The 72,089-nt window shown below is 40.7% G+C and overlaps 2 protein-coding genes across 3 annotated transcripts; one reads left to right on the plus strand and one right to left on the minus strand.

The window, feature by feature from the left end:
- The first annotated feature begins 5,359 nt into the window (after positions 1-5,359).
- On the plus strand, positions 5,360-6,954 carry LOC122400441 (3-ketodihydrosphingosine reductase). 2 transcript variants are annotated; one of them, XM_043401916.1, is made up of 4 exons: positions 5,360-5,450; positions 5,902-6,331; positions 6,409-6,650; positions 6,710-6,954. In XM_043401916.1, exons 1-4 carry the CDS (start codon positions 5,445-5,447, stop codon positions 6,920-6,922), a joined length of 891 nt encoding a protein of 296 aa, XP_043257851.1. In that variant the 5' UTR covers positions 5,360-5,444; the 3' UTR covers positions 6,923-6,954. The 2 variants fall into 2 exon arrangements, with proteins under 2 accessions (XP_043257851.1, XP_043257850.1); XM_043401915.1 differs by having other exon boundaries at positions 5,430-5,610.
- A 3,524-nt stretch (positions 6,955-10,478) lies between these two features.
- On the minus strand, positions 10,479-51,419 carry LOC122400477 (zwei Ig domain protein zig-8-like). Its single transcript, XM_043401971.1, has 5 exons — positions 50,781-51,419; positions 24,678-24,829; positions 17,873-18,083; positions 16,350-16,646; positions 10,479-15,332 (listed from the first exon to the last, which is right to left on the minus strand). The coding sequence occupies exons 1-5, from the start codon at positions 50,848-50,850 to the stop codon at positions 15,148-15,150; spliced, it is 915 nt and encodes a 304-aa protein (XP_043257906.1). The 5' UTR covers positions 50,851-51,419; the 3' UTR covers positions 10,479-15,147.
- Between the last annotated feature and the right edge of the window lie 20,670 nt (positions 51,420-72,089).

The raw sequence follows: 72,089 nt of genomic DNA on the forward strand, positions 1-72,089 counted from the left end.
CCTCCGCTGGCCTCTGCTGACCACTGCTGACCATCACCGATGCTTCCGACAACGTGTGACGATTACTACATGTTACTGCTTGCCCCTTCTGGCTTCTGCTGGCCCCTGCTGACCCTTGCTGACACTTGCTGACCACTGCTGGCCACTGCTGGCCTTTGTTAACAACTTCTGTGATGATATATATGTATTAAAACATTGTATAATGTAAATCTATGGCAATAAATGATATAATTACAAAGAATTCTATGTGTCCTCATCATTTTTACCTTTCTTTTCCTCTCCAAATCATTGCCTTAGTTTTAAGAAACCGTTTTTCCGGTTAAAATTGGATTCCCAAACTGTGAACCAGCTGAAAAGTCCTGAAACAACTGGGAAGTACTGAAACAATTGGAAAGTCCTGAAACAACTGGGAAGTCCTGAAACTCCTTGGAATTTTGGAACCCCTTTGGAAGTCCCGAACCAGCTGGAAAACCCTGAAACAACTGGGAAGTCCTGGAATTTCTTGGAAACGCCGAAAATTCTTGGAACCCCTGAATTTTTAGCAAAGTTCTGAGTTTCAGGACTTCCGAGGTGTTTCAGGACTTCCTAGTGGGTTCAGGGAAACCAAGGAGTTTCAGGGAGTCTTATAACTAAGGTAATGATTTGGAGAGGAAAAGAAAGGTAAAAAATGATGAGAACACATAAAATTCTTTGTAATTATATCATTTATTGCCATAGATTTACATTATACAATGTTTTAATACATATATATCATGTCAGAAGTTGTTAACAAAGGCCAACAGTGGCCAGCAGTGGCCAGCAGTGGTCAGCAATGGTCAGCAGGGGCAGCAGGGGCCAGCAGGGGTCAGCAGGGGCCAGCAGAAGCCAGAAGGGGCAAGCAATAACATGTAGTAATCGTCACAAGTTGTCGGAAGCATCGGTGGTGGTCAGCAGTGGTCAGTAGCGGCCAGCAGAGGCCAGCGGAGGCCAGCAGTGGCAAGGAGTGACAAGCAGAGACCAGCAGGGGCAAGCAGTGGCAAGTTGTAATCGTTATACGTTGTCGGTAGCATCAGCAGTGGTCAGCGGAGGCCAGCGGAGGACTGTAGGAAAATTCAAAAGTACATTTAGTCGTACCTTATACTTCAGGTAAAAAGGGGTATAACTAGGTAAAGCAATTTTATGACATTACCTGTTAACTCAAGTTAGCCACCAGTAAAGGCATGTAGAGATCAGCAATGATCAGCAGAGGCCAACGGAGGTTGGCAGAAGTCAGTCGTAATTGTTTTACGTTGTCAGAAATATAAGCGGAGGTCAGGAGAGGCTGGCAGTAACCAGTAGTAATCGTTATACGTTGTCGGAAGTATCAGGTGTGGTCAGCAGTGGCCAGCAGAAGCCAGCAGAGGCTGTGAGAGGCTGGCAGTAGCTAGCAGTAATGGTTATACGTTGCCAGATGTATCAGAAGTGATATCTGAAATAATATACATATGTATGCTCATGCATAGGAATAATAAAAAAGAATTTATTCTTTTTCAATAATTCAAATATGATCAGGGGGTCTTAAAACGTGTATTTCCGTAAGAATAATTTCACAAAATTTTCTTTCATTATAGTACCTTGCTTATGTTCGTCTACATACATAGGTCGGAAAGTAAAAAATACCTGACCAGTCGAGACTTGGAATCGTATGCCGTCGACGTGAGGTCGAATTTCAGTTGTTCAAGAGCGAGAAAGCAAATGTAAGCCTTTGTCTCTCGACTCACACGAGTCCGAAATTACTTCGGGTAGCTTCGGAGAATCGAGAAAGAGAGCATGTGTCAGTTTGCCTTTGTCGCCTTTCCGAAACTCTACGAGCTCTCGTAAGCGTGATCTGGCATTGTGTGAGTAATCCACCCGGCTCAAACTGACACAGAGATGCCAGAAAAGCACCGCCGGGTGCACACGCACACATGCCAGATACGCGTACGTGAGCTCGTGGAGTTTCGGAAAGTCGACAAAGGCAAACTGACGCATGCCCTCTTTCTCGATTCTCCGAAGCCGCCCGAAGTAATTTCGGATCGCCTCGTGGGAGTCGAGAGAGAAAGGCTCACATTTGCCTTCTCGCTCTAAACAACTGAAATCCGACCTCCAGTCAACGGCATACGATTTGGATTCTCGAGCCGAGATTCTCGACTGCCCAGGCATTTTTACTTTCCGACCTATGTAGGCGCACGTAAGCAAAGTACCCATAATGAAAAAAAAATTTTGTGAAATTTATTTTACGGAAATACACGTTTTAAGACCTCCTGATCATATTTTAATTATTGAAAAAAAAAGACATTTTTTTTTATTCCCATGTATGAGCACACATATGTATATTATTACAGTGAAAACTCGATAAATGTCCTCAAGAGCTGTTCCATAAATGATACATTTTTATCCCCACCACTAGGGGGATCCCCCTTGAACCAGTGAGGCGAAGTGTAACCGGAGACTTAGCGGCTTTCTTTAAAAATCTTTATTGCCTTCGTCAATTTAGTTTAAATGTGTGGTCAGTGTGACCACACTACTGTACAAGAAGAAAGTTTTTTATTTTTTACTTTTTTTTAATAAAAATTTTACTATCATGTGGGGAAGATTTTTCTAATTAAAATGAGACTAAACACGATATAAATCGGCCAATATTTGTTACCATAATATTGAATTAAATATTGTGTACTCGTATCTTCGCAAGGTCAGTGGATTGGTACATTTATCGAACAGTGGTAGCTAACGAAACCCCCTATTTCATAAGTGTTGCAGTTTTTGATCACTTACGAAACGGTGGAACCATTCCGTTTGAAAATAGCTAAGTACCTCCCGTTCGATAAATGTAGCCAGCACCACGATGCGTCGTTCTTTGATATTTCCGAACATAGAAAAGGACAGCACAAGAAGGATAAATAAAGAGAGAAAGACTCGCAAGTACAATATTTAATTCAATATTATGCTACCAAATATTGACCGATTTATATCGTGTTTAGCCTCATTTTAATCAGAGAAATCTCCCCAACATGATAGTGAAATTTTTATTAACAAAAAGTAAAAAATAAAAAACTTTCTTCAGTGCAGTAGTGTGGTCACACTGACGCGGATATTTAAACTGGGGCGATAAATCCGAGTTTCAGTCCCTCTTTCTTCTTTAGCTACTGACTCTTTCTACGTTCGAAGCGTCGGCAAACTACAATCAAATTCGAAAGACGATTCTCCTATTCCGTAAGTGTTGCTGACCGGACCCGGAGTAGCGACATTTATCGAGTTTTCACTGTAATACGATTTTTGAAAATCAAAATACTTTAAGATTGAAAATTAATAAATTAAAATGAGATTCCACTCTTTACCAGTATTGTGCACGCTGTGGTATTTTTCAATAAGAAGAGTTCTTACTTTTATAACATAAACAAAACAGTAGAATTAATAATTGCAGAAATTAATTAATAATGATTTTCCTCGATTGTTTTGAAATAACCGTATCAATTGGTTATGACGAACTAAATAGAACTAACTAGAAACAAAGGAAAAGTGATCCCGTTTGCCAGTTTAATACAAAGTATGGGTTGTATCTTAAATTTTAAAAGCACATAGTCGAATATTTTTAAAGGTACAAAACATAGCGTTTCATTGTAGAACAGTAACATAAGTTAGCAGGTAATGTCATAAAACTGTTTTTCTCAGCTATATCCCTTTTTACCTGAAGTATAAGGTAAAAAGTACGAGCTACAAGGTACGACTATCCGAAAATCGTTCACATTTTATCAATGTAAATGAAGCGGCCTTTCCATCAGAGTTAAATACAAAATTTTGTTATTTCTGTGAAAACAGAACTTTCATTAGATGTAGGTGGTGCTTGAAATTGTTATGTTTTCACTGTTTTTACGAAAAGTACCATCCAGATTCATGTACTTCGTACATTGAAAATAACATATGTTAAATGTAATCGGTTAAATTTAACTTTAAAAAAAAATATTCGAAGGTCAGACAAAAATATAATGTCACATTTAGTGTACGATTAAAATATGATTGAAAAAATAAAAAAAAAGGATTTGTTTTGGCAGGGTTCGAACCAGCACAGCAGAAGAAGTTCGGAACTTGCAGGCAAAGACCTCATCACTCACGCCCCGCTGATTATTGGTGAACATAGTTCTATTTCTGAAAATAAGTACCTGTAATAACTTTAATAATATCTCAAAGTAAAACCTAACCCAAAACCTGGTACCATTCCAACTTTTCCTTGTTAGAAACGAGTTTTCAATTTGTCTTAGCGAAAATCACAATCACATTTTGCACATTATTCTAAAACATTTGAATGTATAAGATTTCATTTAATGTTTTCTTTTCTAGAGAAGATAGAGAAAAAGTTTATATAATTTTTTTTATATAAAATTTAATTCGTCCTAAGATTTATATGAAACATTTAAAAGATTTTTTATACATTATGCCTATACATATATCGGAACAACTATGAAACAAGAGGTATAATCTGTAAGGAGTGTATGTGTGTGGCTAGGAGAACCGTTATCGTTTGCGTCGATAGGAGTGTTTAGTCTAACAATAAGCTAGAGTAGGTATCGAGTGAGGTGTTTAGGTTTAAGCTGAAATACGTTTTAGAGACTGCGTCTCGAATGTGCGTTTTGTTTAGATCATTATTATAAGATAGGAATAAGGAAGGGTCAACTTTGACTGCAGGAACGTCACTCTGTATCGAACGTTAGTCGAGAGCAATCACAGTTTTACGTTTATGATCTTTTACGTTTACGTTTTATGTCTTTCTTTTATGTTCTTTATGTTAAATAGTTAGTAAATATTAAATAATATAATTACATCGTTACGTTTAGTGTTCACGTATTTGAATCCGTCCACACGCCTTTGAAATGAGAACATAACACTTAAATGTAAAGTTTCATTTAAATTCATTCAGCTATTTATATTCAATCGTATTAATAATATACATATGTGTGCTCATACATGGGAATAAAAAAAAATGTCTTTTTTTTCAATAATTAAAATATGATCAGGAGGTCTTAAAACGTGTATTTCCGTAAAATAAATTTCACAAAATTTTTTTTTCATTATGGGTACTTTGCTTACGTGCGCCTACATAGGTCGGAAAGTAAAAATGCCTGGGCAGTCGAGAATCTCGGCTCGAGAATCCAAATCGTATGCCGTTGACTGGAGGTCGGATTTCAGTTGTTTAGAGCGAGAAGGCAAATGTGAGCCTTTCTCTCTCGACTCCCACGAGGCGATCCGAAATTACTTCGGGCGGCTTCGGAGAATCGAGAAAGAGGGCATGCGTCAGTTTGCCTTTGTCGACTTTCCGAAACTCCACGAGCTCACGTACGCGTATCTGGCATGTGTGCGTGTGCACCCGGCGGTGCTTTTCTGGCATCTCTGAACTGACATCTCTGGATGGTGGTAGAAGAATGGAACTCGGAATTGAATATCACTAGTTTATGTCGGTACGTAGTGCTGTTATCAACTTTGTAGAAAGTTATTGTAATAATGCTTAACATAATACTAATTTACGCAATAATTGTTGTTTTTCTAATCACGGTTTTGCTTTCAAGATATTTCTTTTGGCGAGCACGTCTAAAAACCGTTAATAACAAACACGTAGTTGTAAGTAATACAAATCTAACCTAGACTTAACCTCTCCTAAAGCGATTCGTTGTTAATAAATTAATGTTTTACTTATAGAAACACCAGGATTATTAATGTTTACTTTCATTATTTTACTCGTTAATGTGCATGTAAATTTTTTTTTCGTTTTTAATTAGCAATCAGTTTTAAAAAACTATATAACGAGTGTCCGTATTTGTGCTGTTTTTGTGTTAGTTCTTTAACCGGCTTTTACTGTTTATTGTTTAAAAGTTGTAGACGTTTCTTACGAAAAATAATATGTTTTGTTAGGTGACTGGTGGATCAAGTGGTATAGGAAAATGTGTAGCAATTACAGCTGCCAAATACGGGGCACATGTGACAATAATTGCAAGAGATGTTCAAAAATTAGAAGCAGCAAGAAACGAAATAGTTCATGTTTGCAAAAACAAGGACACTCAAAAAATCGAATATTTATCTCTTGATGTTGGCGAAGATTACGAGACGGTTGAAAAAGCCTTAGGTGATTTAGAAAGAACTATGGGTCCAATATATATGTTAGTGAATTGTGCTGGTACTGCAATTTGTGGAAAAATTGAAGATACCAGAGTTGCAGATTTAAAAAAAATGATTCACATTAATTTCTTGGGATCCTATTATTGCACCAAAGCTGTCGTACAAAGAATGAAAGCTTCTCAGGAAGGAATTATTGTTTTAACTTCTTCCCAAGCTGCACTATTAGGTATGCACTTCAATGTTATTTAATTACATTTATTCTCATTATCTAATTAACTTTTAATGTATCCTTTTATTGTCTAGGTATATTTGGCTATTCAGCCTACTGTAGCACGAAATTTGCACTCCGTGGTTTAGCTGAAAGTATAGCCATGGAACTTGCACCGTATAACATTTCTGTGACTCTTAGTCTACCTCCAGATACAGATACACCAGGTTTTGCCATAGAAGAGCTATCAAAACCTCTTGAAACAAAACTCATATCAGAAACCAGTTCTTTAGTGAACCCAGAAGTAGTAGCCAACAAACTCTTTAAGGATGCATTGGTTGGTAAAATTAAAACTGTATAAATAATAATAAATAATAATAATAAAAAATTTTTCAGGCCGGAAAATTCTTCTCTACGGTTGGTGCGGAAGGTTTTATATTAACTGTTTTATGCTGTGGTATGTCACCATTTAATTCGACAATCGAATTAGTCGTGCAATCGATGTTACTCGGCCTTTTCCGTATTATAAGTGCCTTTTACATAGTTCGTTTCCGAAAAATTATTAAGAATTGTATGAAGACTCGTGACAAAAATAAAAAATCCGAATAAATAATTTGTGCAAGATAAAATGAAATATAAAATCAATGCGATGCAAAAAAATGTAGCGTTTCTAACCTCTTCGATAATTGCGCGGGTAAATCTCCGAAATCCACGCTGATACCCTAACTATTAAGCTCCTTCCTAAACGAGCGAACTGATCGAGTTTTTATTTGGCAAGACCAGTATAGAAACCTGAAATAAGGCATTTTTTTACGATTTTTTTTTAGATGGATGGAAAAATAAGAGGATAATAATATTCAAGAATGTTATTAACCATGTTGTTAAGTGTTAAAAAAAAAATATTTATTCAAAAATAGTGCAAAATGACGATGCTGTAACCATTCTCGCGAGGCGCGTTTTGAATTTCAGGCACTCTGCGGCATGCAGTGTAACTGACAAAAATTTTCTCTTAATCTGCATGAGTATAGCTAGAGAAATACGTAGGGGATTTTTGAAACATTAATTTTTTTGTGATTGGCGATCGTTTGAAGTAGAAAGTTCAATTTCGTACAAAAAATGGGGCAATCATTTGTCAATAAATAATGTTAAAATTAACTTATCGAAGATCACCTACGTATTTCTCTAGCTATACTCATGCAAAGTAAGAGAAAATTTTTTGTTTTCTTCCAGATACAAATTTGCACTATTTTTGAATAAACATTTTTTTTTGTAACACTTAACGACATGGTTAATAACATTCTTGAATATTATCCTCTTACTTTTTCATCCATCCAAAAAAATGCTTCATTTCAGGTTTTTACAGTGATCTTACCCCTTAAAACATTTTTAAAAAAGTAACCGGTCGTAGTCGATTATTTAAAAACAGAGAAAAGATAAATACCCGCCGCGTTCGACAGCAGCGGAAAGAGAAGTCGTCAGTACCTGAAGGAAGAAAGACACGTTGCAGTACTTAACGGTTTGGCTTACTTTTTATTTAGTATCCCGTAAGTTCATAGTATAATGTTCTTCGTTAAGCTTTATGATTCTTACACACATAGAACGGGACAGTTCTCCTCGTCCCTGTTGCCACGATACCTTGAAAGAACGGAAACGCTGAGAATTGTGTGTAATGTGTAGTTCGACGTGGACGATGCTCCCCCGTGGGTAATAATGCTCGCATCTGGCTTCCTCCGATGCATTAAAAATATCCAGCACATCAACGTCGGGTAGCTCGAACGGTTATGTTAGCCTTTTTAGAAAAAAAAAAGAAAAAAAAACGAACCCCACGCAGAGCATCGGCCGATTCAGCTGCGATTTATGTCCGTGGAAGCCGGAGCGTCCAGCTCTCGAAACCGAGGCCGAACTTATGCAGAGAAATGGCGGATAACGAAGATGTGTCTCTCGAAATTGCAAATCGTTAATGATCGGTTTAACATTGATTTATTATCTCTCATCCCGTCGCTTATTCTTTGTCTCGCACTCATACAGGCACTGCAACCACGCGCTCGCACTTCCGCTCGTTTCACAACTGTGCTCGATCGGACAATCGATTATTCTCGACATCATCTCGCAGATTCGATAATGTTTATTCCCGTTTACCCTAAAGCGCTCAAGGTGTGCAGCCGAGAATCTGCGAGACGAGGCTTGCTTCGAGAGATTTCGCTTATCTTTTTTTTTTTTATTTTCTTTTTCGTTCGTTTGTTCTCTTTAATGTTTTCGTCTTTAAATTTACGTTAATTTTATATCGATGTTCGCTCATTCGTGCGCTCGACAAACGCTATACCCCCTTCCATCGTCACACCCTACACGATTCGCCTTACACCCGCCTCATCGTTTTTGGTTTTCAGTCGATTGTACGTTGCGTATAATTAATTGTCATCAGCTTCGTCGAACGTTCGAACTGGCAAACGGCACGCGTTAACGATTAATTAGACCCATTGCTACGTGTGATCTGTCGCGCATCGAAAAGGGGAGGTGTCACGAAAAACTGAAACGCTCTTGACAGGACTGTGGTTTTTCTTTCTTTTTTTTCACGCGATCCAGACTCCTGATTTATTGGCGCCGAACGGAAGCGACTCGTGCGACTTTTTAACAAACAAATACGATGCCGGTAACGAAGATTCGTGGAGTCTCGATGGCGGTCACTCGTTTACTCATAGTACAATAAGAAAAGCGCGACGAATCGTACAATAACATCACCGATTACAAGGGGTTGATGAAAGTTTCGCCGTCCCGAGGGTTTCGATCGACGACCGTGTACCCTTTTTTTTTTATTTCTAACCCTCCACAGCTAAGTTCTTTTCTATTTCGTCTGCAAACTATCCGCGTAAGGATCTCTGATAACGAAATAAGAAGCGTACAAAATGCAAAGTAACGCGTCGAGAGAGCACACAAATGTAACCATGAATCTATATAATGATTAAATACAGTTGCGGAGAAAATATGTATGTACATTAAGGTTAAAGAAAAATACATTTACACGTGTATGGCTGTTAACGAAAGATCCGACGAGTAAACGGAAATACAAATTACACCAGAAGGATTTATCTAAGGTACATACTTGGTTTTTTTTTTCATCTTAAAAGTTATCTACACTTACAAGGCGCCACGATATCGTCGCAAATAAGTACCCTATAACACCTTCCATGGCTGACGGCAGCAACAAGCGGTAGAGGGTTAAAATCACAATAATCATACATGTACGCTTCTCGTGGAATCCATACCATTCTCGTTTCGCAACAGTATACAAGTATCACCGACGAGGATTCGCATGCAAATCCCGCGGGATCTTACCAAGCGACTCAGCTTTAGCCATCGATCGCGAGTTTCGTCATGCAACGCACGTAGGACAGTATATCGAACTTTCTTGTCGGTAATCGGATCGGCGGCTTCGCTGAGACGATTACTTCCGGTTCGTTGATTCCGATTTGTCTCCGGTAGAATCGAATCACCCCTCTGCCTTTACGTATTTACCTACTATCGAAAAAACTAACTCGAGTATCTACGCGTAAGAGCACATCGACAAACTGTCAGGACGGTCAATCATCACACGAAAAAAGGATCTCCTTTCGCTATTCGCGTACCGCGACTCTCGGGAACGGGCGCGTTTGTCGCTGGGGCGGATTTCAACCTACGTTAGGTCGTTCCTCCCTATCGGGATTGGACGACGTTCGGTGTGTTTCTTTCATTGGGCGCGGGAATCGTGAAGTTTATCGGGGAAGCAAAGTTTTATTTACGAGGATTCAGCCACGTTTCACGGAACTCGAACGAAACGCAAACAAATCACGTGAATTCTAACGAATACTCGAAACCAATATCCGCCCCGCGAGCCATCGACAAAACCGAGAATGCATAAGTACGTATTCGAGTCTGCACAGGCGGGCACCCTAAGAACAGAAAACTCCGCGACACTTAAGAGCTACTATAGACAATGGTACAAAAATTCAATGCTCTTTACGACGTTAGTATACCTTAGACGACGTTTCCTTTTATTCAATTCACCATCGTCGGCTTTATAATCATCATCGTCGCTTTCTTTCGTCATTCGACCCTACCCCCGCCCCCCTCCCACCCCGATCATTGTTATTTGAATTATAATAAAGGAGCGACGAGGACCAGCGCGGAAATTGCAACTTTCTTCTTCCGTCTCGCGGAGGATTGCACCACGGTGCGCGAAGAAAGGGTGCGAAAAAGGGGGCGCAAGCTTTAATTGTGGTCTCGTGGCGAGTCCCTATCTTTGGCTCTTTCTGTTTATCACTCGCCGCGAGTGGCTTTGCGAGGCGTGGGAAGAAGAAAGGGAAGAAACGGTACATGAAAGAATGTTCCCGGTCGCCCCTTTTTTATTTTAAAGTGCGTCATTCGACCAACGCCTTGGCGCGTCAGTCCAACGAACAACCCCTTTTATTGTTTGCCCTTCTTGCCCGTGTATGCGTTTCCTTTCTTAACTATTTACTCTCTCGTTCGCTCTTGTTCGCACGTACACTCAACCATCGCTTCCAACCGTTTCGCATGCACCACACACAGACACTGCTCACCGCGGACATCACGTATACGCGTTTACGTTCACACCTGGTTATTATGTCAGACAATATATCCTTCATTTATATCCGTTAGTTCTTACGCTAGGCGTTAATTAGTGTTACATCTATTTAGTCGCGTGTGGCCGGCCCGTGCTATCCAGGAACGCGCTACAAACAGCTGCGCTCCTTTTTGTTGCCCCTGTGCACCGACGTGTCAGAGAAAAAAGCATTCGCGTCGGTGCCCTCTCGTTTGCTCTTTGTCTTCTTCGCTCTCCTTTCTCTGTATATTAGTTTCTCTCCGTCTATTTTTCATTCTTTCGTTCCCTCCCGCGACGAACTCCTGGAAGTTCCACGACAAAGCAACGTCGAGAGGGGTGCCACTGGCCGCCATGTTGCGAACGCGCAGAGACAGAGAAGCTGTTAAACCACTCAGAGACGGGCGTCGGTATATTCACGCTCAATGTAAATGTACGACTACCGGTCTGAATAGGTGAAAAGTACAGAAAAATAAATCGTGTGCCTCAATACTTATCCTATTATTAACCAAATAATATAATGCGTGTCTTCTAGTCGCGTATCAGCTTCCTTAATTTTGTATCCTTTCATTTTTTTTATATTCAAAACATCCATGTGTGTGTATAGCGAATGGGAGGAGCGTTTAAAGTCGATGGAATTTTCGTAAACGAGAGAATGAAAGAACGCGGTGCAAAGTTCGTTTAATAATGTATCGACGAGCATCGAAAGATCGAAAGAGCCCTTGTTCGCAACTTTGATTAATTCATAGCCGGCTGTTGGCTCGAATGACGGGCCTCGAGCCGGTTAGCACGGGCGGCCAGACCCATTCGAATGCGTTTACGATCCGAAAAATTACACAGTAACATTATTTATTTATTTATTTTTTTTTTTTTGTTTCTTTAGTGTAACACGTACGGCATATCGTTAATTAACGTTACGTTATTTATATACTATGTATTTACAATCACATGAATCGTAGATATTCTAACGTATCGTTCGTCTCGTTCGACTAACTTCCATTTTTCATTTCTTTCTCTCAGCACACCTTTTCGTCTCCCTCTAATTTCTTTCACTTTCTTCGCAGTTATTCACAGTCTCCCCGTCACGATTACGTCCGTGCGTACGCCACCGCAGAACGTTTTTCTAATTTAACCCCCCGCACTGCACCCCAGCGACTCCTGTATTATCTGTTGGCGCCGCCATGTTACGTCGAGCTGAAACTTGTTCAATATTTCAACACCGTTGTGCAACGTATTCGCGCACGTACACACACATATACATATATATATATTTTTTTTCTGTCTCGTTTGTATATATATATATATATAGTATTATAAAAAACAGTATCTTCTAGCTCTTGCGAGAAAAAAGCAAATTTACGGGTCGCCTCGGGCGGCCCGAAAAGCTGTCCGTCCGTATGTTTATACAGCCGAACATGCAGAATGATAAAACGGTCGGGTCTGAGCCGGTAAGATGGATCGTAATCGCGATCCTCGAGCCATCGTTACGTATCGATCGATAAAATTCGAGAAAAACGATACGCCGAGTAGGCGAGAAACTACAAAAAGTACGAGGGAGAATTTTGGCTGGCATGATAACAGAATTGTATTGTCGATATCGTGTCGAGTGTTCAAATACATTGGTCGCGTCTAAATTTCTGTCGTAAATCGTACCTCTGGCCAGGAATTTCGATTCTCGAGTGGATTTTTAATCGAAGCGATTAGAACTGAGCTTCGTATATACTTTGAAATCTTTGAATAAGATCATCGTGTTTATATTTAAACCATTAATCAGGAATTTAATACCAGTTAAAATAATAATTCTACGTACTGAAAGCCCAACGAAAATATTTGCTTTTAAAAAAAATCGATTCAGAATCGAACATCCTTGTTTCTATCGCTAATGGAACAGCGAACGTCTAAGACTACTTTCGTCTGTGAATTAGCAAATCACTTCTTACGGGACCCATTCCGTTCCGAATTTTTGACACGCATGCACGGGCATATAATACTTTTTGTTGGCTCGTGTCTATACTCAATACGCTTGGAATACCAAAACATCTGTCACCGTGGATCGTCCCGAGGCATTCGGTACGTTTCAATAAAACTTCATTGACAGAATTTCATCGGCAATACAACAATATAAGGCAGTGTCAGCAATACAGGCAGTGATTCGTAGAGTAAATGACGTTTCGAAGAAGTGGCCGATCTGCGGATCACGACTCATCGTGATTTCCGGTTTGATCTGGCACCAGAATATTCAGGAACTGCAAGAAACTCTGATATGGAGGGTCGACATCGTTGATATGAATGGTTCTCCGACGAACGAGAAGCGACCTTAACGTCGTTTCCTCCGGAAATAAACGTACGATAAAGGTACGGGTAGAGTCACCATTGATTTGCCATTAGACTTGTTTCCGTTTCTTTAACCAAGGCTGAACAAAGACTGATCTTTAAATTCGTTGGATTCTCCGAGGACAGGAAGGAAACGATTTTCAATAAATAAAACACGTGCGTCTACGAGATATTTTCATCGTACAAATTCTCAATTGTATATACATTCTTCTAAGCAGAAAACAAAAATAACATCTATATTCTGAAAATAATTATCACGCTTTCATCTCGATCGTACGCGTCGTGTTTCAATTGTTTAAACTTTCCAACAAAATGGCAACACGTTGTTTAGGATACTGTTGGCTGGAATTGCTAAATATTTTAGTCCCAACGTCGTTCGAACACATGCAGTATCATTTACGGAAAATACAAGCATCGAAACTTCTAAATACCGAGTCTACTGAAAGTCTCATAGAAAAATAAGGAAACATCGAAGAAAGTGTTCGCGTAGAGGACGCGGAAAAAGCGAAAGAAAGTTATAGTGCGTACACGTACAACATGCGTCGAACCGTTTCGACGGATCGTCTGGCTCGAAACGATCCCGGATTTCTGTCGGTGGACAGTCGAGTATAGACACGTTTTCGCTAATCGTTTCCTATTCGAATATAATTAATCACATCGCTTCGAAAAAATTCATCGAACAAGTTTCAATTCTATCGAGCGGCGCGGACGAAGTTCTGTCGGCGTTTAGCGATCCCCTCGCGTACCGTTTCGTTACATCACCGCCACCCCCGCCCAATGTTCCATCCCCTATCGCTCGGCCCGCTCCTTTCCTCCTTCTGGAATCACACTCGCGCGTTGTCGAGTTAATCTCGATGCGAAAGAAACTACGAAACCCTCCCAATCTCCTCGACAGAGTCTTGCGATCGATCACGAAGACCTTGTTGCTGTTTGGCTTCCCTTGGCGAGAAAGACACGAAGATCGCGACACACACTTTTGACAATGATGAATAATGAACAAGAAGAGGGCGGTGGGACTCGGTCTCGAACTCGCGTTTCCGGTCGCCTTCCATCCGGGGACCGTTTCGTACGCGTTCCTTTCACGATGCTATCGTTAGACGAATATATACAATGATTTCGCGTGACGTATAGAGATTATTAAAACGATCGATTCAAAACGATGGGAATACAAAAGACGCTATCGTAAGTACGCTCGAGTTGTTGTGGAAGATCGTAGTTTTATATTTATAGTTCCTATAAAAAATTCGTGTCGCTTTTTTCTCTTCTAGGAGAATGAAGGGGGGGAAAAATTGTATTCGCGAGCCTCGTGTCGTTCGTCGCTGTTGCGCGAGCGTTTATTTTCTGTCGCAGCCATCGACCGCGCGAAGAACTCGCGTCGATTTAACGAGAAGCCCCGCGAGTAATTAACCCCTAATTGCTAACGGCCGGATCACATTGTCTCGACGCGCGGAACGCGTTTCTCTTTTCCCCGTCCGTGGATCTGCCGTTCGTACACAGAGAAAAATCGGTTATCATCGGAACGTTAACGATCGTCGTTGGTTTCTGGAGCGTTTCTGGTGTTTCGAAACGCAGAGCGTCGGGGATAACATTTTCAACGTCTGTCCATCCGATCGACCGACGTTTCAACTCTCTGTCGCATTCCTCGTTGAAGCAAGACGCTAATTGCTGGCCAAAAGGAACCAATCGACCCCACTTTTGTCGATCCCACGTTCTTCGTCGCATATTCTTCCTGCGTTTCTTCGAATAATCCAGTGGTCTTCGTTGGCGAAGCCATTTCCCGAAGGAGCTTGTCTCGCGTGCTCTTCGTCCCGTTTCTCGTCGCTGGAGCGTTCCTCGAGGCGTGTTCCGGGTCTCGTAGCAGGAGATAATCGATCATCTTGCGGCACCATCCTTCTCTCGTTCCTGATTATCGTTCTGGTGCGAAATAAGATGGGGTCTTCGAGTAAAGGACCATGAGAATCATTAGGACGAGGACGAACAGGCGGCTGCCGTGACTCGAATACAGCGTCACGATGCCTGCCAGCCACCACAGCGTTGGATAACCACCCGGTGCAGAGCTGATCCCTCTCTGAATCGCGGCTGGATGTTCACCTGCGGCATACAATTCGATAATAAGAAATAAACTTCGTTTTAGAACAATTGGAAACTAGCACGTCGACGATTTGTCGTGAAATTTATTTTTACAGCCTCGTTCAAGAGTCTACATTTAGTTTCTAATGTTGAGAATTGATTTTTTTTAACTCGGTGAAAAATCATGTATATTCTTCATAAATAAATAATATTTGCACGAACGTTGGAATATCGTAAGAAACTCGACGGCTTTCTTTAACGAAAAGTTTTCTAAATCGAACAGTCGACGTCAGAGACTACATTCGACAGTCGATGGATCGTCTCTAGTAAAATGCTATTCCTGGTGCAATAGCACATCCAAACACATTGATATTTTTCAGCGTAACTTCGTGCTCACTATGAATGGTACACTCACAAGATGAGGTCACGACCCAGATAAACCCTTTCTGGATGGAATTGATCTTAAAAGGAGGTCGATAAGTATACATGAACTCTAGAATATTAGGTGCCAATTCCCCGGTATTTAACAAAACCGATTTCGAACGTTTAATTTTCATAAGCAGTAACTTTCTGGATCAAAGCCAGCGAAATACATATAAGCGTTACATAATTCTTCCGTACTTTTCTCTCGAAAAAGCTCGTCCCAAAAAATGTAAACCAACTATTTTCCAAATATTAAGACAGTCTCTTGTATTATTATGAATTAAAGTACGAAAATGTATCCTAGCCCCTCAAATAAAAAATAGTATAATCCTTTGGAAAAAATAGAAAAACACCTAACGTTTGGTAAGGTTGAGAAGACAACGTTCATAGTAATTTTTAATAAATGCGCGTAACCAGCTAGTATTTTAGAACTGATTCCATTTGAACGTTTCTTATCCGGGTCGTCGATCTCTCCGTAAGAGTTAAAAATGAATCTTCAGCTTTGAATTCACTTAAGGGAACATTTTTTCCATTCCGCGACATCATGATGGCGCTACATATTTCCTCGCTGAAACGCGAAAGAGATTTATATTACCGGGATGCGAAAACGCTTACCATTCAACACGTGAAGCTGCACGCTCGCGCTGTCCAAACTGCTCGGGCTGCAAGTGTAATTACCCGAGTCCTCCGTCTTCGCGTTGTGGATCTCTAAACTGCTGATCGTGTCGTTATTGATCCTCTCCGTCTGGATGTCGATCTTGCCCAACTGTTTGTCCAGAATGCGATTGCCCTCGTGGTACCAAAAGACGTAAAACGGACCCTCGAGCGACTGTTTTATCATGCACCGTATGGCGACTGTACTTCCGGTCTTCACGTACATGTCGCGATCGCCTATGATCTCGATCTTTGGCACTGAAAAAAACCGACCACCAATGTATCTCTTTCGTATCGTCATCCGGACGAACACACGTACATTGCAATTTAGGAATTCGAATACCGAACATGGCCAAAAATGATTTCATTGTTCGTTCGTCGATTACGTATTTGTAACAGCGATTGTGAAGACGATCTTCTTATCTTTGTAATACTTCGTTAAGCACAAAAATCTAAAGGAAACTCTGGAATTCCTGAATATTCGAAACATCAAATATTTCACAAACAGATTTATGTATCAAAAATTACGGTCTGATAGTTATTAAGATCGCGACTTCTGCTAGAATTTTTAAATATTACGTGTCTCAATTAAAAGATAATTAACAAGCATTACTCCCCGACAGTATAATGAATTTAATACGCGTAAGAGGAAACGTTTCTTGATTACGAGGATGTGTACGATCTACGTATCAGCGAAGTCATCGAAGATAATTACGAGTCACGGACGCGAGTAGATGTACGGCTCGAACGATGCACTAACGACGATAATGTTGTTGATGATTAGTACGAGAAACGGGTCGTGGAATATTAGAGGAGCATCGGTATCGTTGAGAGGGGACAACGAAGTAAAGAAGAACCAATCGGCGAAATGAGATCGGCTTAGGGAAGTTAATAATTTATGATGCGAGTTTACAGAGCTCTAGGAGAATAAAGAGAAATATCTTTGACTTTGGAAATTTAATGAAAAAAGTATAATACGTGTTCCTTAGATTTTTATGTTTTGGCGTATTAAAAGGATCGACGCTGGACGTCTCGATAGTGAAATTTCGATGCTTACCTTTTTACGGGTCTCGTAAAGAGGAATACTGTATCTTAATGCTCCTACGGTTATCGATCAGCTGAAACTTCGTCCGAGGAGTACAGCGGAACCTCGATAATTGCACGCAAACTTCGTTCGTTGACTCGTATCGATCAGGGATGATCATTTGTCAACGAGCAAAGTCGGAGGTGGAGGAAACACAGCTGGCAGTGATCATAGATAGCGAAGCCGTGCGCTGTAAGAGCGGGGGCTCTTTCTTATTGGTTCGTTTGCTTTGTTGCTGGAATATTCAGCCCCGTTTTGCAAAAAATTACCAAGGTTCCGCTGTACTTGGACGATCGATAACAGAGAGCTCGTCCGTAGCGTTATAAAAATAACGTTTTGCGTCGACAAAGAAGTCTCGTTATTGGCCTGCGTCGTGGAAAGAGTGTCTACGCGATCTCACCGACGATGTTGAGCTTGATGATGTGACTCTTCTTCGGATCGGTCGAGATTTGGCACTCGTACTCGCCCTCGTCGCGTTGCTGGACGTACTTCACCTGCAACGTCCAGCTGTCCACAGCGTCCACGAACAGCGCCTGGAACCTCTCGTCCGGGACAAACATGGTTTTATCTACGGCGAGGATATGCGAGTCCCTCCTTCTGATCCACGACACCTTTCACGTTTCGGGAACAAACAAGATAAACATCGATCGTATCGTTCAAACTCGCTGTTCTCGTATTATTACTCGTGAACGTTCTTAAACTCGACGATTACGCATTTCTATTCTTTGCCACGAAAATGCAAGAATAATTGGGAAAGTGTATTCCATTTGATACTCGAGCTTAATAATCTTTGGAACAGGCGGGATAATTTATGCAACCCAAGAATTTTTATAATTGGAAGCGCAGGATGAATAGGATATCATGTCAGCACGAAAATATGGTCGACGTTACGACGCATCCTGTATTCCACGGAGAAGGAAAGATTGGTAGCGGAAGAAATTGCGAGCTAAATTGTGTCAGTCATCTTGGTCAGCCTTCGTACGGTCCGCGTCTGATTAAAAGTTACGTGACACATTCTACTTTCTCGTGATTAACGATCCGGGGCTCGAGAATTCTGACGATCTTTCGCCACCAATTTCCATTCCCGTTTCTTAAGAATATTCGTTCTTTCGATTTTGAAAATTACTTAAAAGTATATATACAGGATGTTCGGCCAACCCTGTGAAAAATTTTAATGGGAGATTCTAGAGGCCAAAATAAGATGACAATCAAGGATACTAATTTGTTGATTGAGGCTTCGTTAAAAAGTTATAGAAACATTTCCGGCTACACAGTATGTTTTCGATAAAGAATTTTTTTCTCGAAAGTACGTAGGATTTCGGGGGTGTGTGTATTCGCCAAAAATAATTGTAATTGACCCCTACAACTGGAAATAATTTTTCCAGAACGATTTGAAATTTCTTAATTTTGTTGAATAATTTCACACCTACTCGAATTTTTTCTCGAAAGTGGGTAGGAATTCAGGGGTATGTCTAATGGCCAAAAATAATTATAATTGACCCTTGCAACTGGAAATAATTTTTCCAAAACGATTTGAAATTTCTTAATTTTGTTGAAAAATTTCACACCTACTCGAATTTTTTTCTCGAAAGTGGGTAGGAATTCGGGGGTATGTCTAATGGCCAAAAATAATTATAATTGACCCCCACAACTGGAAATAATTTTTCCAGAAGGATTTGAAATTTTTTAATTTAATTTTTTAATAATGTTTTAACGAAGCCTCAATCAAGAAATTGATATTCTTGATTTTCATCCTATTTTGGCCTCCAGAATCTCCCATTAAAATTTTTCCCAGAGGTGGCCAAACACCCTGTATATGTATATCTCCGAAACTCGCCAAAAAATTTTCTCGCGATATTGTTTTCCCCTTCCGGGACAAGTAGCAGAATTCTTGCAGCGCACGATCGTTCGAAATAAAAATAGAATCGAAAGGAAGGAGCGGACACGGCCACGATCATATATTTTTCTCATCAGTCTCAACGAGAAAAGTCAATACGGCACTTCTTTTTTTTTTCTCGACGAGGAAGCGCCGCGGAGAGTATTAATCTTTTCTGCTATACATCCCGCTCCATTGTTATATTTTTCGCGGATGTTTCTTCGCAAGGGGGGAGAAACGTAGATGCGGGGCAGGGAGAGGGGGAGGGGAATAAAGCGATAGAGACGTTTCTGGCGATGGAGTGAAATTCAGGCTGCGTCTGAGAGGATTCCGGGCGAGGTTCGTTCGATGAATACAGACAGGAACTGGAAGTCGAAAAAGCGCGGAAAAAGCTGCCCGATGGGGAAAAAGAGCGATGGCGAGCCCGTTCGACTTTCCGATCTCGGTCGATCAATCTTCCCTCCCTTGTCTAAGGTTAATTTATCGTCCGTCGATCGGGGCTCGCTAACGTTCTTTCGTCGCGGCTCGCGTTCGCAAGAAAAGCATATTAGGAGTACATTCAATTTATTTGCGCGATAAGTATCGCGAACGCCTGGCCGAGGCCGATTCAACGCGCGGCAGGAGGTGTTTCCACGATGTAACGACGACTTATGGTCGAGTAGAAGTTGTAATCAACGAAGTGGAGTAAGTGCTCCTATGGCTCGCGGGGACCGAGTAATACGGGCAAGGAATGGTAGTAATTTCACTCGAAGAAAAATTTGTTTGCGTAACTCCGTGGCATCGGAACTAATGAACGCAGTTTCAACGTCGACTTCTGAGCTGCAATTATTACGGGGGAAACTCGAAACTAAGTGATATCGGGTTTACTTGGCTTGAAGCTTTATAAATAATACCCACGGAGTGAACCCGATATCGCTGAGCTTAGTGTTTCCATGATTCAAAACCTTGAAATGGGCGTGTACTTCTACTGAGTTCCGATTAACTGTTGATTTAAACGATCGACGATGGAGTCCGCTGGTCGAGTTAACTTTGTTAGAATTAAAAAGAAATAATACTTTTTTTTTAAAAGGAAACGAAGCAGATTTGATTAGCGTCTGCGATGTAATCGCGTTCGAGTCTCATTTTAATTTGCATTCTTCTATCTCTCTGTTTGAGTTGATGCGGAACCGTGTTCGGTTGAAGTTCTCATAAAAAAGTAAGTCTAGCAAAGTGATCTGATAAAAGCCTCGAGGGGGGCTTTCTACACTACGGTTCGATCTTTTATCAAAACAGATTCAGAGTTCTAAGAACACAGAATTATAATTTCATAGCGAAATACAGGGTGTTCTTGAACTGCTTGATCACAATTTACTGGCGTATTTTACGAATGAGAAAATGTGGTTTAATATATGGTTTAAAATTGTAAGTTAAAAAATGTTTTTACGTTATGCTTGGTACGGACTAAGATTGTTGTACTATCAATTGGTGTCTAAATACGATTATTTATAATATCGAATAACGTTAAAATCTGTTCGTTACATTGTACATTTTCAATTAGTTCTTTTTTACGAAAACACAAAGCCCGTGAAACGGACCATTCTTATGGCTCGTAGAGCGAGACATGAATTTACGGCCCAGAAGAATGGTCCGTTTCAAAGGCTTTATAATTTATAGAGAAATTTATGTCTTGCTTTACGAACCGGGAGGATCGTCCATTTCAAAGGTTTATGTTTTCGCAACAAAAAATAAATTCATAAATTTGTCATGCTCCGCGGACCAGAAGCATCATCCGTTTCATGGATTTATCGCTTAAGGATTCTTGCGCGAACGAGAAAACTTATGATTATTAAATGTAAAACCTTACAGACGGTAGTATACAACTCCACGACTCGGTATAAGGAGCTTCCGCGACCCATTCTTAGGGTCGTGACCCGTCAGTTGAGAAACACTGACACTTCTGCATTTGAATAAAAATAACCGTGGAGATTTTAGCTACTCTTATTATCGAAACTCGGGTGAATTCGAGCAACACCTTCGGTGGGAATAAAAAGTTTCTCGCGTGTTGTTTGTCGAAAATAATTAGTCGCGTGTAAATGTCCACGAACGTGTAATTCGTACAACACGAAAAGGAAGCACTAGCGCGCGTTTCATAGTAGTTTCGATCGATAGAACGGGGGCAGCTGATGTTTGATCAACCAATTCAAGAACAAATCCCCCAACAAAGTAATGTATTCGAGCATTTCCCGGAACGAAACACGGAAATGCGGGGGACAACGTCGGGCCGGGCACGTGTTCCGCGAAATTGTCCGCAAAGAACAATCGCTTTCAATCGTGTTTCCGAGTGTGGCGGGCGCACAATGGCCGTTGACAGAAAGTCAGCGGTAAAAGTACGTTTAATTCCGCGCGCGATAAGTATCGGGGGTGTGAAGGGGTAGCGCGGCGACGGCGGCGGGGTCGCGACCCTTAAGTACGTAACCGAACGATTATACAAGGGTCGCGTGTCGCCAGACACTTAGTCCTGGCTCTCTTTCGACGTATGTACAACTTTCGTTGCCGTATACACAAAGGGGAGGGGAGGTTAAAAGTTCGCTAATGAGCGATACGGGACCGCGTACGAAAAGTTTTACTGCCGCGGCAGCGTCCCGGGTCGCTTTTCAAGGGACGCCCTTAAACGCGCCCTTACCAGGCCCGAACTCGTTCCCCGTCGACGCTGGATCTGGGTTACCTTGTCGCGGGTAAAACGTCTCTTTTTCCTTCTCCCTCCAAAAGTCGAACTCGTTACGCGAACAGTGGCTCGCGGAAGCATTAACAAAACCCGACGCGGCGTAACGAAACATCCAAACGAATCGCCGGGGAATGATCCGGGAAAACGAATCGAAAACTATGAATAACATTTTTTCATTCGAGACTCGGGCTTCGAGATAATCGAATTTCAAACGAAAAGAGTTCGGTTGCCGCGTCTGACCGTTGCTCGATGTTTCTACTTATTAAATTTTCTAACGTTATTCTTTACTTTCTCATTACCGTTTGAAACATTTCTAACAGATCCTCCTAACATATGTATTATTAATATATTGTAGGAGATTTGTATTGAATATTTGTGCCGCGCTTTAATTTCGTTGAATGTTAATTTATGTGCAAAAGGGTTGAAAGTGTTTTCTTCGAGAAGGAATGAGTAACCAAGGGCAGCGCGACGACAGACGTGATTCTTATGTGATATTAATTTGTGTTGCTAATTATTTCAAATTCGTTTATATAATTAGATCATTTGCACGTTTGTTCCAAATACAATTCTCTTTGTTGAATCCTACAGTATTATCTAATTGATGTAATCCTATATTTGCGCAGAGTCATTCCGTATTCAATCACCATCCGTTGCGTTTCTCGTAATTTTTTCACCGGCGCTTTAACTATGTAACAGTCTGTATTGCAGCTTAATGGTCTTAGGGGACACTGTACCGGGAGCACGCGATAAATGATCTATTTATCTGTCCATCTGTTTCCCTCTCTCTCTCTCCCCCCTGTCTGTTTCTCCTTCTCCCTCTTGGGTCATAAAATTCGCGCGGCTCGTATAATCCCGTTCTAACGGCCGCGAATCCGGACAGATTAGACTTTTATAGTTGAGCGTAAATTCTGTAACTGAGAGATACCCGTTCGGACCGTGTGTATCAGGTTATCGTCGCTATTTCGATTATTGTAATAGCGCGAACCGGACGTTTCCACGGCGCGAAATATGGATGGGACCAGCGTTAGAACGCGAGGCGGGAACTTTTTCGATGGCGGATCAGCGAGTTCATGGAAACCGACGAGTCGACGGTCGCCGCGATACCATCGACGTCGGGGCAACAGAAAACTAGGTATTCGCGTGCAAATAAATCTGCTTTATCTGGGCGCAGGCGGCGGCGGTATCCGGCCGTGCTTTTTGCAAGGAACGGGGACGAGATAACGACGCTCGAAGTTAGCGAATGTTTCATGATCGACCAGGAAATTAAGGAATCCGTAATTTGCCCGTCGGGGCACGTTCATCCTCGCTGCACCGTGTAATATCTTCATCTGTTACGTTGTACAAAGTGTTTCGGGAACGATGCGCCACGGTGCAAGCTAAACAAACAAACACGGTGTAAACGCGACTTTAATAGCGCTTCGTTCGGCCCCTAGAAACGCGTCGAGTTCGATAAAAGCGGACTTTGGAAACTGTAAAATGTTATTCAATTATTCGGGGAAACAATGGATTTATCGTTTGATTCGACGTGGAGAAAATGTTCGAACAATTCAATTTCTAAGTTACGTTGTACGATAACCCGACGTTTCGATCTTTGACTCATTCCAGGAGTACAAATTTAACAAATACTATAAAATGATCGAAACCACTTGGAAACTGATAATGCAGTGTATATTTGACGCGTTATAACGCGACGTTTCGACCTGGTACCAGGTCCTTTTCAGGGTGAATTTAATCAGGAAGGTTTTCTCAAGGAAATGCGGATAATCTCTTCTTTGAAACGAAACCACCCTTTTGGAGGTTCAACTTCCACGAGGCATATTTTCGGGCAACATGCTTGAGAAACATATTTAGGACGCTTGTCTTCCGCTAAGTGCTCAATTAAAATTACAACGTAGCAGAAAATCGTGGACGGTGGAACTTGCTAAAAGGACGGATTCGTGTCAGAGAAAAGATTACTATTTTAGTAGGTTGTGTCGATACGAAAAAGAGCATTTAGAATATAGAAGCATCGAGAAGCTTGTTCACGTTATTTTTTTTTATTTAGAACAAATCGCTAACTGGTTTTTGTATTTGTATAAGAATTCGTTTATTAATTATCGAGGAACGTGGTCCAATATCCACTAGCAATCCTTGGTTTAGTTCAATTACCTTTGAGACTGGCAATTGTATTTTGATTGGATTTTAGTTTTCAGATATTTGTCATCGTTTCCACGGACAATTAAAGTTTCAATTTAAGTGTTTTATCGTGCAATCGAGCACAAGTTTTAGATGTGCCCGTTATATGAAATTCAATGTTCCGAAGGGGATCGATAAATCAACCGGAACGTAACTTCTTTCTTTTCCTCTCTGCTTGTTAAAGATAAAGTATCGACGATTAATTTAAAATTGAAAATCGTTTATTCGGCGTCGGTTGATCCTTTACTGGAGTATAAATTAGCATGGAATAATCGAGGCTTTTCAAATCCGTGTTTAAACGGACTCGATTCAGTTTGTGGAGGGTTCTGTGCATATTAGAAACTTCCTCAAGAATTATAAACAACAGAAATTTACGCGAACGTTTCGCTGGGAGCTTATCACTTACTCTTAAAGTTAGAGTGTCTGCGCAGGCAAAGGTTGTGGACTTACCGATTTATTACCAAGCTGCCGCACTTTGCAGGGCAAGTAAGCATGCCTTCCCAACTGGGCCGTGATGTTCGTGGGGGTGTTTGCGTCGAAGTACGGCCCTGTGTAAATCCCGTCGAACCTCTTCACCAACGAATGAGACCTTGTGCTCACCCCTGAAAGATTCGATCAGCTTTTAAACAATATCGTCTGTATCAAATTCAATTTTTCGTACCCAAGAACTTAAAATTTAATAAATATCTAGGGATTATAATAGAAATCAAAACAATAGATTCATTTTGAAATTATCCTGAATAATTTCTAGAAGCACTCTCTGCGAAATATTATACAGTAAACAAATTAGTGTCCAGGAAACTGCAACATTGCGTTTAATGAAATAATGAGTACGTATTCCAGTTGTATGGCCTGGCAAAGCTTAATCAGCTTTCGGCGCTTTTCTATTTTTAACGGAACCTTATCCTTTAATATAATCGTGGAATTAATATCGCTTCTGTCAAATGTCGTTCTAAAAATCAAAATTGATTAAAAGAGACTGCCAACGACGCGTCTGATTAATTTTACGTACCAGTTGTCCGTTGCTAGGATCTATAAATTAAACATCCATTCAATTAAAAATTATTGCTCGATACAAATGTTTTTACGGCATGGCTTATAAGTGATATAATATTATATACAAAATATTATAATAATATAATAAAATATTATATAAAATATTATAATATTACATAAAAAATAACCCCAAGTGACGAGTTTTACTAATATTGCGCCTCACTTATCCCCCGCTATGATTTATGTATCGTTATTGGAGTAATCTCAAATTCATTGCTTAATACCAATACTCATGACTCTACAACTCCTCTCTGAGGAATATTGGTCGACCGTTAGATATCGTTGTACGTACGTAAACCTGCTGAAATACACCCCAAGTGAGTTTCCTAACTAATAATGCACCACGTTTGCTTCCTGTCACGGCCTCGGAATTAATTATAAACCGATTAAATTCGTAATTATTAACCGGTAGAAATGCTGCTCGAATTATGACGCAACGACGATTGTCAAATATTGTTCCAAAAATTGACAAGCTGCCACAAAATTATCCGAATTGTTTACTTACGTTGTACATAGTACTTTAATAAACGGTCTAGTAACGCGTATTAAAACTTTAGACGCGTGCAGTTCCGAAACCACCAGTGCTTTATCCATTATTGAGCTATCGTTGGGAGCGGCAAACCTTCCTCTTTAAAATGGCTTTTGGTTTTTGGCGATCCGACTTTCCATTTTGAAGATATCGCAGTCTCCGTCTGACGCATCGCGCGGGACCTCTCTTTCTCGTACTACGTGACTCGTGACCGAGTGGCCGAGTGACCTAGTTTCTTCGAGCATGTTCCGGTCAACGACCTTGACAAGACCGTAATAAGAAAGTAAACAAACGCTTCGGACCCTTATATCTCCGGAACTAGCCATCGCATCGACTTGAAACTAAAATCGCTATATCTCCGGAACTAATAAAGCTATCGACTTGTTCGAACGCTGGTTTTAAAGGTCATTTCATCCTCTACCTAATGATTATATCACCTACTACAATTTATGCCATCTTCTATGTTTATTTTAACATTTACTCCGACGCTTTACAGGGAGTTCATTTTAACGACCGAATTTTGAAGCATTTACACTAATCTGACAAAAAAATGTTTCGAATGAAAGTTGATGGGCACTTTGAGAAGAACAAAGTGCAATCAAAATATTTCCGAAAAATTGCAAATGTGTAAAGGTAGACGCTAAGTTTAAGAAACTGTGAGGTATTGGGTTGTCCGTAAAGTTCGTGCCGATTTTTGGTAGGTGGCGTAAAGACAGGTCTGAATATATCAGTACGATTGAAAACAAATGACAAGCATACATACTGTAAAAGACGGTATTTCAGGCATATTTGGAAAAAAATTTGGTTACGATGGGTTAATTTTTGTGAGTTTTATACGCCGTTCAATATGGAAGGAAACAAAGTGCATTTTAGGCATTTAATGCTTTTCTTTTACTAGAAAGGCAAAAATGTCATACAAGCGACAAACAAAATATGCGCTGGTTATGACGAAGGTGCTGTAGCTGAAAGGACTGTGCGTAAGTGGTTTGCTAGGTTTAAAGCTGGTGATTTCAACCTTGAAGACCAAGAACGCCCGGGTAGGGCCCCCACCACTGATGAAGATGAGATTAAAATACTCATCGAGACCAACCCACGCTATACGACTCGTAAATTAGCAGAAATGTTAAATATGTCAAAATCCACCATCCACGATCATTTTATGAAGCTTGGTTACATAAACCGCTTTGACGTATGGGTTCCCCACGATTTAACGGAGAAAAATCTAATGGATCTCATTTCCATTTGCGACTTGCTCTATAAACGTAACGAGGAGACATCATTTTTGAAGCAAGTGGTGACGGGGGATGAAAAGTGGATCATTTATAACAATGTGGAATGAAAAAGATCTTGGGGAATGCGGAATGAACCACCTTTATCTACCCCAAAAGCCGGTCTTCATCCAAAGAAGGTCATGCTCTGTGTCTGGTGGGATTGGAAAGGGATTCTGTATTATAAGCTTTTACCAAATAATGAGACAATAAATTCAGAGAATTATTGTTCCCAATTAGACAAATTAAAGACAACAATTGAACAAAAACGTCCAGAAATAGCGAATCGGAAGGACGTCGTCTTTCATCAGGACAATGCGTGGCCTCATGTGTCTTTGATGACTCGACAAAAGTTGTTGGAACTTGGTTAGGATGTTCTACCCCATCCACCATGTTCACCAGACCTCGCACCCTCTGATTTCTACCTATTTCGATCATTAGAAAATTCCCTTAATGGAAGAAACTTCAATTCTTTGGTTAATATAAAAAAATCATGTAGTTTTTCAGTGAAAAACCTGAGAAATTCTGGAAGGACGAAATTTTCAAGTTGCCTGAAAGGTGGAGAACGGTTGTAGAACAGAATGGCACCTATATAATTTAATAAATGTATATTAAAAGTTAAATTTTCTGCGTTTCAATTTTCCTTCAAATTCGGCACGAACTTTCCGGACAACCCAATATATTTGCACACTAATAACATTTATTATTATGGCGTGACACTTCCTGAGCTCGCCAGCATAGGGCCACGCTCTCTCACAAGTGCTCGACCGACCACCTATGTATGTCTATATCACGATCTTACGAGTTACGAACCGATTAAAATCGTCATTATTGCTGGTTATAAACACTTTCCGTTTCACGATAGGTTACAGGGTGGACATTAATTATTATTTTATAAGGAGTTCTTAGAAAGGTGTTACGATACGGAAACGCGTTTCCACGTTATCGCCCAGTCTGTGCAGGCACACGAAACGTTTACCGCGGCTCCTTGGATCGCCGGGAAAAGTTCAACCCTTAACCAGAAACGTCGACAGCGTCTTAGGAGAATACATTAACATGATTCCCCCGGACCCGCGCGTGCTTGTTACCTCGGGCGAATTTACATTGTACGGATCCTGGTAGCGTTGCCATGATGGAATAATAAAAGGATCGCCGGAATATAGTGTATTTGGTATTCGTGACGTCCATACGCGCGGCTTCCCTCTCTATCCGGCATTTCACCCCTTGCCTTTCGGAATAAATCCTATCAGAGCTTCTGCCAAGCCATCGTGCCTTGGGGAAATGGATACTAATCCCGGGGATCCCGATTCGGATGGATCCGAAGGCGGATCAGCATTCCGGCCCGAAAAGCAGCAACGTGGGCTTCGTTCCAACGACCTTGAGGGCCCACATCCGGTCTATCGCCCAAACTATAAAGGAAGCACGTATTTGTTCGCGCGTCGTATCTTTCCTACGTGATGTGATATCATACACGGCCTTGAAAGGAATTCATTTCCTCTCCGGCTTTTTTTTTATTATGCCATACAGGATGGACCACCCCGAACCGTGATCAGTTTTGATTATTCTCTTGTTTATGAGACGATCGAAAAATTTTTATTCCGTGATTTAGAGATTTCTGAGATTACAGTGGATCATTTGTTAACTCAAGTGATATATGTGATCGTAATATCATGAGAAAAATTCGTATAGAACCCAATAATAAATAATAGACCCAATGCAGTATTTCCGAGCACAGCGAAAAGGCAACTCGTAGCTTCTGGTTTAAACGGTCGTGTAGCTGCCGGGGAATCATTGTTTCCGTAAAAAAAAAAATCGTAAAGTGTCGTCGGAGTAAGCAAAACGTCGCAAAAATTGGACATCCGCGTACTGGAACAGAGTCCTTTGAACCGAGAAATCCAAGCTCCAAGTATTTAGGTCGCGTCGAAGAACATGCGCCCCGTCCATTTGCAGAAGAGAAAACTTTGCCAGAACGTGTTGTTGCCACTGGCAAAACATGGTGGTTCATGGCGTGGGCATGTTTTTTAATATTCGTTGCAGGCGGACTGATAAAAATAATTCCGTTCCATTCCATTAGACCGAGCTCGTTTAAATCTCGCGGAAGATTCTCGCTGCAAAAAACGAAAGAGAACGCGGCAGCGATTTGAAACTTTCGGTCAGTAAATCTTCGATTTACCACTTTCGGCCGCGCAACCTGAAATATAAGGTGTTTCATAACACGCAGTATCCACTTCGCTGGACAAAGGATATAAAAACAGTTCGTATAAACATGCGGCCCGTTTGACCTCGTTTCCGAGTAATAGCCAATTTTGAGCTCCGGTAAGGTATGGCTGTTTTCCTTTATAGGGATTGCTCGAAATGGCTACCTTCGTGTTACATCCACCTCGTGTTATAGACTTTCTCGATCTTCCAAAAATTCTAGACCCTCCTCGGATTTATGCTGCACGCGTCCAAGAAGAATCTCAACGCTGCTCGGTGGAGGAATAATCAAACATTTTCAAATGACCCCCAGGAAATAAAAAAATTCAGAACATTTAATTCAAAATGAGATTGACATCGAGCCCCATAATTTAATTATAAATTGAAAACTTGATTTCCGAACGACTAAATTTTAACAGTCGAAGGAACTTCTTTTGACGTTCAGTTCGATCGACAGCTCGAGAAATTCAGTCAAGATCAAAACGCGGGGCAAAACATTGAAGGATGGAGAAGTAAAATAATATCGTCGACGCTCGTGAAACGGACTGTATTTTTGTATATTTTTTTGCTCGTCGTTCCCGATATCAGGCTGCATCCCGATATTGCCAGCCTCGAGATATCGAGAGCCGCGAACGCGTTTATCGGCGACACGTTCGCGTAGTTGTCACGAATTCGTAGCGGTGCGAACGAGATATCGCGCGAAGAGAACGCAAAAATTCGCGGACCCCGTTGTCTGCGGGGATCGAGAGGCGTCCCGATTTATCGCCGACGCTTCGAGTTCGTAAGTTTATACGAGACGTCGGGAATACGGGAAGAGCGTCGAAGGAGAAGAGCTCGATAAAACAGCTCTTCGCGGAAACTTTTTACACTTCGAAGCTATCGTTGGCAACTCGTCGTGCGCGTTATTTAACTTCGCTCGCTTCGGGCGCGTTCCCCGGCCGAACGACTTTCAATCCACTTCTGAAACCACGTTGAGGGAAATATAGAGCTCTATCGGTTGATTTAAACAGGAGTATCGAATTAATGGCCCTTTTCGCTCTTGGGTTTATTTGTTCCTACGCGGAGGCGCGCAACTCAAACGCGACAGCGTCTCGAACGTACTGAAAACTGGCACGAAGTCTCGCCTCGTTCGCGTAATCAATGCCCTTATTACACGAACTATGCAGCACGGTTGAGAAAATTCGACAGAATTTACGAACTGGACCGTATCCGCGCTACGAAATTGTTGGAACGTTGACGAAGGTAGATGCAATGTTAATCGAATCGAAAGAATATGTTATTAAAGTTGAAACCTGTTTATACATATATTATTGTATTGTCCGGTAGAAAATCCGACGAAATTATTTTCTCGTCGAGAGATTAAATTTTGGTTTCGCTCTGCTCGAATATTCGATGCAGCTTTTTGGGAACAGCAGTTCGCAAATGCCGGTTTACGAAAATCAATTTTGTGATCCCTGGCGTAAACTGTTTCTGTCATTTGTCATCGAAATAGCATCCGAATCAAAATAACTGGACAATCGATCGTCAAAATATTCGTATTCGAATTCATTGTCTCTCTTTGAGAAACAGCAGTGTTATTCTGAATTTTTATTTTAAATTTCGCGTAAATAATTCTCGTTTAAAGGAAACGAAAAAATGTACAAAGAAAACAGAATTTTATTTTAAAAATTCGAAGAGCGCTCCAAAAAATTGGACCAATACTGACTGTATTGCGCTCCGAATTTGAAAACCAATTCAGTACAACATTTCAAAGAAGACAATAGACCGATCTATTGAATCGTTGAACTTCATATCGCGCCTGTATTGATTGTTTATCAAAGGATTAATTGGCAAACTAGTAGCGTTCAAAAAACAAGCTAAAAAACAAAATACTGTTATGCTTTATTTCTATAACATAGACCCGTACGTGCGTTAATAGTTACAAATACAAAGGCGAAAAATACGTGCAAAACCCATCGAATAAATATTTTCCTATAAAATTCGAAATCTAGCTATATATATTAATTTTAATATTACTTTCTGCAGTTACTTTTAGTCCAGTTTAATAACAGCTAAGTGGAGTGTCGCTTTTACTCGATTCTCGAATCTATTTCGTTTTTAATTTCTCGCATTGTTTCGTCCAGACGCGATAAATACGCCGTCGATTAATTAATTAGCTGATAATACGACGCAATGACCCGACCGACGCGAAGTAACAAGGCGACCGTTTCTTCGAGCGGTTATTTCGTTCCCCGGGAAATAATGCCAGTCATTACTGCTGCGCAAACAAAAAGTTCCGCGTCGGCCGTGGATGACGTCAGTGCAGCGAACGTGTTAAGGGAGTATAAGGAGAACGCATTAGCGGTATTGCTGTATTATTCAACATATTTTAACCGACGAAATGAAAGGGCGCTGAAAGAAAGTGATAACGCGTCGTGCAGCACCGAGCCGAGTAGAATAGGAATATATTACGACAGCCGACGAAGTGAATGAGGCGGTTCATAAACCGAACTGGAAACTGTCGTCGACCGTAACGGACTGGATACTTGCTTTATTGCTTCTGAAATCCTCAACACGTTCGAGAATAATAGACCTTATTTTTTGGCCCAAGATTTCCGGCAGGCTTAAAAATAAATATTACAATACATTCACATCAGGAGGAAACGTTCCACTCTTTTTCATAATAATTGTATCGTATAGTAGCTGTTATCTGCCTACGTTCGCGTTGGAGTCGAATTTGACTACAGTATGTTTTTAAAAAATTTGTTAGTTCAATTTCAATGGAAGAAAGTATTATTCTTCTCGAGTCATTAGTCACCATTTGTTTTAATTACTCCTATTAACTAAATTCGAAATTTGCATGCAAGATTGCCTTCCATATGTGATTTATAAATCAGGTATTGTTGTAAGAAATATAGAAAGTTATGAGACGAGGATAGTCTTATAGTTAATCAATGAAATAGCTGACACACGAAACTGTGCAGAAACGAGAAGCTTCCCCGAGTGATTATTGTGTAATCCCCTTTCTATAGATCGACGTTCCTGGGTTTATAGGCCATCTTCTCGTTTCTGCTCGGATCCAGAAAAATATAAAGTGTTCGCAGAAATGAAACACAACGATACGAGAGCTAGCAATCTTTCTAAATTCGAAACATCCAGTATTCGATGTTTATCCGGTAATATTAATTTGCACGCCGGGTATGGCCGTTCCGCATCACCGGATGTAATGGCCGCTGCAACAGCTTCGTAACACACTTTTCTGCCCTGCGAGATATTCACCGTTCGGATTGTTCCCGATTCCTGAATCTGATTACAAATAAATATGCCAGACATCGACGAAATATGTAATGTATTCGTGCGTATATCATTTAACTGAAATATGCAGAGCGTATGCATTATGCAAAATAAAAAATGCATTTTTAAACTCCACTGATGACGAAATAAATTTCACTCGAACAACGGATACCACTTAAGCGTGACGAGCCGATTTTTAAGAAATTTACATACGAGATACACGATTTCAAATATTTCACGTCCATCGGTTTACATACTAGGGTTAAAAATAATAGTTTTATTCCAATATCGACAAATACAACACAATACAATTCTACTCGCTTCGACAATAATTACATTACTATAATCTGTCGTAAAAGTAAAAATCTCACCGTATAGGTGGAAAATTTTATTTCGTCGATTGATTTTTTTCTCGATTAAAGTCCCGTTCGACGGGGATTTACGGATCGTGAATAGAATGGAAAAACAGGTCGCTGATGATTCGACGTAGGAGGAACCCAGTTAATTGCAAAACGGTACTTAATTAATGCTGTTTACGGAATCATCGAAATTTCTGCAACGCTCGATCAATACCGAAACGCGGCAGCGTGCGGTCGCGCCGGCAAAAATCGAACGTCCGCATTGGCAAATAATATCCGGCCGTATAAATCCAGGCCCTTTCGATAATGCCTGTATTCATAACATTTGGAGTCCGCGGATTATCGCGTTATTGGCACCGTCGCCGGGTCTCGCTACGAAACGCTTAAAGCGTTCGCGTGAATTACACCGAGGCGATATCCGTAATTGTTCAACGTAATTTCACCGTGGCATTACACGGCACCATTTCGACGACGGGAACACTTAGCTCTCCGCGCGGAATGCCCCGTGACGGAAGCTGTATCCACGGATTCGAGTACTTTCAGGTTTTAACGGCCCCTGCAGCAACGGGGAAGCGATTACGTCGTCGACGGCACTAAATACCCCGGCGCGGCGTCTTCGGCTGCGATTCCAACGCTTGCGAAAACTGCTACTCCACGGTAAAGATTCGCGGACGTTTTAGCGCGGGGGAGTAAACTACGTTTACGTACAATATTTCAGGGGGGAAAAGGAGAGTTCAGTTCTGGGTTAAGGAGAATGTGGTACCATGAGTAAGTGGTACAGTGTTTTCCAAAGTAGCGGCACGACTTGTAAACGACGTCTTATAATCCAAAGTAGAAACGTGGACAAACGTTCGTCTTTTTTTTTTTAGGTTCATCTTGTCGATAATTGAAATAATTCTGGAGCGTGCAGTTTTATTTTCGCGACGAATGTGTCGAAAAATGCTTTCTAACGCTGGGACAGAATCGAGCGAAATCTGAAATCTGGTTTGATCGCATTCGTCACGATACAATTACGCGTACTTGTGCTGTAATCGCACGGCAATTAACGGCTAATTACGGTGTAATCATAATCGTGAAACTTTAAACCGTGTAATAACTGCTTAATTACAGTGTAATTGCATGCACAGTTATAGCTTGACTTGCGTTTTCTCCGCTTACATAGTTTCCAGTGGCGGCACAACACACGTTTGTAGAAACGATTACTAGTCTGTATTAAAATAATTCCAACAGATAGAAGGCAATCGTAATTATTACATACACAGTGAAATTCATCATTTATTCGTATCGTTCGAATACTTGTCAAATGCCCATATAATAAACTATTTGAACATTCCTAGCAATATTAACTTTTAATTAAAATCAACTTCGATTACTTCTACCATGAAGTATTTCTTCCGTATGACTCTACAAATAAAAACCAAGAGAGGTGTCTTGTAACTCTAATGGATAGCCAGTACTCGGTTGAAGTAAAGAAGATATTGCAGTACTAATGGACTTGACATTATTTACGAACACAAGAAGAAGTAACGGTAGCTAGTTGGGTTGAGTAACCTAAGTAGATTATGGTTGGTAGACTAGTATAGTCAGTATATTAAATGCACTTAAACTTTAGAAATATTTAGAAAATTGCGCCAATCGCGAAACAAAATTTTATTCTATATTTCACACGAGGAATTACTTTCTTGCCGATTGTAACGCGATTTCTGGGACATTCTGTATAACATCTTGTCGCCGGCTCGACGTAGAACCGTGGTGGACGTTAATGCAGGCAACGCAACGCCATAAATCGTGACCCTACGTCGACACTTGGTCGACGGGAGTGTCCAGCCTTGGGAAATTCCCAATGCGTCACTGTTGAAATTCGCGACCGTATACACCTCAGCTTTCAACTACCAATCACGCGACCGTACTTGTAACAATAACTAATCATCGCTGGGAAACTCCATTAGAAACCTAAATCCGACGACAGGCGCTGTGGAGTCTCCTTCTAATCGACCTTTCGTTAAACACGAATAACGCGAGAGATTAGACAGTTAAGCTCTAACCATTTACAAAGTTTTGCATCTCCCTCAAATCTTTCAAATAGTTACATCAGATCTGAAGATCTGAAGATCTGCAATTTTATTTAGTTACTTCCATTAACTTTTATGCAATTCAAGGTATTTGTGCTGTTTTAGGAAAAAATGGCGATTTCAAATTCCCGCTGGAATAAATTTATTTCCCGGGAGCAAAGCTCGTATACTCATTATAGATATTTGTCAAGTTGCAATTAAAGTAAGTGCTCCAACAGACGACCGCTTGAAGGAAAATTTTCGAGAAAACTTACGTACCCTTTGTACTTTTTACGAGATGATCGCATTAAGTTTACAGAGTCGCTGTTCCTTTATCATCATTCGCGGCGAGAAACTTTCCTGATGCGCGGGGTACGCAATTATGCTAAATTTTTCTGCGGAAACTCTGAAACGTTTCGATGGTTGGTCGTCAACTGCCTGACCTCCGGTTCAGTAAATTGAAAACAGGGGTACACGATTTATTTTTTAAACAAAGAAAGCTTCCACTGTCAATTGTTTGCTACTTTTTCATCGAGATACGGAGCATCGAATTTCGCATAGAAAAAATAATACCAGATAATCGCAGAACAAGTTTTGTTCCAAGTTCCAATTTTAGAAGTTGCAATTGCGTAATCTTACCACCGTAGACCGAAAGACTTTCTCGATCGTTTTAATAATAATACACGTCCTCGAATTTTTTCCAACGGTGGTTCGTGGCTGGCGATAATCCTCGTATTTTAATGCTACCCAAAGGAAATAATCAAGCGACATTAAATCTGGCAGGCGAGCTGGCCATGCAACGTTATTACTACACTCGATCCAACAGTTAGGAAATAATCAAGTACTTACGACTTTCAACTTCTGGCGTCGATGTCTAACAGATTCAACAATGACTGTGTTTACCGCAAAGAATTATTTATAAGCTGTTTCGTAACTCATGTTTTCTATTGCATTCGTTTTAGACTTTAATTTCGTTTAATACAAGCTTATAGCAGTGCAAGAAAATGTTATATACCTTTGAAAAGTGTATTTATGTTTTCTTTTTCCTCTTTTCGCGTTGATCTTTTGTTGGCTACCGGAGGTCCCTCACCTACGAGGACCTTACGACCGACACTGTGTTCGAAATCGAGTCGAAGAAACGTCGCGAGAGCCGTGTTGCTTCGAAGATAAGGTTTTACAGAACGCTCAAGAACTGGAAGCTTCAAGGAGCATCGCGCAGACCTTGGGGACAGAAATACTCTGGCTACACTTTACCCTCTCGAGCATAGAGAATTGTTGCGGCACAGAATCGTGATCCGATGCCGTGGCGATTTCTCTCGCGATTTGCCGCTGCTTTAGCGACAATATCCCAAGAGCTGGTTGAATGAAGACGCTGTACAACAGTGTTTTACATGAATCTGATATACTGGCGTCACAGGAGGACTGAATATATTTAAATAATAACGGCCGAATCTGTACAGAGTGTTCAGGAACTGGTGCCACGACTCGAGAAGGTGTATACAGGCTGTTGTGTATACAGGAATAGTTTATCGGGAAATCAAGGAAACTGGTACAGTAGTGTTCGGATTATCCGGAACCCGATTATCCGAATAACTATAATAGAAGGTGGACAAATTAAAAAGTTTCGAATCATTCTGGAAAAATTATTTTTAGTTGCAGGAGTCAATTACAATCATTTTTGGTGAATAGACATATCCACGAATTCCTAACGACTTTCGAGAAAAAAATTCCTCACTGAAAATATAATTTCTGGCCAGTAATGGTTCTCCGAAATTTCATGCGTATATTTAAAACATTATAACTTGTGGAAATGTAGAAATTCTAATAATACTGAAAAAGTTGTTCTTTGACCCCGTAAAGTGAAAAAAATCCCATAAAAATGGTCTAATTTTCAAACAGCCATAACTCGTGCAATAGTCAATATATTTCAATGAAACTTTTTTCTGGAGTAGGGCTCATGGGTACCTACAAAGAAGTATTAGACAACTTTTCTATGGGGCGTCAAACAAAATTACTAAAAATCAAAAACGAATTATTAAGAAAAATCGACAAGGGGGGTTGGTGCCTTTTTTCGGCGAAAAAAGAATTTTTGAATCGTTCTAAAAAAATTACATTTAGCTAGGGCGTTATAAATCATTTTTGGTGACTATATATACCCACGAATTCCTACATACTTTTGAGAAAAAAATTCGTTACCGCAAATATAATGTGCGACCAGAAATCTATGATTATATTTCTCGTTTTTATCACTTCAAGAATGACACACAATTATTTCTTAGGTTAAATATAAGTCAAGTAATGGCGTGTTCCCCCTCATGGAAAAGTCGACAATTTATTTTTCTATTATGTCAACTGAAATATTTATGTTCCATCCGATTTGAAAGTGAATTTCAGAAATGGCACGAGGATTTTCAGGAGCCCAGTCATGGGTATTGCGAATATCGAATAGTGTAGTTGGATTCGGTTCATGGAATACGAGAAAAAATTGTTGCAATAGCAAAATGCCTTCCGTAAAAGTAATCACGATCCATCAATCCCTGCGTACGACAGCCGCAATAAGGATGGGATTTGTTCTCGTGTCATATTCGGAAAACAATTTTTTCCAGAACACTACGCTGAGAGACAAGTTAACTCGTGCATATTCCAGAGTTTTCTTGTACGCTTTGAAAAAAAAGAAATGATTTCTCCGCGAGCGTTCGTTCGACTCATTGAACGACCCTTGTATCGGATTCACGACGATTTGAATACCGATCTTTGTAATATCTAGCAGCCATAGATGTGTCGTGCACCTAATACGAGGATTATGTCCGTGTACTCTCGATTACCGTATGCAGACATATTGACGGAATGACGAGGCCCGAGAGTCTGGATAGGAAACGATAATAAGTCACGATATTGGTTACCTTTACGGTTATAAACGCAACCAAAATTAGTCCACAGCGTAGTAGAGTGCGCGTATTCGATATTAGTTTATTTGAAAATCAAGTCTCCTGCTAAAAATGTCATTTCGAACGTATGACTTATCTTTTCACTGATTTCGTTGGAATAAATTTATTTTCTCACGCGTGTAAATTTATGCTAGCAATTCAAACGAAAAATAGGATAATTAAGAATTGCTGGAAGAATAAATGATTATAATTCGGGAACAAGATCAAACGTCGCACGCAGTTATACGAGCTTTTTCCATTATTGTTTTTTGATCAGCGTCGAGGCGGTTTCCGGACTAACTAATTTGTAAAAGCTTCTCATTTGCGCATAAAAAAGGTTCGATTTAGTACGTTGTTTCAATTATAAATCGTTGGCGTGAAAACGCAAATTAGAAGGTCTGCGAATATTGCGCGTTTGATTAGTGCTTATTCGTCCGAAAAATTGTCCCGTTATTCACGGTTGAGCACGATTCTATGTTTTTGTCGATTTAAGTGTTATATTAAATGCTGACCAACGCCTTTTATTCGAGCATTTAAGCGTTGTTCTGAAAATACTTGATGTATGTTTGAATCGACAAAAGAAATTACAGTTAATGGGGACGTAAAGAAACATTTCTACATTGTTTTGTTAATTTAAACGCAATACAAACGGTGATTTTTTGTCAGAATATGCGTGTGGTTTTTTTAGTTTACGTTTAATGTGAGCGTTAATTAGCGCCTGTCGTTCGAGGATTAACGCAATTTATTGAGACTAGGTCGTGCATTGTTTCTGTCAAATTAGGCGTTACATTCAATATTGGCTAGTGCCTGTCGTTCACGAATCGATGCAATCTATTCAGATTAGGTATGGTCATATATTGTCGTTGACAAAGTAATTGTTATATTCACCATTGATCAATGCTTTTACCAAAAATTGACGTCTCAGCAAATTGAAAATCGTTAAGCTACGTTGCGTTTCACGCAGTTTTCCAAAATTCATTCGACGTTTGGTAATTTGATCAGTGTAACTTTGATTTTTCCAAACGATCGTTAGTAAAAAAGTAAACAGATTCGAACTGAGATTAATATCCTATGTCTGCACACAAGATGTTCCACGCGACTGGGCGGAACTGTATCTTGGAAAACTGTTAGAAGCTGGAGAAATTTTATCAGGCAAATTTAAGCGATGTAATATCGTTCCCTTTATGTCGGAACCATAAACGTGTAATTCAATAAATTCTGGAATTCGAAGTTTTGGCATTGTTAAACTGAACAATAACTCACATTCATGAATCAAGCGTGGGAGTATAATCACCATTGTTATCTAACGTACACATTTATGGTGTTGGCATAAAATTAGGAACAGATAGGCATTCGAGTGTACAAAATACAGCTGCAAAAAAGTGAAAGTTTTCACATTCACGATTCTGGCACACTAGGAAAGATACGTTCTACATTTTTGTATCTTGGAATAGTAGTACAATTTTTGTTGCTGTTAGGTGATTAAACTTTTCTTTTATATAAATATATTCTCTGTTTCTAGCTTTTAGAGTGCCAGACTCACTTTCTAAGCTCGAAATCAGAGGCTTAGTTTCTTACGACGTTCTTGGAGGTGACACTTCGTGGTTCAATCTTCAAGGTGGATACGTCCTGGCTTTGGTCTCGACTTTATGATCGTAGGTAAGACGTCTTATGAATGATTCTGACGAACTGTTCTCTTCTCTCGCCGAACGAGTTGAACCGGATCCCTGTCTTTTACCGAACGAACGTTTCCTCTCGAGATAGCTTTTTATATCCTTCGTAAAATTCTGTCACGTATCGATATCAAATTTAGTCACGTATCGCCGTTTAATCTATAATAAGTTCCGTCCCCGGGCCTGGCGACAGCAGATAAGAAACTTCGCTTTAGGTTTCACGATACATCGATTTACGCTGTAAACGTTTTTATCGTACGTTTTCAAGTTGCACCTTGCAATTATTGGAATATAGCTGTTGACTGATCACTTGCAACTCGACTCACGCTCTTTCTCTGTGGGACCACGTTGAGTCTCTTTAACCGTTGATGATTTCGAAACAAATATCGTATTATCGACGTGACAAAGCAATCGTGAATGCACTGTCGCTCTTATTGGAAAAAACTCTATTGGTTCGAACGTGAAGCGCACAATCTGCGTTTGGTTAGCGATGAATTAACGCGAAAAGCAAGGGGGTGCTCGCGATTCACGCTTACTCGCCTCGTTTCCCAAGAATCGCAAGGAATCGGCAGAAAGACGAGACGGTGTCGCGTCTACCGTCGATTAACAAACGCTTCCAGTCGATCGTATCCCGCTAATTCCCGGCCCTGAGCCGATATCCTTTTAGCCGTATCTCGGCCAATCGTTCCACGCTCGATGAATCGATTTGCCAACGCGTTTCCGTTCAGACGGCGCGAATTGGATTGGCAATCAGTGTGCGCCGACCCGGTATCGCGTGCACCGGGGACGTGCGCGACCAATCAAAGCCCTCTCTCCCAGGACACTCGATCTTCCGGACAAAAGGATCCTTGAGGGATGCAAAATATCGAGCGCTAACGTCGACGCCCCCGACCTCGCCACGAAACGAGCATAATCAGACGTCACCGTGGCTGCGTCTGCCATCCTCGCGTTTTTCATTCTCGCGAATTATTCCATCCGGGATTAAATAAACGTCGTTTTGTCCTCATATTCGTTGCCCTCGCGAAATCTGTACTTTTTGCTTTATTAGCCACTGGACGATTTGCAAGAATTTTTGTCGAACCGAAACGAGAGATGAAAAATTACCTTTGTATCTCTATAAGCTTTATTAGCAATTGGACGATCCATTTGCAAGAATTTTTGTCGAACCGAAACAAGGGATGAAAAATTATCTTCGTATTTCTATAAGGTAGTAGCAAAAAGGGTTGCGTTCGTTGCACGTTTCCCGCGATACGATCCAACTTTTTTACGTCGATAAATTTTCTATACAACAGTCGATTTAAGAACTATTTAAGATGGCGGAGTTGCGTGGTTCTTCCCTGTAGAACCAGCGACAAGTTAGGTGTAACTTTTCCAATAGTTTTCGAACCACGCTCCCAACTCTAGTCTAAGTATTAATATTACCCAAACAAGAACAAGTTGCGAAGAACACGTTCTATTACCACCCGATAGTTTTCATGGACTTAATAACTCGCATTTTTAATATTTCTCTATCTTCGTAATATCAGGGAACGGTAAAACCTGCAGGGATCTACCAGTTGCTTTATCTCGCTGTTCAGATGTAAACGATCCGGGATCAACGTCTGGAATTATTGTAAGCAACTGAGAAATTGTTCGCATCTGAGAACCGGGTATTCTTCCGCAAGTTTTCGTTTCCGTTATTTCCCTAAACTGTTTCGAAACTTCCATTCTCCCGCTGACTTTCGTAACTCCTCTGATCCTTTTCTCGCTAACAATTTTGTCGACTCAGCCTCTCTCACTTTCTGAATAATTAACGAACGATTTTCTCGAAATCTTAGAACCTTCGTTTCTACGAGTGGATATGAACCAAAGTTCCGTTTTTCGCAATTTAATTGTTTTCTGTGCTTTTGTACTATTTCTTCGGACCTCGCCAAAGCCTTTTTACGCGGAACGATCGTGACCACTCGTTGATTACAAAATTATACAACTTCGGATTTTCTCGGCTCGATAGATTCTCCTCGATCGCGTTGAATCCTCGTTCTATTATTAAGCTGGTCACGCGGGATGGCCTTCGTTGATCCGTTCTTGGTCTTTCATTTAACATCCATGCAAGCAATTTGCCGCACGCGTGTAATAACTACCAGGTGCACGCGCAACACCAACGACACTCGGTTGATTAAGGCTTTTGATCCTAACTGCGCAGAATCTGCTAAGTGTGAGATTGAATATCACCTTCGTATGCTTCCGCGCTCGTGCAATTTACATGGTTTGCAACCTAATCCCCCCAAATCCTCATTGTTGGTTGTTGGCTCCCACTCTCTCTCCTACGTAACTTGTCTTCCTTAACTGTTGCGAGTGATTCGACTCTCCTTGCAGCCCAAACTTTCATTCGACGTCTCGCCTCGACGTTCGATTTACTCTCAACGATCTAAATTAGTAAGACAACTCCAGAAAATCAACCTATACTATATTCCCTTAAGTATAGATTTACTAATCGCGGAATCGAAAGTACCAGCCTGTTCAAGTATTCTCACCTTTTTCAAAAACTGTATTCTTTAAATTTAATGTAACATAACTTAATGTCATAATTTAAGTATTGTATAATATGAGGTTTAAATTTCGAGTTATCAACGGTTCGTAATCGTTTGATCATTATATTACGAGACGAATTTTATACATTCCGTTCTGGCTGAATTCGTGACAGATAGATTCTCCACTCGACGATCCATCACTCTGTCTCGTTTACAAGATCCTTCATTCTGGAATACTTATACATACATATATACTTATTTAATTTCCTTTCATCCAATGCGTCTTCGCATACAACGATCGCTAAGTTTCGTCTACATTTCTTCTATCTCGCTTCTAAATTCCAACTTTTATTGTCCGACGCGTCGTCCAACTATTTTAACTCCAGCCCTCACGACGTGCGTTCTTCGGATTCTTTTGCTTCTTTTAAACGCGCCGCTCGTAGTTTCATTCTGCCCTATTTCTCATAACTCTTCTTCCCGCTCTTTCTTCGTGCACTTACCAGCGACATCCATTTTGTTTTCAAACCAGGCTCACGAATTTAAGGGTCGATCGTCAGACGGTTTCAGTCGTTCGCAGTATTTTGTGTTGTTTGCTGCTGTTTCGTCGCGATGCAGACGCTACATAAATAAATGAAAGCAAATAAATTATTGTCCGCGACGTTCCCGGGAATCGTGTTTCACGCCCAGATTATCGCTCGACGAGCACGAGGAGAACGAGTCGGCGAGAAAGGGCGTAAAAGGGAGCAGACGGGTCGCCGATGTAATGCGGTATTTATGGCCGATTTCAGCGTGAGATATCGTTCGTAAATTTCAGGGACAGGGAGTCGTCGCACGAAGGTAAACAGAAAGGGGCTGAAGCGTTCCGTGATTAATCCTAGATCAGTACACGTTGGACATCTTTTCGCGTGTAAAAATACATCGCCCCTAAGTAGACGCGCGTGGGGTCTGGCGGGCCCCCAAAATAGATCATGTCCTGCTCGACGTCGAAAGATAATGGAAAAGTAACCAAATGATCGAATAATTTTTATTTTACTGGAAAACGCTGCTAGCCAGAAAATTCTTTTCGTACAAATTGATTTATATTTTACACGAATTACCTCAAAATTCACATCGAAACGTCGACCGATCTCGACAATATTAAATAAATATTTAATCGTTAAATTAAAATATCAAATATTGCTTATTTCATTTTCTCGTTTAACGCAAAATGTTTCAAAATTTATTGGCATCGAGTAATATAAACCGTTATCGAAATACGATGGATCGATTGAGTAATTACGAGGTGCGAAAAATTCGTCAAATTTTCCACGCACTTTTGGATATTTTCATTAAATTATTCGTAAAGTAATTGGAGTTTCGAGATCGAACGTTTATTTCAACTTACTGGGGTCGCTTTGGAAATTGAAAAGTTTGCATAATTCATGTACACGTAGCGGAAAGGAATATTTTAAACGTTTTATCGAATAAAAAGTGCAAGAATTGTTTCTACGTATCTCGTTTCATTCTCTGGGATGCAAGCAAACAAAGTGTCGCTGCTACTCGTCGACCGAGGATGTTAAGAGGAAGAAGGGTGGGTCGATATCCCCGTTACTATCAATTCCATTAAAAATCTGCATAAAATAGTAAGGTTTCCAAATTTTATTTGCAACAACTTTTGTTACGCGTGTTTTTACTGTAAAAGTTATGGCAAGCGAAATATCATAAATTTGACGGCTGGCACACGACCCCAAAACTCTCCTACTGAGAAAGAATTTCACGATATAGCTTATATTTTAAGTCGATCTATCTTATAAAGCTCCAAGTTTCATTACGGTTGCTCCAGTTGCGCGATACGATAACAAACAAATAACGTAACTGCAAAAATTCGGTAAAAATTCATATCGATAATCGAGTTATTCTTTCCCCCCGCGCTATAAAACTGTTTTATCTCGAAGAAATGAAATAATGTAAATGTTACGTAAAAATTGGATTCGAAACTCGCTTTCTGAGTGCGCACAAAAGTAATTTTATTATGGGTCTAGGTTGAATTGGAGTTCGCTGTCGTCCAATCTGTGCCGCGAGGTTAGATTCATTATTTTAAATGGAAAACGTTGAGGACAGAAATGGTACCAATGGCTCGTGGTGCGGTTATTTCATAATTGATATTTAGAGGTACACCAATATCACTTCTATATTCTCAATTAATGCTCTCTCCGAAAATACTTTACCAACATCCGCTCCAGACTGACGCCCCAAGCGAATTATTTCAGCGAGATGGAATGCAAAAATTAATATTCTCACGTTATAAATATATGGTAGAATATTAGTCGCTAATGGTGAGCCATTTTTATAAGAACCGGCTTTAAACTGATGTTGGGGTAGGTTTTGTAACAGCACTTTAGTTGCACCCTGCCTCTTATGCACGTTCCGTTTCACCCTTTTCACACTACACATATATTGTTCCTCCTTCATGTAATAATAGAAATAATATTTGGAAGTCGTTCTTTCTCGATCGTCGTTTTAAAATAAGTCGAAACGACGCGGGAAGTTTGTTTCGCGCGCAGCTATATTTTTGTGGAAATCGATTTTAAAAATCTATCTACCTGCAACAATGTCTTGTATAAAACAACAGGATGATAGTAGTTGTTTATCACTATCGGAATTAGCCCTGTTATCGCCTGTGCTACTGGTATTAGCTATTAGTTTCCATCGAACAAGATCCAGGGTTAGGTTAGCTGCCTTTGTCCGAAGCTCGCCTTTACGTATTGTGCGATAACTCCGATATAATATGTACACTTTGTTGTACTTGTGCAATAAAGCCATTATAACGATAATATTGATACTAATGATATTTATAACAACAATAATGTGACGCGATGCAACGACAAGGAGTATACAAATACGTATACGCGCACGGTGTTCCATGAAACGGTTGAATTCGTTCGAACGATAAAAGCAGTATCTGTCGATAATTTCTAACTACGCTTTCTGTGGGGACAGGCGAACAACTACTTGGACAGAAAAACATCTGTAACTCGGAAACAAGGCCAGGCAGGACAAACGTTTCCATAAACTTTTTTATCACTTTCGTACGCTGAATACGCCTCTGAAGTTACGCCTATGTTTCATGAAACGTTCCATGTAATCCTGAACTATAAATAGCAGGCTATTTTAAATTTTATTTATTTTAGTCGAACGTTTCAAGTTTTATTCTAACAATAATTCCCCTCCTCACGATTCATCGCGATAAATATTATTGACGTCGTAACCGTTATCTGGGTAGTATTTATCCTGCGCTTTCTATCGAGGTTAATTTATTAAGTTCTTATTACCGCTGTCACCGTGTACGCTACCCTACTGCGGTGGCTCGTTATTATTTTACGTCCTTAAGGGGCGACGTCCCTGGCCAATAAATCCATCTATCTATATATCTATCCTGTAAGACATATATTGTCCTCGGAATTATAAACGAGTAATACGTCCCTGAGGGCTTTAGCGATCCACGTTTTTCCTCGTTATCAATCGTGCCCGTTTAATTATTTTAACCTAACATGCGGTGCTGTTCGCACGATTCAAGAAACACAACGCGCGATCATTTTCAATTAATCGTGTCCGATGATAACGTATGTACGTATACATGACGTTCAGAGTTCGCGATACTTCTACTATGCAATAAATATTCCTACTCGCGCTACGTATAGATTTACAGTGACGAAACTATGCAACACACTGAAAACTTTGTCCAAATTACACGCCCGGCGAGATTAATGATCAAAATATATCGTCAGAGTACTAGCGGAAAAAGTTGTAGAAATATCAATATAATTTTACGCGTCTGCTGGACTCATAACGTCAGCGTAAGCGGAACAAAGCAGAAACGTAACCTAATTTACAGAACCCTAAGACGAGATAGAGTGGAATTAGATTTAAACTAATCACGAATTAATAAAGTTACTGGTTAATTGCTACGTAATCAAAATATGCTTCTTGCCCCCCCCCCTATCTCGATCCCCTTGTTCCCCTCGTGTATGTGAAGCTTTCCTGATTATCGTTAATAGGCGTATCGTGCGTTCGAGCGCAAGAGAAACCGACGCGCGTATGGAATATTAACTGAGATAATTACATGTAATCAGAAACGCGTACCGGCGGATTGCGTAATCGGATGAAATCGACCGTAAGCAACGGGGATTTTAAAAAAGTAAATCGCGAAATACCGTGGAGAGGCGGGTGAAAGTGGAGATAAATTTCTCGGAAACAAAAAGAGGATTTCTGACGTATATTTCCTTGGAGACACCCGGGCGTCGGTCGATGCGGAAAGTTGAGCCTCGGCGGGGGCGCTCTTTTCCTCCCCCCGCTTTATTAGAACGACACGTACGAGCGTTCGATGTAATTTTACGACGTCATCGGGCACTAAACTCAGACATAAATCTGGATTTTCAGACACCCACCGACGAACGAAGATCGCTTTTCTTCGCGTCCCTTGCGGGACTAACGCGATTTTCTGTCTTACCAGTTCATCAAACATTTACGTTCGACTACTTCCATCGCGCGCTTCTGAGATTCCGCGACGGTTTCATAGATATCGCGCCATTTTCGTTTAATCGACCGGGATCAGGAGAATAATTATCACCGTGCTGCGACACTTCCGCTACGTTCCGCGCAATAATATTTTCAGAGACGACGAGGACGATTCCGCAAGATTTATTTAAGAGAACGTGTTTTTAACTAATCCTTTTATTTCAGACACGTTGTTAGATATTTTTTAACGGTGTGGAGATGTTTATTAAGTTCCTACGGAATTATATCATTGCACGCACGAAACAGAGAGAATATAAAAAGGGTTGATTCAAGCCCTCAAGTTTAAATAAATTGAATTGACTTTCGTCGTCCCATAGAATTATTATCCTACGATCTCCAATCTGCGTAGTTACGTAGCGAATTCTAATCGAGACTTCCGATTCTTTTCGGATATCAATGGTTTTTTCATTCCGATATGAGAAAGAAGATCGTTTTCTGTCAAACGTCGACTTATGGTCTTACGGCTTACCTCGAATAAATTTAAACGAATTCTTACCTCCGGACGGGCGAGAAAAGATTCATAACTCTCGTTCTTATCGTCCCTACCATATATAATTACAGATTATACCCCTTTCTTGATATCTAATAACATTTGCAATAACACAACGATCGGCGTTGTGAAATCATACTTTATCATTCCGTGTAGTAATTAACGTATGTTTTCAGGACAAATTTCCCTTTCAAATTTCGTCGGGCAAGTTAACTTTCGCAACGATAAGTGTTAAACATTCATAGATCATTATGGTTCCGAGTGTTATGAATCACGAGGTCACAGGGGGATCGTACATTGTACAAGAAATAATGCGACAAGACCGATACATCAACGTTTTAGGAACCCAATTAATACCACAGACCGCAGAGGGTTTCCAAATGGCGTGTACACATTTATGCATGATTTCGCGACGCGCCACAAATCACGTAAAGTCACGCAGTTCTTAAGCGACAATAAAACCACAATTCTCGGCTGGTCGGGGAACCCAACAGACCTTAATCCTATCGCGGGCATTTAGGAGGCGGTAAAGTAACGTATGTATGTCTAAAAACATCGTGACAAATAAAAGCGTTCTAGTATAGAAACCGACAGAGATTTGGAACACTGACAATAAACTCGAAGACATTTTTGTTGAAAATAGTTTGGGCCGTGAATCTATGCCAACCGTGGAATTACAAAGCGACGAGTACTCACTGATTCATGCCTTGCTCGAATTATATACGATTTCGAATCTTGAAGAATCATTTTCAGTCTAAATAGAAATAATTCGGTCAGTTTAAATATAAATATATAGGAAGAGGTGCACGATATTTTCCAGTCACACTCGAAGCGTAATAAAGTCGCACCAAAGATGCCAGTAATTTTGCGGCCATGTTGCTTTAATCCGATGTCAAGAAAAGTTTATGGTAGTATATTTAAGTCACTGATTAATCCTTTCACTCGTCGTTCCTCGTGACGATCCAACGTAAGAGATTCGATTCTAACTTTGAGGAGTGTCGATCACAGGGTCGCGCAAACTTAAATGTTCCTCTGATCGACACGTTGTCAATTACTCGTTCAATAGTAGCTTCTAAATGCAATTACTCGCTTTAACGGTCGAACGTCACGGTATTCTCGCGTTTCCTAATTTATCGATATATTTCTAATGATGCGATAATTGCTGTGGCATAAGACGATCTCAACATAAATTTCTCGTTGTCAGAAGGGAATCACAAACATTATAATTTGCACCTAGTGTAAAAAAATATGCACAGCTTTTAAAATTTTTAATCGTAATATTGCTGGGAATCAAGATGAAAGAAGAAATTAATAGCACGAGTCACTGCAACACCTACCGAGTAATCTCTAGAGAACCTTCTAGAACGATACAGACGATTCGAATCTACCCTATACACCAGTGTTTAGAAAATGCTAACGTTATAATAAATCAACGAAATCACTGTGAGGATGACATCGAAGGCGAGAAACAATTGTTTCCAAAGCAGCCATCGAAGAGACGCAGCTACGCCCCTCATCCGACGAAGCGATTGCCGAATCCGTCCTACGCACCAGTGTTTAAAAAATGCTAATATTATAATAAATCAACAAAATCACTGTGACAATAGTATCGAAGGTGAGAAACAATTGCTTCCAAAGCAGCCATTGGAGAAACGGATATCGTTAACAATTAGGGCGCGATAGACGTCAGACGAGCAGCTAGCCCCCTCATCCGGGGAAACGATTTTCCGTAAGTGGTGGTCGCTGGAGCCCCGAAATCTCCATTCCGTTATAATTACGTCGGTTGGTTAATCACCGTGTGGTATAATCAGCGGGCAGCGCCGCGATTATGTTACGGCTGTAAAGTGCATAATGCATCGCGTCGATGGAGAAATTGTTTTCGCGTTGCGGATCCGAATGCGCGGCCGGCCGCGTAGTTGATATCAATTAAGAGTGTGTCCTGCGGGGGCGGCGGGAAGGGCGAACGGGGGACAGGTTTCGGCCAGAATCAGGCGGGCCAGGATTCGGTAAATTATTTAACAAAATTACCGAGCGCACGTTAGCTGCGCTAATGGCATCGGTTTGCGCTCCGTCGAAAGTTCTACGAGTGTCGTTTAGTTCGCGGTTTGGCAGGCTCCCGTGTGTATTTTACCGTCTCCCGTTCGGAAACGCTCGATAACAGCGGGCTTGGTAGCCGACGAATGGGCTGTCTTTACAAAGCGACTGACACGGATAATGAACGACACGATTGACAACGCGTCGATGTCTACTTTGCGCGGCGAAACGTTTTTCCGGGTGCCTCTCGCCGCGTTGGAACCAGACGAACTTAATGAACCCATTTTACAAGCTACTTTGATGAGAGTCCTGAGACCGTGAAGGGGGAAAGGAGAAATTATTGGAGGGATAAGGGCGCTATACGGGGCCCCCCTACGGAAAGGGAACGGTATCCTGGGAGATCATTGAGATAAACCATGCCGTAGGTAGCTGATCCGTGACTTAATGCACCCTCGATTGAATCAGCAGAAAGTTTCACGAACGGGGAAAGAGTAATTGCCCACGCTCACAGTGCAACCAACAAGTATTTCCACGAGGGTTATATAAGCGAAATTGATGCTTCGTTCTAGGAAGATCCAGGTAATTTCGCGGGTATCGCGGTCGCTATCTCCATACTTTTGATAGCCGCGAACCACCATAAACGACGGGGCAGTAAAACTAAGTAGCAACGAGGGGTCGTTTCAGCTGACGTAATTGAGTTCGAAGTCCGTCGTCGAAAGGAGCCGCGAGATCGCGATAACCGGGTGCTTTATCGCGGCGTTCGAAAGGGGATCCACTATCCGAAGCGAGTCCGAAAAAGCTAACGGTTTATCATCGGCGAAACAGCCGCGAAAGATGAAATCGATAGACACGTCCCTGAACGACGTCAGAACGAAGACGAGGGAACACGCTACCCTTCTGCGTTCGCCGCCCCCCCCCCTCTTCTGTCCCCCCGATGACGGAATCATCGAGTCGACACGGTGACCCGACGAGGACAGCCGACGAGAAAAGAACCGACGAATCGGAGAACGGGGGTAAAATACAATACCAACGGCGCGACAAACAAGGCCAACACCGTCGGATACGGCCCTGGACCGGGGGGACCGAAGACAGTATCCACCACCCCCTCATACCCGGTCGGTGAAATATCTTCCGCCAGTCCTCCTTTTTCCCTCCACTCGCGTAATCTGGATCCTCGTGACGATCGAACAGCGGCGGAACCGTCGCGCGATCAGCTGCCGAATTTCATGCGTCGCGGCGCGGTTATCCGCGGGGACTCGCACGCGTGCAAATTTACACGCACGTATAGTTACACCCCAAAATCTGATCGATCCATCCGCAGTACAAGTATCCACAGCCTCCGTTTCCCCTCCACCCCATCCTCCCACCCCTTTGTCACGTCACTAGCATCTTCACCCCCTCCCCCCACCCCGTCCCCCGTTTCCAACAAACCGTAGGAAAGCAAGTCGACAGTCGACGGGGGTCGTGGACCCGGGGTACGCGATCTCTCGCGCGGTCATCGACAAAACCAGCATCCTTTGTTCGCCACCGCCAGTATGTACGCCTCCGTATACACTTTTGCTACGGATCGATCGACGATCCACGAGACTCGAGGCCAGCACGCGGCGTGCGGCGACATATGCTCTCTTACCGGTGATGCCTAGGAGAATCCAGCACACGAGGCACAAGACGTAGTAGTTCACGTAAGAGGATCTCCTCATGATGAAGGAAACGATGACGTAGAGGACGACGACGACGGATACGACGACGCGGTTCCCTTCGACGGGTCCACTGACATCTCAGAGAACAGCTATAGCGCACCAGCACGGTGCACCTTCTCACTTCCGGTCCTCCGTCATCACGTTGTTCACCCTCCTTTTTGGCACCCGTGCTACCAGACCTCGTGCATAGCAGGCACCTCTCTCACCCGGGGTGTCCCTTTTGGCCCCTCTGTCGCGCACGTTTTATCGGACACACCACCCGTTCGGGATTCCGGTGTCGGTCACTGGTCACATTATCCTCCCCGCGATGATAACTCTCTCTCTATATGTTACGGTCCGTGCACCGCGAGTGTACGTGCTCGGATCGTTTCTCGCGACGTGCGCGTCTCCTACACGGCGTGCGCCCCGGTGCCTCGTAGTCCAGGTCCGTTTTCCCCGATCACGACGAGTTGCACGACGTAAACGTCGACGGGCGCGGACGCGTCGCGTGGTTTTCTGGCCCTTTCGACCGACGGGATCCTCCGACGCGGCTAACTACGACCGAGTTTTGCGTACGGGTCGTCTGCGGTTCGTCGTCCCGGGCGAAGCTCTGAAACCGCCGGGCCTCCAGTGGCACTGCCCGCGCCCGCCCGGGGATTCCGCGCAGGCGTGCTCTTTCTCCTCTACTCTGCCGATCAGTCAGCCTCCTCCTTCCTCCAGGCCGCCTCGCGCTCGCTCCGTCCTCCTCAGTTCTTACCCCTTTCTCCGTCTCGGTCTTCTTCCACGAATTACTACTACTACCGTTCCTACTACTACCTCTGTCCCCGTTGTCGGTGTCGTTGTCGTTGTCGTTGTCGTTGTCGTCGTCGTCGTCACCACCACCACCCTCGACGCTGCTTCTGCTTCTGCTGCTGCTGCTGCTGCTGCTGCTGCTCACGGTGTTACTACCACCGACGTCGCGGTTGCTGCTGCTGCTGCTGCTGCTGATGCCTAGGGTTGCTTTAGCGTCTTGTACGCCTCTTGCTCTTTCAACCCGCGACGTCTTTCGACCGTCCTCTGTACAAATTTTACGCTCCTTACGACGTTAACCTTCGTATCTCGAGGCTCCCAACGAGCCTCACCAGACCCAAAAGCATCCTGTTGGTCTTCAGCGCGAGTCTTCCGGCCGGTTGGTCTTCTAGCGAGGATTTGTGAACTTGCGGTAGGTCGATCGAGTGGTTTAATTAGCCCACGGAATCGACGGGCCAGTCCCGCTTCTTACCGGGGGACTTTTAATCAGCTTTCGCTTTGGCTCCGTCTCCGTTGGTGTTTACGATTCTTAATTTTGCCGTCTGATTACTGTTCCCTCGGAGCTTTTAATACCGTCCGGACGCTTTCGTGGCTTCCCGTTCGCAATCTCTTTTCGTTTATTCGCGGACCCTGACCGTTCCTTCTTCGAGTCGTCTTAAAGGGATTGCCCCTGCGACGAAAAAAAGATTGATATTTTCTCGAAACATCGCGACGAACGACGTTTCAAGCTCGCCTCGACGTTCGCCTTCGCATTCGATCGAGCTTGTCAGTCTTCGGTGGCGGCTAATTTCGCCGATCAAAATTTTATCACGCTTATTAATTTTGGACCGATTGAATTTTGCTGAATGGTTCATGAGATTCGCGAAACGTCTAGACCGGAACTTCTTAATTTTGTATCGCTAGCGACGTTTCTTCGATAGAAGACGAAATTATTTCCTTATAAAACCTACAGTACGAATTCTGATTCGATGATGCTGAATTTAAATTATTATTGTAGGAATTTTTGTTCTTGTTTTCATAATAAAAGTTTGGCTTGCTATACGGAACGTGCTTCAAGTTTTTCAGAATTTTCGTCCAGCGCTTCGAGAGGTCACGATTCATAGTTTGAGAAGCTCCGCTCTACATAATACCGCTAGATGGCTAAGTGCTTAAACTTGTTTCCCGCAAGTTTTATTAAGCAAATGATATGGGTGTCAATTACGGCGAGCAGCAATCATGCCTAAGGCAAAAGTTATTGGACAAGCTTTATCAAAGAGTTCTCTGGTAGTCTGGAACGAAACGTATATTATGGGAAACCACCTGTTTCCATTAAAGAACATGTTTTAAACCTTCTTAGAAGGTGATTATGCGTCGCATTTAAATAAGCCAATTATTATTTGATGGCACCTAATTTCGGTGGCTAAAACTGTACTCGTTAGTTACGTCGCGAGAATTACGAATTCGAAAAATTAACAACACTATAGAAGTATGAATTTTGAAATGAGTTGAAGTGAATTATGAAATAAAAAAAAAATATTAATGTTACAGAACATTGAGCTGAATATTTTTTATATGCCCCGACACTGTACTTTAAATCTATTTTTCTGGATATGACATTTTTCAAGCTCGTTGCCACGGTATTTTGTAAACCAATAAATCGATTGACTTGAAATTTTACGTACATATTAGGTAAAAACAAAGTTACATTAAACTACATATTCGTTAAACGAATTTAAAAATTTTTTTTTTTAATTCAAATCGTTTGGAATTTAAAACAAAAATTAACGCGTCGAACGTACTCCTAACATTTAAAATTAATATGTTCGGTAGTTGTCTGAAAAAAATCTTAAATATCACTTAACTTAAAGACTCCAAGCTCGCCAGACATTTGAAGGAGCTTTCCACTGTAAACGTTAAGGAAAATTAATCACGCTTTATGCGCGTTTCATTGAAGTTATTGGTGATAAAATTATGTTTGTAAATTAATAGATTGAAACTCGAGCAGTTAGAGAAGTTATGGGAATTCCAATGTAACCTCGTGCGGGTAACAATCATAACACTCGGTGCACGCAAAACGCATGTTCGTAGATTTAACTTATAAACAACTTTGTTACAATATACACAATTGCATGCATAAATGGAACTGCAGTGAATCACGATGTACTTTAACGTTATTTTCCTCGAAACTAATTTTCCCTAAATGGTGTTTCTAACAATTCTGGCAATAATAAACCAATCTCTACAATATTTGTCACGCGTATAAAACGTGTGTACCTTAGTGGTCGAAAACACACCAGCATGCTATCTGGAATTGCACAATTTTCACTGAAAAAATTGTTTCTCTATTTTTTTTTGTAAAGTTTTACTATTTTTCTTTGTCGTTTCGTCCATAGCTACGCCCATACTAAAAACAAACCAACACTATGTTATTTCTGCTCGTTTCTTTATCGAAACTTTTCATTTGATACATTTCTTTGACGAATTATTTCTCTGCAAAGGAATATATGTTTTTGGGAATATGTACAACTAAATAGGTGAAGCTTAAAACATTAACTAGGGAAGCATATAATTAATTCAAAATTCTTATCATCGAATTCAAATTGAAAATAGCAAGATTCAAGGAAGTTCGCTTATTCACCATCTCTGCCACAAATAGATCCTATTTCTATAAATCGTGCAATCAAATAATAAGTACTCGTGTTTGAGGTAATATAAATCTATGTTAATGCCGGACTAACGACTCGCCCAAGAAAATACCACCCACGCGGGCGGGGCTGGTTCTTTGTAATGTAGCATTTTGGTAGGAGAAATTTTCGTAAGAGGAAATCGATATCGTTGATCCGTCAAATAAGAATACCCCCTTATATTTGCATTAAAGAAGCTCGGGATCGCGATTGGGTAGCAGAGAACCGTACAAATTCTATTTTTCTGAAAACGTCGCGCGTCTCCGTCAGAGTGACTGGTACGTTCGCGTTGTTTTTATCATTCTGATTATCTGGCGAGCGACCTTCGCGGGGGAAGCGTAATGAACCCAGCTCCTCAGGATTGTTTCGACCTATTTCCGTCGTACCGCTCTGTCGCTTCCTCCTTCTTCCGTTCTCTTTCGTCTCTCGTGATTACCGTTCGCTTTGCTTCTGTTATTTTCCCTCTGTCGTCTTTCGGGTCGCTTACGATTATTGCATTTTTTCTTTTCTCTTTTTTTTTTTTGTTTTTCTTTTCCGGTTGCCCGGCTAGCGTGTTCCCCGGTCGTAGATTCCCGAGTTTCCCCGCGACGTTAATCTTATTCAACGAGAACCGGATTGGCCGACGGAATTAGATGCCCCGCTAACGGAATTAATTGATCTTCATCGATTAGAATTCGGCGGTACGTACGTTTAAGTCGGCCGTGATTAATGGCCAGTCTTTCTGGGGAATAGAATTCGAATTAATTTCGCTGTAATAAAAGTCGGACCTAGTTCTTTCGCCCTTTTATCGGCAATCACACGCGGAAACGGGTTCAATTTTTTTTTTTTTTTTTTTTTTTTTTTTTTTTTTTTTTATTCCATTCAGTCCATTGGAACAATCTGTCGCTTTGACGCGTGCGATATCTGATTTGCTCGCGACAAAGGGGCAAACCTTTAATCGAATCTTGTGAACCGTTCGTTTTATTTATTTATTTTTCGTTTCGTTCCTTTGTTCGTCGTATCGAAGGACAGAAACGTGACAAACGTATGAGAAAGATTGTATTATATGCCTAGGAGCGATCCAGAGGGGCGAAGTTCGACGGACAGGGCTGTTTTACAACTTGACCCGACTTAATCAAAATTTATAATCTACTTTGAACGCGAGATGAACGAGATGATGCGGCAAGGTACTGGAAGAGGATGAAAATGTAGTATTATGGAAAATGGGAAAGAATAAAATAACACTGAGTTTTTATGGGATCTTCGTTAATGTATCGTGTGCAGCTTTAATTATAAAATATCGTATCGTGAGAACGTTTATTCCTACGAATATTTCCGAAGAATAATTATATTTTAACGAGGTAGGGGTCTTAGAAAGCATCGGAGAACCGTAAGATTTTTGGAATCGTAGGATTTGTCGGCAATAATAAGGTTAATCGACTGAGAATCTGTTTCTTTTTAATCGTCGTAATAACGAGTCAGTTTTTGGTTGATTAATTACTGGAGATGAAAAATGAACGGTGTACAGTAATATACCAAGGACGGACGGACCATTGTGTACCGGAAATTTCAACACTGACAGCAGCAAAGCCAGAGCTGCATAAAAAACAGTTATGCTCCGTGTACAGCGGGACAAACGGGTTCATTATGAACTCTTAACACATTATGTGCCGGAGAAGTATGTCTTTCGCAGACTGGTCCGCAACAACCGTAGGCGTCTTTCGCTTGCGTTTAATAGGCTTGTAGTGCTAGAATTTTATATCCATTCCGTGAAATATATTTCCAGACTCTTTTGTTAGCATTATTTCTTTTATCAAAACAATGGTGCAAATTTACTTTACTTTTTAAACGATACCGCGAGATAAACATTAAGGGTCTTCAAAATATTGAGATTTCTCGAAGGGAATTAATTTATACAGACTGTTGCAATGCCAATGGCGCAACCGAGAAGGGTTGCATATACTCTGCGTGAAAAAACAAATCTAAAATCGAGACGATTCAATTTGAAAATTTGCTCAACCATGTCTGTTCACTACCCGCTGTTTCTACTTGCCGTGGAGCCCCAATTCTGAAATTCAATCATCTCGAAAACGCACCCTCGAACGAAAAACTTTTACTCTTTATTTTCGATTTGTTTCTTCCCGAGTAAAATCGCTTGTATCGTCGATACTGGAGTCAGGCGACAATGACAAAAACCAAGAACAATTGGAAAACCCAAGCGCCACGCTCGAGGATAAAAGAAACACCGCTTGGATAAGGGATTAACAGACGTTAACCGGGGAAGGATTGCTTTCTGCGATGACAACGCTCGAAGCAATCGCGACTCGGGGAAAAGCTTCCTGATTTGCGTTGAGAAGTTATTTGTCATCTGTATTCTTCCGACCTGGCGCAATCGTCTGCGCCGATCGTTGCGAAGCGTTCGCGTTTATAATAAATTCGATGGTCGCTGGAATCTCGCGGACGCAGTCACCAAATATTTTCGATCGAACAATAAATAAACAACGGACGTTATATCATAAAACAATTGTTTTCGCAATATTGTTCGAGCGCAAAAAATTATTTAAACCCTTCTACGACGCAAATAAATTCTAACTCTCGAGTTCCGATCGATATCTCGGTTGATGTCGACCCCATCGAAAATTTTCATACGACAAGGTAGCTTCTAAATTTAATTTGCAACAAGTTGCGTTCCGTGGGTTTTCGCCGTGAGTGCAACCGGTGAGCGCAACCTCGCGTGCTTTGTGACCCCGGGCTCGCGGTAAGAATTTTGTTTGGATCGCGGGACGGACTACAAACGGATAAACAGACGGAATTTCGTTTTATTTATAAGGAATCTATTATTTTGTTCGGGTCGGAATACCGCAAAGAGCATACGAGAGAAACGACAGAAGTTTTCCATTGATCTGATATCTCGCGGTCGGGTTCCTTCTCTTGCTGTCTGCGCCAGTCGGGTTACGCTGAAAGGTTTTTCTCAAAAGCAAACAGAGAGACTTCGCTCCCGCGGGCTGATATCACTACCCCACCCTTCCCTGTCGGAGGTTTATTTAGTCCCTGGTTTAATTATGACAAATATTACTCGAGTTCAGCGTTTCGAGCGCTTCTCTTTACCCAGTTTCTCTCCCGTAAGCCCGGATTTCCTTTTTTTGTCGCAGACAAATTGTGTGTCCTTTACGGCGTTAACCTTATTCTCAGGAGACCGAACTGCTACGGGCTCATATTTCCTCGCGAAAGAAGTACTTCCCTTTCTCTCCCTGTTCGTTCCTTTTTTTCTCTCTCTCTCCTCTTTATTTTTTTCATTTTTTTTTTCTACCCTTTGCTCGGCGAAACGTATTTTAAAACGTCTTCCGTAAAGCAACGCTGACGCGTATTCTCGCGAGAATGAAATATGCAACGTTGTATTACATTCCACTCGTTACACCGCGAAACGTAGAAGCGCGTTAATTGCTCGTCGCCGACAATTTTATTTCAAACATCGTCATCGTATTTAAACGAACGCCGCGGAAAGGGAGTACAATGCGCCCGCGCTCCGTTTGCGAACTCGGGGGGCAGCGGGTTTTTTTTTTTACTTTTTTATTTTTTTTTTTTTCACTTTTCAACCGCCGTGGAAAAATTTTTCTCCCCGGCTGCGCCGTCTTTTGTCCCCGAGATAATTCTGTATATTCCGCGTTGTTAACTCGTCCGATCCTACGCCGCCCCGAAAATGTTCTTATCCGCAAGATAAACATCCGCGTCGACCTTCCATGGAAACAACGGCGGACCCGACGGCCGATGTTAATCCGACTGACAAGAGCGCGGGTGTCCCATTAGGTCCACGGTCACGAAAAAAAAGAGAGTAGAGAGGAAAGAAAAATAGAGGTGGAGAGAAAAAAAAAAAGGAAACCGAGTCTGGCAACCCCATTCCTTTAAACTTTCTTCTTCACTTTCATTGTCGTCGCCCGGACACCCCTTTATTTTTTCATCCTCTTCCTCTTTCGTACCCGTTGTTCGTCGCGCCCTTTCAAGCGATCCGCAATCTTTTGTACCTCGGCGAAATTTTACACCTCTTTCATCTCCGTCGGCCGAGTTGTAATTATTCGTGAAAAATGCTCGGATTCTTTTTACGCTGTACCGTTATCACCGCGTCGTAGATTAACTCTACCTTTTCGCCAGATCTAACGATATTCGTCCCTTAACTCGCCCGGTTCCCCCACTTTTGAATCGCGTTTGCGTCGCAGAGAGACCCGCTGCGACGTATATTTCCGTCGGCGAAACAACCGCGGCCCGAAAAAACAGCGTGTCGCTGACGAAGCGGAAAAAATGGCGCGTGTAAACGGGCTACGCGCGCCGTTTGCTTTAAATTATCGGCTATTAACGCGGACCGAGTGTTTGCGCCTGTTTCGACGCTCGACGCTATTTTTCACGGAGGGGGGATTTGCGCAAATATTACGATAATACAGTAATTCCTCGTTTTAAGATCGAATATCTGGTCCGACGGTTGCAATACTGCACTTCGAAGGACACACAGTGGGGCCATTGCATGCCAAATGCTGTAAAAAGTGGTTTTATACAAATAATCGTTAATGAGACACATGGGCCATGATTTAGTGTGATTTTTTTGATCATTTGTCGATTTTTGATACATCTACATGATTTTCAAATGTTCAATCCTAAAATCATCAAAAATTATAATCATAGTATATTTAGTGTTAAAATAATGGAATTTCCAAGTAAAGCAGATAGGTACAGATATACATATATGTATATATTTGAATTTCGCCATTTTTCTTCATGTTCTATACAACAATAACAATGCCCGTAATCGCCGACGCTCACACGCGCCGAAACAGTAGCAGCTAGTAGCAGCTAATATTTTTTTAAAAAAAAAGGTAAGGCTTCACTCTACAAAAAGCAACTAAGATGAACACTGCATCACACTGCATTCATAATTAAAAAATAAAATGAAAACTGAACATGTTCAATTAGTTATAACTCAAAAAATGTTGGAGATATAAAAGTGTACTTTGGTGTAATTTAAATCCGTACTAAGTAAATTTAATTCAATTACTCATCATTTACTTTGAAGAATCAAAGCAACAATAAACGATGATTATAATTTTGGATGATTTTAAGATTGAACATTTGAAAATCATGTAGTCGAAAATCGACAAATGATAAAAAAAATCACTCTAAATCATGGCTCATGCGTCCCATTAACGATTAGTGAATCATTATTTCATTGTGTGTATGTTTGTATAAAACCACTTTTTTACCGCGTTTGGCGTGCAATGGCCCCACAGTGGGACGCGCCATCGTGAACTGGCTGTAAATATCGATCATCGAGAATTAAAATTCTTATTTCGAATATGTTTTATTTATAAAAGTCGCTTGCACCAAAATATTTTGGTACTGGCCATTTTCTTTTTATCCGTGACAATGATATAAATACACGAATGCGGGCAACACTCGAAACGAAGCGTTACGTGTGCCATCGGGAAATAAAATTGCGAGACTAAACGAATTTCGAATAATTCTTTACGTCACATTTCGAACGAACCACTTTACATTTTATTCAAATTCTTTGAAGCGTTCTGAAATTTTTAGATACGCCGAATAATTAAAGTTATTGAATAAAAATTAGTCAGCAATGTTCGGAAACGAAGATCGAAATCCATTCGACATAATATTCATCATGCAACGAGATTTAAGGATCAATGTGACGTACTATGAAATATGTCATTGTTTTGTACAAGGGAGCTCATTGGAGAAGAAGCCTTTCATTAAAATTGACATCAGAGGGAGCAAGGTCTGAATGGACATATTAACGAAAAATCAAAAATTGCTTTATAAAAGTCTTTTATGAATCTCGAAAGACGAAAACGGATTTATCGAGTGATGGCTATTACCAGTTGCCTGCGTTGGCGTTATTTTTGCAGACATTTTTTTTCTAATTTTGTTTCAATTCCGTTTTTGTGTTAAAAATTGTTATGAAACAGAATAGTTTTTCAATTTCATTTCCAAAAAATCATGTTATAAATGCTTTCGTTGCGAGGTACGCAATTTTTAATTGACGTTTTCCAGAATTTTGCAATGTTACACGCAACCGAACAATTTTTAGATACAATTTCGCGTTAGCTGCAGGAAAAAGATAAATAAACGTCCGTTGATGATATTTTAATACATTCATATGATACTTTGGTGAAAGTTTACTTATTATTTTTAAAGTACTCGTTGAATTTTTTAATAACTTTAACCGTTTAATCCCCCAACCTGAGCATGCTCGGATACATGCATATTGCATTTTTTCTGCTAGCCCCGGTTAAACCAGGCAAAAATAAACAAGTAAAACTGGGGAAAAAAGTAAACACTATTTTTTTTTTATTGTGTTATTACCAACCTTGAAGAAAGTGAACGTTAAGCGGTTAACGCTGCTTTTCAATTAGGGGAAAACTTTAATACGGAAACTGTTTCAATCAGTTAACGATTAATTCATGAGATAGCACAAAATTTTATGATCAATCATTATCTTTTTGAGCGCCGTGGAGCGTGATCGCGCTGCTCTATGCATTCGCGAAAAGTGCTGGATGTGCTATCCCGATCCTTTTAAATTACTCACAATAAACGGTGAAAAGGAATTCTTTTCGCGCTGATAAAATAATTTAATGTGTTCGCACAGTTAAATGTTTCTATAGAGTAATGTATATTAAAAATAATTATTGTTCCGCGTGCGCACGAAATATTTTTTAAAACGATACATCTTTTTCTGTAAGGTTTGATGTGTATTTTTTTTCATACGAGGGACAGTATGCAACATAACATGTAAAAATTTTAAAAGTATATACTTCACAATTAACCGAGACACAAAATATTTCTCGTACCGTTGCAAGAACGCATCAAAACCGCTGGCAATTTTCGCATACGTACGGTAAATATTTCTGACAAAATGAGAAAGCTTTTCTGTAAAACAATGTTCAGAATGCGCCAAAGTATTTTTATCAAAACATTTAGAATGATATAAAACGACGCACGGACAAATGATGAAACGTTTCTTACGCAAAGTTTCATTTTCTAAACGATTTATTTCGTCGAATGCCAAAATTGTATTATATCGTGAGTGACTAGTAATGGCCATGACAGACGAATATTTAATTTAAGATTTATTGAATGGTAGATATTAGATTTATCAACTGTAATTTAGCGGTATCGTCTAATGAGCAATGGTAATTACAATACTACTGACGTTGATGGATGTTGAGGGACAATTGCCGTGTCTGAGCGTTAAATGGGAGGGTCCTTTGACTCTCCGTTATAAGCTCTCTATTACACACACATGTAACTGTTCACTTTCTGCACTATACAAGGTAGACTAATACAGAGAAAGTAACCTTTTTGAAAAATTCTACTACGAAACCTATTAGTCGTGTGAGAAAAATTCGTCAGAAAATTTCAACGTAAAATTATTCATATTTTCCCGAATAAAATGTCTCGTTCTCCAAAAATGATACATAGATTTCTTCCTTTACAAGGTGTAAAATAGATCTTAAATATTTATCACTTCACAATGTCCAAAATTTATTTTGAAACAATGCGATACATCTGATAGCGTCTCATATGCGTTTTAAATATTTTTATTATTATTATTGTTGGATATCCTATAAATACAATACAAAACTGAAACGACTAATGTAAAATAGGCGTTATTGTACCTGTGGATGTATAAGATTCAGGAATATCCAGAATCTAGATACGTATATGTTTAAAAACAATAGACAGCGTCCTAACAACCGCTACAGCGAGGCGTGATTACTAATAAATGGTTGTTGATATATGAATGTCGCTTTGAATATATCCCATAATATCCAATAATTATAGTACCTGTAAGTATTTCTATACTAACCTTACGATTGCAATAAACATTGACATTTCTGTGTTCCATACTTTTAAAAGTCTCCTTAAAATTATCATAAGTTTGGGTGAGAGTGGTAGTCTCGTTAAAAAAAAGAGGATAGAATTGAAGCTGAGACTCTAAAGTGAAACGCTCCCTTGATAAAAGTCAAGAAAAATAATATTTTTCAACTGCTTGCGTAACCTCAAAGTTGAGAAATTTTTAACAATTTGACACGACGCGCTTGGGAAGTAGTGCCACTGGTCGGAGAAACATCCCCGGGGAAATCGCACCGCAGCCTTTGAATCCTGAGATTTTAAGCTAGAAAATGATTTCTATTAAATTGTTTCGCGGGTATTTTTTCAAATTACACAATTTTCAAATTCGTTATTTTTTCCAAGCGATGTCTAAACGTAGTTACAGAGTACGCTGAAAATAAATACACTTCATCGGCGTCGAAGTAATGAAATAAAACAGAAACTGAAAATTGTTCACAATCGCGAGCGAATGTAAACGCTGCGCAAACAAACGTTTAAATCAACATTCATTAATTGCTGTCAAGATACAGTCACTAGTCGTCAATTTAACTTTAAACAATGGATAATTTTCAATATTCAATTCGATTTTCGTTCGATTGGTTTCGACCACACTCCGATTGAAAATACGTTGTACACGAGCAATTCTCGTTATTTCAAAAATCGATTACCATCCACACTTTCTTTCTTGTTATAATATTTTAAATAATTATATTATTCGATATTTGACTCAAACTTTCACATTTTATATTATTCTAGCGTGTATATCGTTCGTTAAAACAGACAATGGAATAATAATTTACTCGTCTTCTCTCGCCTGGAGCTTTTCTATTCCAAGATACAGATACTAATTATTGTCTATTATACACAAATAGTCTCACATTTTGTACGTATGTATGTATTTCTGAAAAATGTTCATATAATCATTCAGAGGGGGGATTCAGTTCGAGTTTGCTAGATTCACGATGCAGGGGGTTTAATTTATGTTTCGCGAGGAAAGAATCGCGTCGCGAACGTCGGATTTGTTTGACGTCGGTTCGCAAACGTTTGAGGGGAGGGTGAAAAATGGATCAATCAACATTTACCTTTGGATCGTCCTTTGCCGCCCCCGCGTCGGGGCTGGCCGCCTTGCAGCCCTTCCTGACCGAGCGAGGTCTGGGCGACATTAACTTTCTAGATACGGCGTAGACTGTTCGATCAGAATTCGTAATTTTGAATAATCGACGACAGAGGAGAGGTCCTCTGTTCGCCGGGAAATTTAGAGCGAGTGTCCCGAATATGTAAGCTCTTTCGCCCCGTTTCCTTCGACGCGGCCCGTCGAGATTAGCCTTCATCGTCGGAAGTAAGTTTTCGAATCTCGGTTGAGTTTCCGACGGCGAGGAATTTGCATGGTGCGGTGGACTGGCATTTGGTAAATTACGGAACTTTTCTCCGCGCTGATCTGCCGCTATCTGCGTCCAACACCCTCTCCGCGCTTATTCGTTCTCTTTATCGATCTTCTCGGTTCTCTTCTCGCGGACTTGCCCGTCATCGTTCTTTTCATTTTCCTTCCGCCTTTTTTATTCCCCTCCTACGCCCTTTTCTTCTTTCACTTTCGTCCCTCCGCCGTCCTTTCGTTTCCTCCGGTTTCTTTGTATTCTTCATTTGCAGTTCTCTCCCACTGTTTCATAGTACTTCTTTTCCTCCGCGCCGTTCCGCTACTCTCTTCATTACGACCCTCTACTTTTTATCTCTGTCGTGCCATTTTTTTCTTCGGTTTGTTGAATATTACACTATTTATATTCAGAGAACGGTAACTCGTTGCACAGAGCGTCCCGCGATGAGCTGCACAGACGGGAGTGAATTCCGTATCGAAAAATTCATCGAAAATCGCGGGACAAAAGTTATTCGTACCGCGGTACGTTTTCGCGAAAATTGGCTTCGAAAATACGGCTGTCCTCGGTCGTGTTTCGTTCGTCGATCTCAACTTAAGGGTTACCGAGTGTATCCATCGAGCTTCAACGCGATACGTACGGATGCAATTGTGGGGAAATAATATTAACTATCTCGAAAATGAAGCCTCCTTCATTCACCACGATACACCTTGTGTACAGAAGCATCCTTCAGGTACAAAGTTTTATGCATTGTCAAATTTCATTTACGAAAAAGTTACTTAGAATAACAATTTATCCCCGCGATTTTCAATTCTGAAAGAATTCTTCGGTTCTCTCCAGTTCTCGGTAATAATGAACGCACCGCGGTTAGGCGAACGCGCAGTCAGAGGGGTCGTTGCCAATCTTGGAACGGTTATCCACATCTGTTTCTTCACCGTGTACAGTCAGTCGCATAAATTAACGAAGACCTAAGTAAATACAAAATATAACTCAATTTAAAACTCGTCGATAACAACAACGTATTTCGATTTCAATATATTTGCGATATTTCTTTCTTTTGTAACCATTCACGTTTATTTGTAACAAGTTAAACGGGGTCAGGCTTTTATTCCTTTTTCCATTACGGAGCCGTACTATTATAGTTTACGTAATAAAATAAATAAACGTTATTTTTCCGAAATATTCAAAGATCGATCGACTAACGATTTCACACCTAAAATGTACATCGTTTTCGGCCGTAGACTTCCGTGACTGTGGGTCTTTTAAATTTACAAACGCAAAATAATACTGTGAAGTTAGTGTCTCAGAAAAAGTAGAAAAATTGAATAAATTACGCCTGTTAAAATGCAACTTAATTTTAAACGAGCCAAACGAGAGGGAACAGCAAATTAAATTTCAGTCGTTTCGTAAAGTCTCATGAAAAAATTTAATTTCAAATTGTATGGTTGTTGCGTACACGTACTTTTCCTGTTCAATTACCGAAGTTACCATGCATTCGCCCTCGCTCTCCGATTTAACTTTGCACGAGCATCCGGGTGAAAAAAACGAAACAAAATAGATGATACTAATTGTACATAAAATTAACTTTATTCAAAAACACGATATTTCGGGTGAACGATTCAGCGAGCTTTAACAAGATGTTTTACAAGAGCGCGAATTGTTTTACTGCGTGATACGCGTATTCTGTAAAACGATACAGGCGAATTTTTCTCATTGGCGAGTTCGTTGCGTTGGAAGTGGAACGTCGCGAGCGATTGGTTATTGCTACGTGCTCGTAGACTGACAGGTTGCACCGTGTTTACGGTTGGAAGGGGAAGTGTTTAATTTTCCCTAGACACGTTGTCTATACCGTGTAACATTGTAAACGATTTTTCCGAGTGAAAACAACTCGCGTTGTTTCTGATAAATTTGTCCGTTCGACGCCCTAACACCGCGGGAGTGAAACTGTAAAAAATATCAACTGAGAATTCTTCTGCGCAGAAACATGATTTAAGTTCTTTTAACCAAGCATAAGTTGTAAACATGGATAAGAAACTATCAATTACAAGTATAATATTAATTATAGGCGTAGCAGTACACATTATTAAGATTTGAGAAAAGTACAGAGGCTTGATTAACACTGACAAAAATCCTCTCCTTTCATTATTGAAGCTTTAGAATTGTCTTTTTAAAGAGAATGAAAAATTGATAAAATGCTAACGCGAGAGCAATCAAGCGATAGTATATTGACATACCGTCGAAAAGTTACACACACTTTATTAGCCATTAGTTTTCGAAGAATTTTCTCATACGCAATCATCCAGTTTTTAATTAAATTTCTTAAACAAAAAAAAGATAAACGGAAGCATCGATTCATTCTTTTTTCTTTCCTCCCTCTAATTCTCGGAAAGTTAATTTTTGCGCGAACGGTACACAAACATTTCTTATTAAACAGAAAAATTTTTGAAAGCAAATTTGAAACATACACAACCGATACGCGAACCTTTCGTTTTATCGAGCCACGGTAAATTTCATTAAGCCCTTTCCGTACAATGACAAGTCTGACTCGTTACAATTTTTTGACGTCAAGTTTCACAATCATGAGGCCACTCACTCGTCATCAAGCCTCATATACTAGAATCAACACACTTTTACATTTACAAGGTATTCGTAAAACAAATCTATTCTTTTCCGTGGCCATTCCTTGTGCAAACGAATTTAAATAAAATTAAATAGTATACGTTTGAAAAATTATTTGGAATTAAGTAGTACGTCAAGGGGTTAATTCGAGTACTGCGTCTCGTCCGATCGCCTGTATGACCCGCACGAAGTTTACACCTTCGGGAAATTCAAAAAAATCGTGTCCAGAACACTTCGCCTTGCTTTTCCATTTCCCCACTTCCCCACCTTTCCATTTATCAGCATTCCAGTTTCATTTTTCATTTTTCTCCCGTCTCCTCTTTTTTCACATGCATATGTCCCTTTTTCCCCATTCGAGCAATTTGCGCCGCTCTCAGCGGGGAATTTGTTCCCCGGAGCAACGTACCGACGTCACTAACTTTATGGGAAGATCGAGCACCGTAGGATTCTACTCTGCGGAGAGCTTACGCGGATGGGAAGGAAAAAAGCACAGAAAGCCAGCCAGCATCAGCTTGTCTGCCCTGTCGCTTCACCTCCAGACGACCTACGGATGCGTCACCGCTCCCTTGCAAAATCTTTTCGCTTTTCACAGACAGCTGGAACCTCCAGACGCCCGGGACCAAAAGACTTGGACTTTGCCGCGCTACAAACCGTTTACGAGCGAGTTGGTTAAAGCGTCGGGGCGCCAGACCAAGAAACGTCGCGCGATTCGAGCAAGTCTTTTTACATTAAACAAAGTTATGCCGGCAATTTCAAAAGTTACGGTGGCGTCATTTTATAAGTTATATTCTGAGATTTGAAATATTCCTCGAATATGCGACCCAACGAATCTCGCTGTAAATTACTGCCTAGATAGGGGATTTGTATTTAGAAACATTTCGAGTGTCACGAATTGCTTTATATCGGTCCTGCTATCGTACTTTCCTCGTCACGAACAGTCAGCATCTATCACGTTGGATTTCTTGCGGCGGAATAATAGCGTGGCCGACAGGGCTTTCGATGAATAAAATAACACAAAAGATTCTTTCATTTTTCTTTGCGTTCCCTGTTCGTTACCAAAGTAGATTCGAGGGTTGATCGATAATTAAGATCTCCTAAAACACAAATTTTATCTTGAAGATAGTCGTTGACCTCCAGTATCTGGTCTAAAGTGCAAACTTTAGTTTCCTGTGCAGCATCGTTACATAACGGGTGCCATTCATCGCCAATCGTCTTTTGATTATTCTCAGAGTCGAGTGTCTCTTTATAAGCGAAATGGGAAAATAAATAAAAGAAATTTGGGGGCTGAAAATGGAGATTTTGGTCATCGATCAACCCTCGTGCCACGTGAAACGAAGCACTCTGTACAGTGGGAACGAACACCACGAGCGTTTGGGGCGCGTGTGCCCTAAACCGAACGCACCCTAGAAAGATTTCCAGGGCGCGAGAGGCCCGGCTTCGCCGGCGACGCATCGATAAAGATAAACTTTGCCAGACGATAAACTTCCGCCGCGACAAAAACGCCCCGTTCGCTTCGACCGGCCATTCATTTCCCGCGGAGGGTTGTCGTGCGCGTTCTTTTTAATGCACGAGGGGGACGCGTCCTCTCCATCGCGGGCGCGCGCCGTTGAAAATATTAATATTGCTCCATCGGGGACCCCGGTATATGCAGATTTATCGTTGTAGTTGACTGCACCAGTTAATTGCACCCTTATCCGCGCTCGTCTCGCCTCTGACGAAACATTAACCTCGTCGGTCTAGAATCCCTTTTTTCTTTTTTCTTTTTTTCTTTTTTTATCGAACAAAAGGAACAATTTTCGCGCGCCTCAAGCTCTTTGCGGCTCGACGTACTCAATCGAACGTGAATTTCATTCGCGTATTTCACCGATCCGAATTTTCGAAACTCCGTCCCATTGAATCGTTCGTTTCCTCGTGCGTATTTATTTTTTAACGGGCGATTAACAATTGTTGTGGATTTAGTATGAGATTTTTTTTAACATCACACGAACAGAGACTAATCGTTCGAAGAAATAAATAATTTTGTAACGTCAAGGGGTTAAGGGGTCGAAGGAATACACGTACTCGTGAATGCTCGCGTTGGAATAAATTGAATGTTTTTAAAGTCGTCTCGAGCATCTTTATTTTGCCCTTGTAAGAATTTCGGTGTCGATATACATACTTCGAGTCTCAGGCATTTTTATTTTATCCTTGTAGGAATTTCTGTGTTAGTATACTACGGGGACAAAATAGAAATGCTCGATACGGCTTCGAAACTCGTACACGATATCCTGAAATAGACGCCTTTTCCGAATTTAGTCTTTTGGAAACGTCTGGATGAAACATTTCATTGAAAATCAAAGAAGTAACGAAGTTAAGACCATTTGAATAGAACGATGCAATGTTAAGAATTTAAATAAGAATCCAAGCATACTTGGGTCAGGGATTTATTCGAATATTATAAATAAGGTTGGTGTTGTTGAATTTTTCAGCAAATACGATTATTTGACTAGTGGATTACAAACCGTGTTTTGTATATTTATATTTTTGTAAGGTGAAACTTGCGCGTTTACGTTTTTTAACTGCGCAGAGCTTCCTTTCGCAGTTATTACGTGCCCGGCTGCAGAGAAAGCTCTTTCAGCGGAAGAAGTTGCAGAAATATTTACAAAGCATTTCGCTAATTTTTTTCACGGAAGGAAACATCATCTTTTAATTTCCACCATTTCACAGAACTCGCGTCTTTTTCGTTTGTCGAAATAATAATACTCAAATAATTATCAATTCCTTCTATTATACATGAAAGACACGTCGTACCATATTTTAAGAGTTCAACGCTTTATTCAACGTTTTTGGGGCTGGTTTTGTCAGAACCTTTCTTATTATAATACTCATCCTATAATATAAAATAAGAAAACGCGACGAAAATAGCGAAGTCGTTTCAGAAAATGTTATCCAACGAGACGTGCAAGTTTACGATGACTTATGGGCGTGTAGGTTCGTAGACGAGACCTTTCAAAGTAAACGACAATTTTCTATTTCAATCCTGGTAGCTATCTATCTGCGTCAATGCTTACAGTAGGAAGACAGGATTATTTTATGTTATTACTCCAATGTGCACGTATATTCTGTCGGTTTACTCGCTTCGCTCGTTGATGCCAGTAACCACGTGGATAGCCGAGTATATCAGTTCGGTAATTACGCAGCTTTTATTCCGTTTAACGAGCACTGTGAGCGAAATTTCGAACCGTCTTTCGAAAACAGCCTGTATAATTTACGGCGCTAAACAAGCCGTCTTCCGCGTGTCTACAATTAACTCACACACGTTGCCTAAGTAGATGTCGCTAGTTGACGTCCTTTGTAACGGTACACAGAAACTTCACCTGCACCGAGATTTTCCATTCCTCTCTCCTTATGCTGTGTAAACCAATTTCTCCTCACGAGTTTTCCAGGAAATTAGCATTTACCGGATCCTTCGCTCTGACTATGAAATTCGTCAATAGAAGCGTTCGTCCTTAAACTCTACCCGACGAAATATCGTACAACGATCACTAGAGCGATTCAAGAAAAGGTTAAAAAAAAAAGACTGCAACCTGAGGCCTCGTCCTACGAAAAAATTATTTTCGATTCGCTAATATCCTGCCAACGATTTAAATTATTTCTCAAATTTATCCGATTATTTCTTTTAGGAATAAGTCGACGAGCATTCAAGAATTTCAAATTGTGTGTGTTTCTACGAGGCTGTACCGTGGCCCTAATTCCGTAAATTCTGTAACTTTAATGTCGATTCATTCAATATCTATTATGTCGCCAATGAAAGAAAAACTTCTGGTTCCCAATACGGGAAAAAACTGGGACATCCGAGGGACCAACTTTTAATACAAACGAAAACTAAGAATTTAAAAAGAGTCCCTTTGAAACCGGGCCGCGTCACGCTTCTGGGATGAGTTTTGAAGTTATAGCTGATATGTCCATAACTCCGAATGATTATATCTTTTATACCAAGGCACAATGGTGGAAAATCGTTTAGACGCGGTATCGATTTATTTTTTTACGCGGACTCACCGTTTGAAAATTTTTCGTAATCCGGTGTTTAGAATTTAAAGAAAATTATAATAGTATTTTCGATCAATTAGTAAACGCAAAATAAGTGGGCTTTTGTGCCTTTTGCTTTCCTTTGGTACGAATTTAAGCACGCGATCCGCCGTTTTTCCTTAAGGTTTAAAAAGAGGACAATCGGGGACGATATACGCCCGTTTTACACGGTGCAGTTCCAAGACATTTGCGTATTGCACAGTGAAATATATACAGGGTGAGACGCTTAAAACAGGTCACCTGAATAACTCCTTTATTTTTAGAGATAGAAAAAAACTGCTTCAGGCAGAAGTTGTTTGGTTTGGAGGCGGGCTCGCGTGGTGTAATTTTTTTGGTTCCATTGTGGGAGCTTCAAGGTCAGCTTTGGAAACCTAAAACAACAAGTGTGCAACGAGTCGTCGACGACAAAGGAAGACATGAAAGGGCGTAGATATACGAAAAAGCTCGCGCTGTTCTGGACCAAATTGCAATTCAGAATGCAATATTTTTCATATAAAACTCGTTCCCAAGCGTTCAGCTCCGGGTCAGAATTTTGTCTGCAATCACCAACGTGTACACGAAATAACAAATTACCAAACTGCTCGAAACGTTCGTTAAGACAAAATGTTATAATCGTGGTTTGTCTTGAACCGTATTTATTTCATCGAAAAAAAAAAATTTACGATATTTTCATGAAAACCGAACAACGTTTCCTCCAGAAATGATTCTCTGCTTCTGAAAATGAAAGTTATTCGGATGGGTCGATGCTAGGAACCTCACCCTCTCGTAAAATCCTACAAATTGACTAATTAAAAAGTTCAATATCTCTGGAAGGATTAGTTTATTAAGAGTTTCTTGCCCCAGTTTTACGGGCTCCAATATCCGTCGAAGATTCTGCCTATACATATATCTGGAACATCCACTTCATTGCGTTTACATATATGACACAGAATAGAAAAGATACTCGGTCTGCAAAAATCCGGTTGAAAAACAAACGAAATGACCTACATGCCAGATTTAAATCACAGATTTACCGACAACTATTCGAATAATACGCACTTCATACGGGATTATATTTTGTAAAGAGTTGCAGAAAAATGCTGGTAAATAAAAATCCTTTCCATAGAAATAGATTTATTTCGTACAGCTGAATTATCCATATTTCAACATTCGCGTTAAAATACCTATTGTTGACTTCGAACATTATATCTTCTATATTTTATTTTGTTATGAACGACAGATTACTGTAAAATGTATTGGACTTCCGTATCGCAAGCCATTTTCAAGATACGGCAAGCTTACTTAATAGATAAGCAAGAATTTTGTTAAATCTTGTACGTGTTTTCAGACATTTTAATTAATTATTTAGAAGATAAGTGAAATTTTAAAGCATGCTCAGATTCTTCAGAGAGAAAACCAATATTTTGCGAGGCTAAACTGTGAATACACATAACATTTAGTTAATTATCGGACTAAGTATAAAAATAATGGGCTGTGTAGAATCGTAATATTATTTGTTCATGTCAGTTGAGGATAGTATTAAACAAGTTTGGTGGAATATTTATCCACTCAAATCAATATATATCAATATATATATATCTACATGATACGGTGCAGTGTAAACTAGCGGTTAATTCGGAAATGGTATAGTAGACACAGCAGTGATTAGTCACGTGTTTACCTGAGATGTCATTAATCCTAAATAGACAGTATAATACATATAGACGGAATAACGCACAAGACAAAGAATAAACATATATTTATTCACGCTTGCCTTTTGGCAGGTATTTCATAAATTACATTAATGCGAAGCTACTCCTAACTTTCTGCCATCATCGGAGACGAATCAAGGTTTTTGAAGCCCGGGGCTGAGGAACAATTAGATGCCTCTCGA

Source organism: Colletes gigas, unplaced genomic scaffold (assembly GCF_013123115.1).
Source record: "Colletes gigas isolate AHSC1104 unplaced genomic scaffold, ASM1312311v1 Colletes_gigas_Sc00018, whole genome shotgun sequence".
Taxonomy (NCBI): Eukaryota; Metazoa; Arthropoda; class Insecta; order Hymenoptera; family Colletidae; genus Colletes; species Colletes gigas.

Coding starts and splice junctions, on each gene's coding strand:
- LOC122400441 (XM_043401915.1), top strand. CDS start 5,494: ATGCTTAACATAATACTAATTTACGCAATAATTGTTGTTTTTCTAATC. Junction 5,611..5,901: donor TTAATAACAAACACGTAGTT/GTAAGTAATACA, acceptor ATGTTTTGTTAG/GTGACTGGTGGATCAAGTGG. Junction 6,651..6,709: donor AACTCTTTAAGGATGCATTG/GTTGGTAAAATT, acceptor AAAATTTTTCAG/GCCGGAAAATTCTTCTCTAC.
- LOC122400477 (XM_043401971.1), bottom strand. CDS start 50,850: ATGAGGAGATCCTCTTACGTGAACTACTACGTCTTGTGCCTCGTGTGC. Junction 24,830..50,780: donor GATTCTCCTAGGCATCACCG/GTAAGAGAGCAT, acceptor CGAATCTTTCAG/GGGTGAGCACAAGGTCTCAT. Junction 18,084..24,677: donor GGCAGCTTGGTAATAAATCG/GTAAGTCCACAA, acceptor GAAACGTGAAAG/GTGTCGTGGATCAGAAGGAG.